This window comes from Adiantum capillus-veneris, chromosome 13, assembly GCF_014529385.1.
Source record: "Adiantum capillus-veneris isolate H3 chromosome 13, ASM1452938v2, whole genome shotgun sequence".
Taxonomy (NCBI): Eukaryota; Viridiplantae; Streptophyta; class Polypodiopsida; order Polypodiales; family Pteridaceae; genus Adiantum; species Adiantum capillus-veneris.
The window spans coordinates 122,864,283-122,936,371 of NC_140943.1; the positions used below are offsets into that span (position 1 = coordinate 122,864,283).

Genomic DNA, 72,089 nt, shown 5'->3' on the forward strand with positions numbered 1-72,089 from the left:
CCTTCACACTTTTTCTCTACCATCACACCTCTTTTGAGTACCTTTGTACTTCAATCTCAAAAAATCGGCGTGCTTCACAAAGATAGAAGTCAATTCTTTTTCCATTTCATCATCGGAACCCTTCCACCACTCATTGGTAGGAGTGGGTGGTTGCATATCAACTTGCACCCCTCCCAAACAAGAGCCTATGGTTTTGAAATACACCTCATCCACCAATCCACAAGCATATGTATCATATCGAAGAGCATTGGCATCACAAATAGTATTATTTGGAGATTTGTGAACCTCATTGAAGCAAGAACCAACTTCCAAATCTCAATACTATATGTCATCCTGGGTCATACCATTTTGCATGTTTACATCTCCTTGGCTACATCCATGCTCTACCACATGCTTTACAACATCTTTATCATCCTTTTCTTCACAACAGGATAATTTTTTGCAGAACCAATTCATCAAAAGCACTATAAGTGTCACAAATATGAATCCATTCCAATGAATCCCCAATAGAAATTGAGCTCACATAAGCATATTTTGCAGATTGAGTGCCATCCATAGTATCTTCAACCATAGGTCTATGTGCAAACTCCATAGCATCACACAAGGAAGCACAATGCTCATGTGCCAAAAGTATATCCTCATCTTTTGCATGTAGCAATGTTTCGTCCTGTAGAAGGCACTCATCTATTATAGCTTCCAGTTTTTCATGAATTTGATTGCAATCAATTGTATAGCATGGTACTTGTATCAAGTTGTTACTTTCAACATCATGCACAACATCTACTTTTGTAGAAGCAATGCACTCCATTTCCCATTCCATAAAGCCCAAGGTTTCTTGTGTAAAAGCATTTGAAAAAGCATCCCAGTTGTCTCCACATTCCTTTGCAATCTCTTGTACTTGCTGATAGAAATCTGAAGCCACTAATTGTTGAAAGGACATAATCATCATTCTTTCAGGAACCCCTTGCACTCAAGAAATCCTCTTGGGTCATAAAACTCGAGACATTACATTTCTCATACATTGAACCCAATGCAATCCCCACTGCTTCTTCCATCTGTATCACTTTGGTTAGCTAAATTTTGTTTGACTCTGTATTTTCTATTCCTTTCTAGAATCACTTCATGTACATTCAATTTTATCTCATCTCACAAATCCTCACCCCAGCTGTTTCGTGTCGGGCTCACCAAAAATGTCGAAATGTGTGCGGTCTAGCTGGGAAGGTGCACAACCTCTGGCTTTGAGAGTTCGTGATGAGAGTCACAAACACTTTATGAAAAATCATTTATGGAGAATCACCAACCCTCTTTCTAAAGATGGTTTAAATTCTAAGAGCGTTTGTGACAAGACAGTCACAAACCCTCTCCCCTATCCTGCTTGGAAATTGCTTGCTTTCGTAGACAATTTCGTGATGAAAGATTCACCAATTCACATCCACTTTCACTTAAAAAGACCATTTAAAAACAGTAAAGTTTCAGCCATGAAACCTCAATGCTCATACAAGCACAAATATCAATCAAAATCCAAATCTCTTTCATGGTTTCATGTAGTCTCGCCCCCAATTACATAGTCGTAACATCAAACAATTGAAATGAATGCTCGAGATTCCACCCTCATGGAGATCCCACACACCATTTTGATAAGGGAAAACCCTAATTCACTCCCTCACAAGATCAGATACAAGATTGCGAAGAGGCGGGACTGCAACACGCATAGATTGGACAGAAACGAAGCCAAAAAATTCCCTAAATTTGTGGGATCACTTGCATAAGCATAAAGATCATAGATAAGCATCATTTTTCATCAATATATCATTTTGGGTTTACTTTCCATGCAATCCTGCAACGGCACCTGTTAGCTGCTATTTTTGACATATTTTGCCCGCATTAGTCTTTATAGGCTAGATGATTGTGCCACCATGAAACACGCGGAATGCGTACATTGTCAAACCAAATTAATCCTCTTATCAAGTGAGAAAGCACGCAAAGGAGTCACATCCAGGGCCACAATTCCCCGGATAGGTATGTACATGATAGCAACCGCAGTAGCCGCTTTAGCATATATCACAATATGTACATGATTGCTTTACTTTCCATGCATCGAGAAGTGTCAAAAGTGAGGTGAATTTTTTTTATTTCACACTATGTACATGCCACGGCACGGCAATGTTTGCACCCATGAGACTCCCAAGATAAGTGCTTCATTAAGATCAATGTGTTGTTATGTGGAATTGATGTGGACAGTGATTGCCGTCAATGTTGATTGATATGTTAGCTTGTCCTAAGCTGACCATTGTCCCTTTGTTGACTGCTCTCAGCTTCATCGTCATTGGCATCAATATTGCATCTGACAGCTTGAGGTATATAGAGTACTTCATGGCATTGACTCACGCACCCGTATCTACAAGTGCTCTTTCTATTGATCCATCTGTTAGTTGGATATTAATTTGTACATCCATACCACCAAGCTAATTTGGCTCTATATGAATTGCCTCGATAGGAGGAGATGGGGTTTCTAGCTGTGGAGATTGTGGTTATGTTGTGTTGTACTTTAAGCTTTAAAATCTGTCATCTTTGATTCCTCTTGGGCATGCAGTTGGATGGTTGAGCAATCTGCTTCCATTCCTTTGCTTGATGAATCTTTTCTAGCATGTTAGCAGTGAGCGGTAAATGATATCTCTTTAATTTTCAACCATTGATCTAGTTATGCATTTTTTCTTCCTCTAATGTCGTAAGTTTTATGGCTTTATTAGGTGATATGTCGATGATCACAAATGGGCCATTGCCTTGTTTTTTCAATTTCTTCAAAATGATGCTTCAAGGTATAGACTTATACATAGTCACCCTTTTGAAACTCCTTGTTTGTTATGTGCTAGTCATGAAACTCTTTCATTTGTCGTTTTTGTGTGTAGATGCTTGTAGCATCCCTGAGTTGCAATTCATCTAATCTCATTAATTGGACATCCATGTTTGATAGTTCATGTCCGATCCATCCTAGTTCTCCAGCTACTCATAATGTGGGAACTAAGAATTCTATGGGCAATATGGCATTAATCCCAAACACCAAATTGAAGGGTGTTGTCCCAAGTTTTGTTTTGTATGACCAAAGAGCTGAATGTAGCCTATGGTCCCAATCTGCTCTGGATTCATCTACAATTTTGGTGAGCAGCACTGCACACATAAAACTTTATTTGTGCTCTCCACTTGTCCATTTGGTAGGATTGAATGAAGCACCATGAACTCTCTCAATAGGAAATAAATCATTTTGTTTATGAAGTGACTCCCTTGATCGCTCAATATCTCAATCAGTAGCCCATATCACGTGAAGATGTTCTTGTACAAAAATTGCAATGTTCTTTGGTGCCTCATTTTGTTGTGTTGCTTTGGCTTCTACCCACTTGGTTAGATAATATGTGGCCACTATGGTATCTTGAGCCTACGTCCTATAGGTAGGTGGTGAGATAGGTTGAACAAAGTCTATCCCCCACTTGGAAAAATCCCTTACTCCCATGGTAGGTCGTAATGACATTTGGTCGCATTTCATAGGTACTTTGGTACGCTAGCGATCATCACATTGTTTCACATATTTCTCTACATCCATGAATCAGGTAGGCCACCAAATTCCTGCAAGGAGTATGGCTTTCACTGTTTTGTTTGCAAAAAAATGCTTGTCTACCTATCTAGCATGTTCTTGCTCAAGAATTGGTATGTACTCACTTTCAATGGCACAAAGTTACAAATTGTTATCAATTTATATCTTGTAAAGGTGTTTTTCAATCATCACATAGTTTTCGAATTCCATCTAGATCGATTTCTATCTGGATCTACTCATCTTCTCTCGCAAGACTCCCTTTTTCAAGTATTCCACAATGTAATTACTCCACTTGGGTGTGGCTGCTAATATAAATAGTATTTTCTATTCTACGGATGCCTGTATTGCACAACAGTTGCATGAACTAACATAGTCATGAACACTACGCTACATATTAGGCCAATACACTCCAAATCTCATCAATCTTTGAAATGTTTGTATCTTTACATTATGAATTCCCATCATTTGTACATAAGCTTTGTCAAGTACATTTTTTTCTCCATTGGCTCTCTACATAGCCTAAGTATTCCATCATTCCCATGCTTAGTATATACCCTTCCCCTATTAGCAAATGTGATCATGTTTTCTCAATGGCTGATGGTTGTCTTTTGATTTGCAAAGAACCAATGGTAAGCAAAGGTACTACATGTTCACTCCACCTCGGTACCATCTCAATATTGAATAGATATGAGTCATACAAACCATCATCAACTCTTTGAGGTGCTTCTCCATGAATCAATCTAGACAAATGGTCCACCATCCGATGCGTAGTTCTCTTTTTGACTACTATGATCAAATCAAACTTGAGAAATATTATAAACCTTCATATAATTCGCCCCTATATTGCATGGTTTTTTCACCAAGTACAATAGTGCTTGATAATCTACAAAGAATACAAATTTGTTAGTAACAAAAAGAAGGTAGTGTCTAAACTTTTTGACTGTATAGACCATTCCCAATCCTTTTCTTTCCAATCTCTGGGAAAATCCATATTTTTCTCTCCAGGCTGGGCTAGAATGCATCCGGTTGTGTATGTTGATGCATCAACATGGACATGAAATATTTAAATCCAATCAAGAGCTTTCAAAATTGGAGCAAAAATCAATCTCTGCTTCAATTGTTGAAACGTATTTTTGCACTCTTCAATCCACTCGAACTTGGTGATGAGAGCTTAGAGAGGTTTTTCAATGATTGTGTACATGTGGATAGACCTTTTTTAGTTACCACAATGTGCCTTAAAGGCTTGTACCTCTCTAACTTTTGTGGATCTTGGAAGAGAAACAATGACTTGTATCTCCTCAAGGTCTGTAAAAATGCCACTTTGGACACGAGGTGCCCCACGAAGACATGTTTTTTTGGATTCAAGCAATTATGATAAGTCCTACACTTCTCAAATATCTTTTTCAAATGCTCTACATGTTTGTTTCTCAGGAGAGAATGCACACATAACTCATCCATGTAAATTTCTAAAAACTATCTTACATATTTCTTGAACGTGTGACTCATTAGCCTTTGGAATGTGACAGGTGCATTTGTCAAGACAAATGGAATCACTAGGCTATAAGAAAATATATCCCATTTTGTTGCAAAAGCTATTTTGTAATGATTGTCTGGCTCTATTGTAAGCTGGTGATAGCTTGAAAATCCATCCAGGAAGCTAAAAGCTTCCTTGCCTGCCACTCTCTCGATCACATGATCTCTGATAGGTAAGGGATAGTTATCTTTTATGGTGGCAACATTTACCTGTTTGAGATATACAAAAACTTGCAACTTGCCATTCTTTTTGGGTACTACCACAATCGATAACACTCAATCTATGTATTTGTGACGAGTTAGAGGCACTTATCTTGGGAGTCTCGTGGATGCAAATGTACAAGGCTATTCCAAATTGGCAAAATGACACCCTTAATGGCACCTTGTATGTCACTTCCTTGGCACCAACAGATCATATTTGGAATGAGTATCCAGTACAACCAGAATCACAGTTCACATTGCGGCCTATACAACCTTCACAAATCCAGGAAAAATCAATCAGGCAAGTCTGGATAAAGAAATCAATAAATCATAACAATTTGACATGAGTTATCAATGATACCTAAATATTAAAATTATAACTCTTTGATTTTAACAATCAAAAGAGAAAATAAATTATCAAAATATAACTATTTGATAAACCATCACAATCATAACCATTGACATTCATAGAGAAAAATAATAATATGAATTGTCAAAGCATAAGTGTAAATATCGACTAAAAATTATAAATAAATCATCAAAATCATAAGTATTTGAGATATAATTACATAAATCATTGAAACATAATACTTTAATATCCACATGAAAATGATAAAAATAATTATTCAAATATAATTCTTTAACATGAATCTTCGAATACAACACAAATTCTCAAAATTGTAGTTCTTCATAATATACAATCGTAACTCTTTACAAATCATCAAAACCATAATCCTTCAATATCTACGATAGACACAACTCACCTTTTTTTCAAGTAAAACGTCATATATGTAATCTTTGTGTAAAATACGATATGATGGATATAATTCTCTCTATAATAGCATCATGCAACTCTCAATAATTTCAAAAATAAATTGATTTGATCTTTATCATAAATCATACGCAATCGAAATAAAAAGCAAAATAAAAAAAATTTAAGTGATATGACTTTAATGTAACTTGATGTACAGGCATCGAAATATATGTGATACACATAAAGAGTAAATTTATCTACTTCTTTCAATATATAAATCGGATTGAAGACCATGTAAATTCAATATGCTAACTTCTTTCAATATATACTTCTTTCTATATATAAATCAAATTGAAGATGATATAAATTCAATATGTTTAACTTTCAATCTAATTTCTTTCACATAAATCAAATTGCATATGCTCCATAAAAAGCAAATCCAAGAATCATGCAATCAATTTTTCTATGTCTTTCAATATATAAATCAAATTCAAGTCAATTTATCTACTTCTTTCAATATATAAATCGAATCAAAGACGATGTAAATTCAATATGCTTAACTTCTAAAATAATTTTTTTTACACAAATCAAATTGTATATAATCCATAAAAAGCAAATCTAAGAATCATACAACAAGAAACTAAACACGTATCAATATATTAATCTAATTGAAAACACTATAAACAATTCTTGATCTAAGTTCTTTTATGCAAATCGAATTGCATATGATACATGAAATTAAATCAAAGATTCATAACAAGAAGTTTACAACAAATGGATTTGAAAATAAAAAAAGCTCTTACCAATTGATGATTTCAATTGAAATAGTTACCAATTTGTTGTAATTACTTTTGGTGCAGAATTTGACAAATCTGTCATGACCAACAACTCTGAAACGCCTGCAACCTTAAGAAAAACTCTTCAAACATTGAAATCTGATTTTTGTAGATGACGTGGACAGTAGTACGAAATCCCATGGATTGCGTTGGCATGCTGATGTGGCATGTTGTACGGATTTTTGCAATTTGTGCTAGCTACTTTTGGAGACAATTTTTGGACCAAATGCTTTTGGGATTGACTTCTTTTGAACTAATTTCTTTTGGGGCTCTGCTTTTGGGGCATCCCTTGTAAGATTAAAAGAACCCTTGGAGCATCACTCTGTAGAGCATCTGGACGTAGAGTCTGAGAGCAAAGTTTCCACAAGAGTTGTAACTTTGCTCAAGATTTAATATATATAAAAATATCAAGAGGGTGCCAGATTTTGGGGCCAATACCTCTGGGCATGAAACTATGTTGGGCCGTGTCGACTCAATTGAACTATGATTAAAGTTGTAAGTATTTTTAAGTGATTCTCTATTGTGTCGTGCCAGATTCTCAACTTGGGGTGTCCAAGTCTGTAACAGTGGTAACAGATGTACGCCCTGGTTCTGTGGATACAGGCGATGTTGAGGATGTTGCAGGTTTTAGTGGCAAGGTTGCTACTGCCATAGCTATTTTGCCTAAATCTGAGCAATCTCCTTGGCATGTTAGAGATGGGCAAGCTCATGCATTGATTGCATTATCTATGAAGTGCACTATTACTCCTCAAATTTGTTCATCTAAATCTACAAAATAGGCTTGGGATATTTTGGTTGGTCTTTATGCAAGTCACAATGAAGCTAAAATTGCATTGTTGTGTAAAGAGCTGGAGTCAAATATTATGTATGAGGAAGATGTAATGGACAATTTCCATGCTAGTATCAAGGATATTAATGAGCAATTTATTTTTACAAGCAAAGTCATTTCTGACAGTTCCCATGTGCAAATTGTTCTTGATGCTTTGCAAGATTCTTACCAGACTTTTGCTAGTACTTGGAGACTTATGACACAAGGAAATCCTGATCTTGTCAAGTTTGATGCATTATGCATATTGCTGTTGCAAGAGTTGCTTTCAAGAAAGAACGTGGCTAAACAACATGCAGGTTAACAGGCTTTTATTGCTACTCAAAAAAATATATGGTAATAGCAATGTAGCCACCTCTCATGGTTCTTCAACGAGTGGCAAATCACATGTTCCTAATGCTTCTGTTGGTAGCACCTCGTCTGGGAATTCTTGTGAAAAGGGAAAAAAAGAATATGTATTGTCATTATTGTAAAGCTAATGGTCACTTGATTAAGCAGTGTCCTAAATTGAAGGCAAAGGAGGCCAAGAAAAAAGAGGCTGGTTCCACTAAAAGTGCAACTATTGTAGAATCTTTTGTGAAAGGAGATTGTGATGTTGATGTTGATGTAGGTGTAGATCCAGAGTGGACATTTAGTGCCGAATGCACTTATGATCCTTATGTCCATTATGCATGTATGTCAGCTGCTGCAGATTCACATGTGTGGTACTTGATAGTGGTGCTACAAAGCACATTACCTCTCATCATGACTTATTTAGCTATCTCAAGAATGTCCCGCATGGGAATACAGTCACTTGTGCCAACAATGTCTTATTCGGTCAAGGGAGTTAGAAAGATTGTGCTAACTTCTACGAATGGCGGTTCTTTCATACTTGTTGATACACTTTATGTACCTGGGATCAAGAAGAATCTTTTGTCTGTATTTGTACTTACTAGACTTGGTCTCGTTGTCAAATTTGTGGATGACAGATGTACAGTTCATGACCTTGATTTTGGTGATGAATTGTTACATCTGGTATTTTCTGTTGTGGGCTATATAAGCTCACTATGTATGATAAGTGTGGGCAAAATTTTTCAAATGTATTTGTGGATTCAAAGGCTGTTCAAATGAAAAACTTTGGCATATGCACGTTTTGGGCATCTAAATTTTGCCAGTTTGGTGTATTTGTAGAAATCTGATATGGCTGCTTCTTTGCCGCCTCTTGAAGCACCTGTGAAGCATGTTTGTGAAGGTTGTATTTTGGGTAAGATGCAGCATTTGAAAATTCCAAAGGATGGTTCAGTAAGGGCTACATGCAGGTTGCAGGTTGTGCATAGTGATGTTTGTGGACCTACGCAAACTCCATCCTTAGGCAATTATCAGTACTTTGTGACTTTCATTGATGATTACTCCAGGCATGCATGGTGTATCCACTTAAAGCTAATTTGTGGGTGGTGGGAATAATCCTTAAAAGGTGACTGGCTAATGACTGGGTTGGAAGCTTCCAGAGATAGAAGTTATGGACAGTTACCATAGTAATTGAGACAGTGCGGAGTCAGTCAAAGCCGAGTCGAAGGCCTATAAATAGGGGCCATTACTTTATTTTAGGGGTCTTTTTAATTTTATGCGGTCTTATGTTAGTTTACCTTGTACTATTCCTGGAGCCCAAATCTTTGTAACTCGGAGTTGTTATACTCATGTAATCTGACTCATACTGAGCACTGATCATCGTCCTTATATATTGTTCTGAATAAACAATTCCAGTTCCAATTTTCATTTCCAATCTCTGGCTTTCAGTTCAAGTACTCAATGTCATTTCAAGTTTCAGTCTTGTTTTCCAGTTTATACCTGGTCAAATCTGAAGTCTCTTATCTAGATTGAACTAACTCTAACTACCAACCTCAAATAGATGTCTAAAAGTGTCCATCTCATTCCATTTTGGCAATCAAGGTGGTTTAAGCTAATTTGATCTTGACAGTCAAACTATCTCCCATTTGGTGTTAGAGCCATCACAATTAGGCTAGTCCCCCCTTGGGTAAGGAGTGCATAGATTTGTGATTCCCACCAACAACTATTTCTCCTAGCTCTCAAAATGGTGAAGAGAAAATGCAGCTAACCCTCCAGTGTGCTTCATGTATGACTAAAAAAAACGCTATGATGCTTTCTTGTTGCCTTAAACAAATATATGAGTATTGTTGCCTTAAACATATATGAGTAAAAATATTTTACAGATCTCATTAAAACAACAATTTTTCTTGCTGCCTTAAACACATGTTTTGAGCTAATGCTTTACAAATCTATTGAGGCCTCTTTCTAATGAAACAAGCTTCTTTTCTTTGATTGCACCATGCTTCTTGTCTCAATGGATTGAAGGAATAGAATTATACACTTTTTTCGTTTAGTTGATTGACCACTTCCATAGTGTGTTGTAACCTGAAAACACTTTTCAGTTTTGTAACCAAAATAACGCACAAGATTCGCATTTCATTTAGAAAGCACTACTACATTAGATTGGGAGAGGGAGGTCTCTATAAAGGCATAGAGGACCCATATCCCAACTATTTGACAAAATTATGCAAAGTAAAAGCCCGTACGTGGAATTAATCATAGGGAAAGTGCTTTTGGGCTCATAACATGCTCAAAAACGATAAGCTTTTGCTAGCATGTTTCCCTTTCCACACAACCCTATCAATGAAGGATGATTTTCTTTAGAACCAGAGAACAAATAAGCCAGAAGAAAGCGAAACCGCATATACTACATTTGAAGGTAATTATGATACTTCCAATGGAGACAAAATCCAAAAAACAATGCAGGTGTCCAAGTTCTTCATAAAGTGGAGCATTAAAGAAACCACCAAGTAGATATCAAAATTGCTGGAACAAATTGATTATAAGGTAAGGAGGAAAACAAAGATATGAAGGGAAAAATAAGCTAGGCATAAAATCAAGCAAAAAATCTCAATATCTACGTCTTCCAAATGGCCTCCACATATATTTATTTGATTTTTGTCTTTGGGAAGCAGAGCAAATCTAAGGAGCGGATTGAGGCGATTATCACCGCCATAGTTAGCTAAGTTCTCCCCTGGGGTACTTCATAGCCACTCGGGGTGGCTAAGGTTGTAATTTATAGTTTTTGTCAATATATTTTACCCATTGTTGTAAATTTTGCCACATGTATATATATATATATATATATATATAAAAGAATAGAATATAGGAAACTCACATTATAAACCACACTAGATAACCACTAGAAAGTCTTTTTGACTTTCCATTCCAAGGTGAGAAATGACAAGAATGTAAGGAACTCCCATTATGTAGATAGCCTCTTTGCATAAGAGTGAAAAGTCTTTGGGCTTAGTGAACAGTGCCCCTCCCCCCCCCCCCCCCCCCCCCCCCCAAAAAATAATAATAATAATAATAATAGTAATAGGTCTTTGGACTTTCCACTTTAACAAGGCTATCACCCTTCACTTTTCTATCTTCGATGTTTCGAGAAGCTTTTCCTTTTTTTCTTTTTAATCGTAGCTTATGTCCCATCCTACTTCTCTTGTCTTATATATATTATTATGTATTCCTAATGTATTTCTATAAAAAATTAAAAGGTGCTCTCAATTCAAAGATTCCACTCAAAATCAAGAAAAACGATGCATTAATCTATAGCACGTAACGACACGCAATAACAAAGTACATAGATTTACAACAATATTACCTAAGAAAGATGAATACAACATTACAAGATAGAGAGAGAGAGAGAGAGAGAGAGAGAGAGAGAGGAAAACGTTAAACAGAACTTAGAAGAAAACGCTAAAGGAAAAATGAAAGAGGAAAAAAACACCTATTAAGGTCTTGACTTTCCACCTTCATTTGTCTTTTGACATTCCATCTTCATTTGTCTTTTGACATTCCACATGCATTTTGACTTTCCACCTTCATCTTTCTTTTCATTTGCCAAACTCACCCTACACTTTTGCAATTAATATGTATTGAAAGAATTTTTAAGAATTTTTATTTTTTTGAAATTGGGGAGACCTAATGGCTTCAAAATAAAAATATTCACTACCTTCATTAAGCATGGACACTTGAAAGAGAAGCAAACTCCAAGGGGAATATAAAGGAGAGTAATGCACCAGCTTTTTACATGTAAACATGGTCTTAACTTTCCACCTTCATAGATCTTTCCATTTCCTAAACTCACCTTACGCACTTATGATGTTTAAAAAGGTTTTTTATTTTTCCGAGATTAGGGAGACCTAATTCTCTCGCCTCTTTATGTTTCTTCATTACTCGTGCAGATTCAAAGAAATTTCTCTTCCTATCTACCAACTTGAGGGTATTGTCTAGCACTAATTATGAAAAGCATCAATACAATTTTAAACCTCACGAATTGACAACCTTCACCATACCCTGTGATGTATTGAACTTCACTCGCAATACTTCATAAAAAACATTTCGTCATCTGCATTGCACCACCCCTCATTGCCCCTTGTGACAGCCATACGCAACACTTGGCCTTCTCCTTCTAGTCTCCCCTATGAAGGGAGGCTGCGCTCGCATCGTCTTGCTTTGTGACATTTGTCCCAACATCCCTCCTTTGTGTCCAAGCAATTGCTACCATCTTCCCAAGGCTACAAGTTCAGAAGCTCCAATGCGCAAAAACAAAATTGTGCGAACTACTTTCACGACAATAAAGGAGAGTGATGCTTTATTATACCTTCACTTGTACGATTAGATAAAATTTGGGAATACTACTATGCACCTCTTCGCCGCCGTGGGGCTTGGAAGTGAGTCACATGCTCATTCAGCTTTATTGCTAGCCTTCCATTTCTTCTGACTTCAATGTGTTGTGCATTAATAGGCATGATGCCCTTGTAAACAAATGTGTATATTTGCTTGTTCTGTCTTGCTCTTTCGTGTGCCTCTCTCTCTCTCTCTCTCTCTCTCTCTCTCTCCTTCCTTACTACAATGAGTGAAATTGGTGTTCAGAGAATATAACCATTAGTGATAAGGCCTACTATCATTAGTGATAGGAGGTCCTTGGAGATCATAACTATAGGAGGCATATAATATTTAGGAATATGTGCACATTAAAATGATAACTATAAGAGAGCAAAAGAAATTAGCCATTAAAGGCACGAAACACGTAACACATTAATAGCCTTGCCGTATAGAATCCTCACAGTATGACCATAGATAGGACCGGTTTACACTGGCCAGACTGCTCAGGATTCCTAGGGACATGACAAGCCTCCTACATGTCAATTACAGAAGCTTATGCTGTTCTACATAAACTCAACAATCGTTGACAGCACTTGAATAGCAGACCCGCTAAACAGTTCAAATTACTAGCAATTCCAAAAAGAACATAAGTTTGAAAGTGAACCGGTTATCTCGTTCAAACAGAATGATTTCAACCAGGAAACTTGAAACCCAGTGGATTGTTAGTCCAATCACATATATTCACCCCAGCTAGCTAACTCATTTCCACAATCAATGGATATCTTCAGATCAGTACGGGGATTTTGATCGATAAGGGGCGACCTTGCACAGGGAAAAAGAAGAGCCAAACTGAAAAGCTAGACATTCACACCCAACCAAGTAGCAGCAGAACTGAAGGCCTCATCCAGAGAAAATACCTTACAGAACACAGTCCTAACCAACCCATAAAGATTAGACCTACAAGAAAAACCTTGGAGCTCAAAGATTAGAGTTTAGATAATTAAAAAGGTAGATTGGAAGGCAAGATACTTACCAACATAGCAATTGAAGAAATTTTGAGACTATCATATGCTGAGACCCTTGAAATGGAATTAGTAAATTAGTACAACCGACAAACAAACTTGGGGACGCAGCATAAGGAGCTTCAAGACCTGAGGGCCAGAAGCTAAACATGCAATACATACTTGAGCATTACTATCTGCACAATTAACAAGGCCCAATACACAACTCACATACAATGATCAATTGGGTCTTTATTTTCCAACCAGCATGTCTGCTAGCCTCATTTATATATAACACGGGTTACAACTGGAGGGATTGACGACGGGGGTTCATTTTCGGCAGGGCAGGCATTTTAGACCGCTAGAATTATATAGTGCCTGGCACGCATTACTTTCAATCAAACGCGCTAGCCGAGCTGGATAGAGGGCACAAGTGTGTAGGGGCAGGTCCAGGTTCAAGTCTGGACGGGAGCCCACTTTTTTTATCCACCGTAGATCCTGTAATTGGTGGATGAAACCGTGACCGTAGATCCCTCGAGTTGGGGCATGTCGCTTATAAACAAGGGTCTGCTAGGACAATCTGCATATGCAGTTTCACACGAAGCAATGATTCCTTACACATAATCAATACTTATCCAGACACTTTCTCCATTTGCATATACCGCATTGACCACGAAAAACTCAAAACATCTTTTGAAACTGTACAGAATCTTTTGACTCCAGCAAATAAGCATTATCTAGGTAATTGTATAAATTGCACTCAAGTAGGAGTCATGGCACTACCTTGCCTAAAGAACTCTCCCATACTGAGAACTTTTCTATATTGAGCATACAGGGCCAGCAAAACCATTTGAAGTGAGTAAACATCCCAGTGACGAGAAATGAAGTGTTGCCCATGACAGCTTTCAGATCTTCAGAAAATACAAACAATTTTTTCCAGTGAAAGAACCAAGGCAAATTCTTGTCAAGGTTTAATAACTTTTGACTTCGAAGCTTCGTCGAGGCCACAGATGCAGTATTAAGATTACCAAGCAAAAACCAGTCATGAAGCATCCACCTCTACTTGAGCACCATGAATTATCTGATATAATGTCCTTCAGGAGTCAGCGGAATCTTAATGTCTTTCAACTATTAAAGAACAGACAAATCCAAATACACAAAAGCCTACAAAATCAATGACCTGAACATACAATGAGAAATGAACAAATAACTGACTGGCAAAGACAATAAAGCCATTCCTTGGAAGCCGAAAACTACTACACTGCAAAACTGACCGTACAAAACAAGGTCTTCACCTTGATAGGCTCAGCTCAAAGCAAAGATAATGGTCCAAAACTCAGGTCAGGTTCAATAATAATTTAACTAATCATCATCCTCAACCTCATTGATAGCATTGAGACGAGCAATCAAGTTAGCCTTCCTCTCCTCGTAAGTAAGCTTCTTCATTTTATAGCTGCAAGAAGAGCTGGTAACAATAAGAAATCTGGGAAAAAATAGTGTAAAACAAAAGCCAAAAGACTTAAACTTACCTCTTCCTCTCTGCTGGCACATGCTTCTCAGTGTGCTTAATTGAAGGGTCAGCCCTAATCGCAGCATGTACACTCTTGTACACTTCCTCCAAACTTTCAGGCTCCACCCCATTCTTTATAAAAGAGCTGAACTGAAGCTGGTACTTCTCGGGCTCATCCTCACGCAGCATCTGCTTTTCCAAAATAACCTCACTAAACACACCCAAACAGCTATAAAGAGCAAATATATAAATCATGACTAGACTTACCTTCATGTAATCAGCCACATGACCTCCAAAAATATATCTCCTATGAGCATCTGCATTCAATGACTTCTCTTCTTTACTATACCCTGCAAACCTCTTGTCACTATGTGGAACATCCAGACCCCCATCTAAAGCACCCTGAACACAGCCACTATAAATCTTGAGAAAAATGAAAAACTTAATCATGCTGGAATCATGTCATCAAACGTCCTAACAAACCTTCAAGGCTCCAAAAACCCGGTTCCCCGTGGTGGTTCTCACAAGGCCAACATCAAGGAGGGCCCTGAAAGGTCGGCGTTCACCAGCCTCCTCAACGTTATAGTCCTCCCCTGTAGCCTGCAAGAAGAGTTTGCATACTCAATTAAAAGTGACAAAAACCAACAAATAACTTTACCAATGTAAAAGTCATGGCAGTTACCTCCTCATTGCCAACATATTCCTGGTCTAGATCAAACTGCTTCAAAACTCTCCGAGCAAGTAGCAATCCAGTGCAGTATGCTGCATCACCCAAAAAAACCTTTAGCGAATCCAAAAAAATCATTACTACCAGCATGCACAGGCATAAACTCTAGCTGGACTAGACAAAGCATGCTGATTGATGCTTGACAGAAGCCTAATCACCTGCCGCATAATTTGTCAGCCCTGTTTTAAGCCCATATTGAGGTAGCTCATGAGAGTAGGCCGCTGCAAGAACAACATCACCAGCTAGAGTGGCATACGTTATCTGGGCAGTGATGTCCTTGTTGGTCTGTCATAATAGCTAAGGAAATCATCCAGGAAAAACAGAACAATTTACACCTAGCAGAGCTTGGAAAAATGGGTGAATACATTAGGGATACAAATCGCACAACAAGGCGATACTTTGGGGTGTTGTACTTATTTTTGTCCTGGTTGGTAAGCCTGACCCTTGCTCGGTAATCAGTCTTGCCAGCTGCGAGAAGAAATACCACATAAAAATGCTAAACCTTACAATATGCAAATGAAATAATCTGGTCTCCAACAAAATCCATGAAAACAAAGCCACAATTTCTGAAGCCCCGACACACCCAAGAAAACAAGTCTGCCATTTGCTTATAATTACTTTTTCTGAAATGGAAATCCATGCCCACATAACCGAAACACAAAAACCTCAAACTTTTGTTTTGTCACAGGACAAAGTTAATTCAGAGGCAAGCTCTTTCCAAGGAGATTCAAAATAGCAAGGCAGGCTAATAGAAAGTGGCATGCATTTGAAGAAGCATTGTACCAACAAGTACCAATTGGGCAGATTCAGGATGGGGCTTCAGACAGCTGCATACACATAACCACCATCAGGAAACCTGCTAGATACTATTCATGGGCCATTTCACCTGGGAATCAGATAGGCCTCAGGCAAGAAAACTAGCATAGGGTGTTCTCAGTGGCAGGTCAGGAAAGATTATGAAAATTAACCAAAATATATTGCAGAACTGATCTTCCATCAGGAAACCTGCTAGACACTATTCATGGGCCATTTCACTCGGGAATCAGATAGACCTCAGGCAAGAAAACTAGCATAGGGTGTGCTCAGTGGCAGGTCAGAGAAGATAATGAAAATTAACCGAGATATGTTGCAGAACTGATCTTCTCCGCTCATGCCTATTGGGCATATTCTCTCTTTTTATGGCATCAGCTTTCTACAACCAGCAACGTTATTGGCCCAAACCTAGTCTACACCTCCTGCTTCACAAAGATCCTCATAACAGCAGAGCAGCAGACGAAGAAGACAGCTGAGAGTGCTCGCAATGTTTGTGAAGGCTTCCTTTCTTCAGCCAACAATGAGATCAACTTGTCAAAACCATCCGAAGGGGGGGTGTCTCAAAATGTCCCAAATGGATAAACCGGACGATAATGGCATCACTACGAGGCTATGTCCCAAACATTGCGGAGCTACTGGTGGATCAACAAAAAAATTTGAAACTCTTCATCCATCGGCTTCAAACAGACAAGACAATGTCGTAGTTATAAATCACAACAACCAGAATGAAGATCGTCGGTAGAGGCAAAAGAGTAGCACAATTACCCCGTCTTCTCTTGTACTTCACTTGATAGCGCTTGAAATAGGCCTTTGTCTTCTTCGCCTTTGCAAATGCCTGCACATAAGAAAGAACAACTTACATAAAAAGCGCAGCGACATTCACAGAAATGGAGGAGGGCCCTGGCTCCTCCGGAGACATCGAAGCCAGTCAACCCGATCGAACAAGTTGACAGTATCGTCGAGAAGACCATTTCTTCTCTAGCCGATCTACACCCCCCTCCTAGCACAGAATAAGATCTCAAAGACAAACCTAATCATGCAGGAAACGAGGAAAGCGTACCATAACGACGATGGGAGCTCGGCCCCGACGCAGACTTCAGAGACAACAAGCTTCGAAAGGAAGGGGTTTATGACTAGGCAGTGAGTATTTGCTAACTCGCAATCCATCCTGGCCGTTCGATCTAGGGCAACAAAAATGATATGGGGAGAGAGAGAGAGAGAGAGAGAGAGAGAGAGAGAGAGAGTTGAATACTTTCACACATCAAGGTAAGGGGGCAATAGTCCCCACTTTACAGCCAATTGCAGTAACACTCTTCTTGCACTATCGTTAACGACAACTCAACATACCGGTTGACGTGCTTGCCTGGGAAGTAAAAGGAGTAAGGTTCATAATTGTACTCTATACACTCCTCAGCCTTCCGATTTGCTTTTACCCCAAATTTCCCTTCGAGCGAAGAAAAGACCCACTGGATTTTTGCTATGAGGAAATCCAATCTTGTAAGGAAGAAGACCAAGTCGAAAGCGAAATAACACCTTATGGAAGAGTCCTACCAAAGACCGAGCACGTTTCGAGCGCATATATATGTGAAACAGGTCTCTCATATATAGATCCTAAAGTAATTCTTTTAGATCCTACTTTGGAGTGCATTTTGTTTGGGAGCATTGCTAGTGCTCAATTGTCAAGTACTCTCATATATAGATCCTAAACTGATTCTTTTAGATCCTACTTTGGAGTGCATTTTGTTTGGGAGTATTGCTAGTGCTCATTTGTCAAGTACTCTCGTTCTTGAACATATTTAATGCTATAACATCTAATGCACATCATGTTTAGTACCTACTATATCAAAGATATCGCCAAGGATAAGATGTGTCCCCCCTTCCCCTTTCACGAGCTTCATGATGGGAACTCTTATAGTTAAAATAGGAAGAATCGTTAAAACTAAGCTTGAGCCATAGAAAGTTAGGATGGTTAAATTGATTTAAGGAGATTATTACACACTTCTTTCATACAAGACTCGTGAGCAAGCAATGCTTACAAAAACAAGAAGCCAACTATCCTATTTGTCTTTTAAAAAAATTATCGACAAAAGGTCTTGTTCTAATAAGTAAACCAAACTTCAACTTGTTGTCTATATAAATTAATCAAAAAGTCTTCAAACAAGTTGCCAACACATTATCCCACAATGATTGCAAACCCGTGATCACATTGAGGTATCTCACTATCAAACTGTGTGGTGTAGTTTGGACTAGCATGAATACTTGTATCCATTAGCAATTGCCAAAAAGACAGCTAGACACTACTTGTAGCAACAAATTATTACCATCTAGAAGGAGTTTACTGCGTGCAAGAAGCATAGATATTTCTACAAACTAATCATGATATAAATTTACTATAAAAAGGTATTTATGGTTTAATTACACCAGTTGATTCTCTATAGTGCGCAATAAAGAGGTCGTTTTTTGTTCTTTTGAAATAAGTAAGCCAAAAACTTCAATTTGTTGTCTATATAAATTGATCAAAAAGGCTTAAACAAGTTGTCAACCTGCCAACTATGGATTCTCACCTTTATCCCTATCACAAACCCATCATTACCTTGAGGTATCTTGCCAAGAAACTATGTGGTGTAGTTTGTGCTACCACAAATGCTTGCAACCACATTAGCAACTTGTCAAAAAGACGATTGGAAACTCCTTATTATTGCTATAGAGGGATTTTACGACATGCAACAAGCATAGTTTCTATTACAAGCTAATTATGATCTAAATCTACTATAAAGAAGCAATCATAGTTTGATTACACCAAGTCTGATTCATGTAGTCAACATGAATGGCTTCAGAGAGGTGTCATCTTGGGCATTGGGGATAAAAATAGGAGAGAGCTCATTATCACGGGTAGGTGCTTTGCTCTCTCTCTCTCACTCTCTCCAATAGTCTGCATAGGAATGGACATTAGCTAAAGAGAGATTCATGTATGCCCTTTTGTCTTGTTATTTCCATCCTCTCTTGCACAAGGCAAAAGAAGTGATGATGTAGACGGTGGGAACAGGCCTTAGGTGTTGACAGTATAGTTACTAGGATGTGGCAGTTACCCGATAGAGTTACCACCATTGTATAGTGTGCAGTCAGACAGAGCTTAGTACAGGTACCTATAAATAGGACCCATTACTTCATTTTGTGGGCTAGTCATTCCGTGGTCTAGAGTTACCCTTTTGTAATAGTCGTTGAGCATTTGCTTTGAGCATCATTTAACTCTTGTGTAGTTTTATCTGGTGCAAGTTGTACAATTCTTAGTATCTACATACACATCAATTATTGTCTCTTATCTTTATATTCCATTTCAGTCTTTGTTTAGTTTGTGTGTTATCTGACGATTGAACCTGAAGTTTGAATTAACTCCAAGTCTTTAACCTAGAATAGCGGTCAGAAGTGACTAGCTCATTCCATTTTGGCAATCAGTGGTGAGCTAAAGCTCTTCGCATGGAAACTATTTCCTCATTGGGGTTTGGAGTTAGTTGATGTCAAGCATGCCATCCAGAAGATCGAGTAGAGGAAGAAGATTGACCATGGTTTTCATGGAGGGGTAAGATCACATCAACATTGTGGTTGAAGAACCTAGTGGCCTCAACAACTCATTGGTCAACCATTATTATCCTAAACGGTGTCAATTTCATTTTTTGAATCCCAAGTTTTTGATGACATGTTCCCCTAGTATATTCACCCATGCCCCGCCATCCAATATTACACCTAATAAAGTATCCCATTGCTTCCAGATATTATAATCTAACTAGATGACTGGCACTTCATCATCTTCAATGGCAGACAGGTCCATGGCCATTGCTTCATTCTAATAAATTTCACAACCTTTGGTAGGGTCCGCCTAATATCGTCCAACTCCACATTTAGCTTTTCAATGTGCTCATAAACCTTGACATAAATCTCATCTTGCTCATTACCAAACATGCTGTCTGAATTGGAAGACCTTTCTTCCAACTATTTGTCCTTGCAATTCCACTCAGCTGACCTACTACATTTGGTGGTTGATTGATGCTTGGGCAAGGATCTGGATTATCCTTGAATAATTTTTATCCTTAGGTCTATGTTCTCAACCCCAACCAAGTTTGTTTAGACTTGCCGTATTTCCTCCTCTAGGCACTCCATCGAGGCCATCACTAACTCATCCACTCCCTCACCAGCTTCTTTCTTACTAGACATGGCTTTTATGGGCTTACATTCTTGAGCTATTGAAAATTGTGGCGTCATCCTCTGAATGGTCCTAGCTTCAGAGCACTCAGATTTCTCTAGCATCTTCTTAGGCAAATCCTTTTTGATCTTCGCTGCCAGAGTTCTATGCTCTTGCCACTCATCAACCACCTTAGCCTTGCCCTTAGCTTTCCATGTGGATCATTCCTTTTCCCATCTTTGAGCCTCTTCAATCTAATTTGTTTCCTGTTTAGGCTCGTTTGGTAGATCCTCGATCACCACTCCAACACTTCTGATAATAACTCTCACTGGAATTGGTTTAGCTAGCTTCGGACTATTTGGACACTGGGCCTCGAAGTGTCCATACTTTTCGCAAGTGAAGCAATTGAAATTCCTCTGTTCGAAGTCAGCTATACCTCGCCCTCGTCCATTGGTACTATGATATCGCCCTCTTCCAAGCCTAGTACTAGTACTAGCCTCATTTTCTCTTGTACCATATGTTCCATCTATTGTTGGCACCTCTAGGTTGGTTAATGCAACCATGGACAAATCTTTTCCCTTCTTATAATGATGTATCTTGATTTTTTTGTTATTCAGGACATGGCCAAATGCCTTACAATATGTATATTGGGAGCACTCATCAGACTTGTGATCTTTGGATCTACATTTCGAACACTAGGTTTCTACCTTACTGACTAAAAGGTCTGATCTTGGACATCTCCACAATTTGTTTAGACATAGCTTCAATCCTCTTTGTCCAAGATCCTTTCTTCTTCTCTATAACCTAATCATCTGACTCACTGTCAGAGGAAATGGAGCTAGAGTTGGACTTTACTCCTCAATTGACGTCTCACTGTCATTGGAGGTTCTTCATCCCTTGTGGCCCCTTTCTTTCTTTGCCTATTGCTCTAGATTCAATGCTCTTTATACTAGGTCAGTGAGCTTCATTGTCGGTGTTGGAACCTCATGTTCCCTGAGCTTTTTTCTTTTAAAGCCACCGAGCAACCAAGCACGCATTCTTTTCTTTGAGGGAGGCTCATTCAGTTGCTTTGTCGGTTCTTTGATTTTCTCAACATAGCTTCTGACTGAGAGCTTTCTCCACTTAATCTTATCCAGCTCACAGAAGATATCTTCATCACCTCTATTGTCTGTATAGTCTAGACAAAATGCTTTGATCAGCTCGATGTACGCTCTGAGCTTGCAGGATAGGTAGTGGTAATACCACTTCCGTGTCGCATCCTTCAAGGTCTGTGGAAAATATTCTCTGAGTATCTTCATCGATGTCCTTCACTTCAATGTATTATTTGAATGCCTGAATGTGAACATCAAGATCATTCTTCTTTCCACCCTTGAATATTGGAAGAGCAATCTTCATATTAGTGGAGCACTTAGTGTGTCTGGTTTGATGATGGTGTGAGTCATGGTCCACGTGTATGTATTTTTCCTTCAAATTCGATTTTCGCTCTTTGGTGCAATGATTGCTGTAACAGTTAGTATCCGCATCCCACTTGTCATTGTTCTAATCATCGATTTTTGTGATTGTGTTCGTCTCATGCTTCCTTTTAGATTTCTTATGTGTTGCCTTTTGTGAATCCATCTGTTGTCGTCACTCCCATCACTATGATCTTTGCCTTGCCCTTATCTGTCCTCTAAGACCCATGTGATCGAGAGCATCTCTTGGCTCTCTCTGAATTTTGTCTCCTTGACTGAGCTGAATACTGGGAATCCCCAAGTCCTTAACCTCCCTCTAGTTGAGGTGAGCATCTATGTCATTTTCGAGGTCAGGGGGTTCATTGCCAGGCATATAGTATGTTATTTGGTAGACCATGGCTCAGAAGTGCGGCAACAGACTATGTGGGTTGGATGTTGACGATTCAAGGACCCAATCAATGTATCTAGGTAAAGACCAATAATAGTAGGAGCTAGAAGAAATCCATGAGACAATAGGAGCTTTGCAGGAAGTATGGGACAAAGAAGATCAAGAATCTGCTCGCATCTATGAACATATTTCCCATAGCAGAGATTGATTTGAATGTAGTGGCTATGGATAGGGATCAAATTGAAAGGCAAAGACGACAATATATAGAAAACTTTATTGAGTCCAACCCAGGCAAGAGGACAATAACTCTGGATGGTAGAACACTAGCTCAATTAGCTCAGGATTCCAGATTAGAGGTGGGTCAAGGGCAGACCAATGCAAGAATCTTGATCGAAGTACTGAACAGATAGAGATGGAAGCATGGTTAGTTGAGTTAGAGAATCCATTCAATGAATATGTAGCAAGAATTCAAACTGATAAAGGAGGTTGAGTTTTTTGCAAAAAGGAATGGAGATGGACCAAACTAGTTATTGCTAGATGACCAAGAAATAGAAAGATGGAAACACGGTTCAAAGGACAATCCCATAATGTTCAAAATCAATAAGCATTTGACAAGGAAAAAGCTAAGCAATTGTTTTAGAAGTACAAGGATGTATTTGCTTGGGAACACACATACCTAAAAGGAGTAGATCTAGAGGTCAATCGGCACAAGATACCACTTAAACCAGATACAAGACCATTAAGGCTCCAATGATATAGAATGAATCCTAACTATGCTAAGAAGGTCAAAGAGGAGATCGACAACCTACTAAAAGTAGGATTCATTACAATGATAGCAAGCAGTGACTAGTTATTTCCAATAGTGGTTGTGCTAAAGAAGAATGGGACAGCTACCTTTCAATGTGTGAGTTCTTACACAGATTTTTGGCTATCTTTGTGGAATTTTTCATAATCTTCTCAACAAAGGATATGCATCTCTTATTTTTGAAAATGGTGTTTGAGAGATGCAAGGAAAAGTGGATTTGTATGAACCTCTTTTAAGTCAATCTTAATGGCATGGAAGGGTCAACTTCTAGGTCATATTGTCTAGAAATGACATTGAAATGGCAAACCAATGCACGTGTGCTGTGTCAAATAGGGTGGGCAAAACCCCCGGGGCGGTCACTTTTTAGAATGTGTATGCTATCACGTGAGTTAACCGGAGAGGATTATTAAAAGATCAAAATGTATCAAAATGTATACATTCAGAGGGAGGTGGGGGTTTTTTAAATAGGCATGTAGTGTAAATATAGTATGTATATTGAGGTATTATTAATAACCTCTTGAACGCACGTGATATAGGAAGCTTTTGATACGTGACCGCCCCGGGGCAAAACCTCGAGGCGCCAGACAAATGGTGCATTCATGCTGGCTAGGATTAGGATAACTATGAGGCGTGTTTGCGATCTTGCTCTCATTCCTCCACATCTCGTGCACCTTGCACCTTGTCTTGAAGAGCTCGTTACTGCACCACCTCCTTCACTACATCCACATCTATTGCTATGCATACATCACCTTCCCCAACACTTGCTACACACACCTTGACCTACTCCTGGTTCGCGTCATTGCCATCATGCAGTGAGTTCTCCTTCTCAACACAGAGTTTGTCGCAAAGCTCAGACATGGTGAATAAGGGGCAGATAATGTCACAAGTTATGTAGTCTGCCATGGATGACAAAGCAATAGAGATCAAAGAATTCTTTCAACCCGTGGAGCAGAAATGTTCAATACCCATTCAAAACATTAGAAAGTATGTTTTTCACATCAATGAAAGGTCACTACTAAAAAATTGAGACATGGAAGTGGTTGTGGAATCCACGAGGATTGCCTTTGATGCTGGCATCATTCAATAGGTACTTTGTCAGGACAACGGCAAAGCCGGACTAGACAAGGGCAAGGCCGGGCTAGGCAGTGTGGAAAGGGAGTCCAACTAAAGCAAAGGGCTAGGAGCCATGCTATATAGTGGGTGGTTGGGAGGTGGACTCCTAGGCTCTAGTTCCCCTTGTTTAACATTGGTATCAAGAGCAAGGTTCCTTTTTTGGGAAAGGCACAGTCGTGGAGGAGGGGAGCCACACAATTCTGCATGCTTTTTTGCATGTCGGGGTCAAGGGGGCGTGGAGCTCACCCCCTGTGAGGAGGACGACAAGTCCGAAGGCGTGGGCAACAGCCCTTGCAAGGAGAAGCCGCTTGTCGACGACTTGCACCAAATTACGTCCTTGCGGGCTCTACGGCATCGCGTCGGCATGGGGACCTTTTCCCGTGCCTGTAGCAGGCGGAGATGAACATCCTACGAGGCGGGGGAAGCTTTGCTCAACCCCTCGTGCTGTCTGCAGTCGGCCATAGCCGGTGAGCAACTCCAAGTACGCACCCGACGGACGCCCAACCCCTTGGGGGTTAGTAGACAAAGTTTTTTTTCAACAAACTAGGGATGGTACCCACAGTGGGGTACCCCCCCCCCCCCCCCCCCCCCCTTCTTGTGAAGCTTTGACGAGGCTTGGCATTTCGACATGGCTGGCAAGTACATCAACACACACATTCTCTGCGTATTATCGGCAGAAAATCAGAAATTTAATAAAAGCATCTCAAGGGGAGTTCAAAGTGATGTTATTTTTCAAAATCAATTATGGTCGAACGCATAATCGATTCTGCTACAAGGGATTAAGGAATTCCCTACACGACGGACATTTCAGATTGATTTCCACTTGGATAATATCGACTTCGACGGGATTAGCAAGGCTAATTAAACTTTGCAAGCGCTCTTAATCTCATGTATTTTTCTGACTATTCCTTGCACCGCACTGTGTCACCATGGATTCAGATATCAAAATGACTTTTGATTTTGAGCAAAGTACGCATGATCCTGCCCATGATGGCCCGCGGCCGGATGCTCTCAAGGAGAGTACCCGCGACGCTACAGCAGGTAATGACACTTATGAATTGCTCGACATTCAAGAATTTCGTGCACTTCCGACACGCATATCAGTTATGGAAGGAAATTTTTAAATCTTTAAATGAAAATTTCACTAAATTATCCACATTAGTGATTCAATCAATGCAACAGCAGTCCAAGGGTCCTGCTGACATGCACATGCATGAGCACGTTGCTACACAGGGGCAAGGCCCTTCTAATCAAGGGCAAGGTCCAGCTGCTGATACTTTGCACACTCTCACTGCAAAAGAGGTGGATGAGTTGTTGAAAAACACCAAACCACTGGCTTTTAAGGGAGAAGACCGAGACTGCAATAAGGATGTAGTGAATATCTTTCTCAGCAAGTGGGATGGAATTCACGCCTTACGGCGTACTCCGGACGCAGTCAGAGCACTGCAAACGAGCCCAACTCTGGAAGGCAAGGCCTACAAATGGTGGATGTCTCTCAAGGAGAAGAATATCATACCACAAAGTTGGGCAGCTTTTGAAGCTATGTTTCGCATATAATTTTTGCCTACAAATGAGGCAGATCGAAATTGGACGGCTTGGGACACGTGTCAATACCCATCATTACTTGAATATATATCTCACTATCGGGATGTTATCCTCAAGTTGGAAGGCTTAGATAACTTTCAGCAAGTACGGGGATTTACGAGGTTTAACACCAGAGCTTAAGAAGCACGTCAAGACCCAAGACCCTAAAACACTTGAGGAAGCCATAGTGAAAGCACATATTTACGATGATCTAGATGAAAAGAAAGCACATAACACTCACGTGTCTGCTAATACACATGGTAATACACGCACACAATTTGGGCACAATAAAAGGAATTTTAAAGTAGCCAATTTAGAAACATCTTAAAAACCCAAGGGGTCCAAAGGTCCTCTCTCTCCTGAGGACTTTGATAAAGCTAAGAAAGAGAAATTATATTTTCAATGTCTAGGAAGCGGTCATGGCAAAAAGGATTGTCCCAAGGGGAAATCTGTTGCACATGGCAAGGAAAAAGCAATGCACACGGTGCAATTGCTGCCTCTTGAGTCTTCCTCACGATTCTCTATAGTGGAAGTAACACACACCGAGGTGGTGCATGAATGATGTCTCACAGCTTCCATGTGGCAACAGACCTTCGGACCACATGAATTAGTACGTATGCACGGATCTCTGCAAGGGCACAAGGTGCGCATCTTGGTAGATGATGGTGCTACTCGCAATTTCATCAATTATGGATTGGTGAAAAGAACTCAACTTGCCTCAAACTCGAGTACCCACCACTACAAGGTAGCAATGATGAATGGACATGATACCAAAATCTGGGATACTCAAGTTCGAGCTGTTCCGTTGGAAGTACAAGGTTACTCCACATCCTTGAATTTTAAGGTTATGAACATGGAGAGGGCAAACGTGGTCCTTGGTAGGGAGTGGTTGCATAGCTTAGGACCATCACTAAAGCGTAGCTATGAGCACAACAATTTGATGTTCGAATCCCATGGCGCACATGTGTCGTTGTTGGGAGAGAAGGATGTACCTTCTTCGCCATTTGATATGTACAGCTAAGTTTATGCAGCTCGTTTCTGATAATGAAATAGATCAAGTTTTTTTGTGTTACTCATTGTCTCATTTTCTCTCTAACATTGAATCTGTTGAACATTCTTCAACGCCGCATGCTTCTCTCTCATCTCTTCCACCAATGGCTACTTCCAAACAAGCAAACATTGCTAGTGAGTTACAAAAATTATTAAAGGAATTTCAAGATGTTTTTCCTAATGATTTGCCACCAGGATTACCGCCGACACGATCGATGCAACATAGCATCGATGTGGTTGCAGACTATAAACCTGTCAGTAAACCGCCCTATCGTATGAGTTACTCTGAAGCTGTTGAGGTGGAGCATCAGCTTGCTGACTACCTTACCAGAGGGTTTATACAACCCAATTCTTCACCATGGGCTTCTCCTATCCTATTAGTAAAGAAAAAAGACGACAGTATGCGCATATGCGTAGACTACCGTGGCTTAAATGCGGTTGCGGTTAAGAAAAAGTACCCATTGCCACGAGTGGATGAGTTGTTCGACAAACTCACTCATGCTCGCATTTTTACGAAAATAGACTTACGGTCAGGTTATCACCAAGTCCGTATTCGACTTGCTGATATACCCAAAACTGCATTCCGAACAAGGTTTGGACAGTACGAGTTCTTGGTGATGCCCTTTGGGTTAACCAATGCACCCACAACATTCATGACACTTATGGGTAGTGTCTTGAAGCCGTACTTGGGCAAATTTGTCATCGTTTTCCTCGATGACATTCTAGTCTACATTGCTTCTGAAGAAGAATACTTACAACATCTCAGGCAGGTGTTCGAGTTGTTACGAACAAATAAATTATATGCCAAGGAATCTAAGTGTGATTTTCTGAAAGAAGAAATTCACTATCTGGGACATGTTATTTCAACTAATGGGCTATATATGGATCAATCTAAAGTGGATACAACCCGGCAATGGCCTTCTCCTAAAAATCTGGAAGAGTTACAGATTTTTAAAGGATTTGCGGGTTTTTACCACAGGCTCGTTAAAAACTATGCTAATATTGGTGTTCCCATGATGGATCAACTGAAAGGCAAAGGCAAAGCTTTTCAGTGGGGACCCGCACAACAGCACAATTTCAATACGCTCAAGGATGCATTAGCTACAACTCCCATACTAGCTATTGTAGATCATTTGAAACCATTCGTTTTGGAAACGGATGCCAGTAATCGTGCTATTGGAGCAGTCCTGTTACAAGACGAACGGCCAATTGCATTGAAAGCAAGAAGCTTGATGCAGCTCAGCATAACTACTTTGCTTATGAGCGCGAACTCTATGCAATAGTGTCTGCCTTAAAAACATGGCGGCATTATCTGTATGGTGCTCAGTTTGAGATTGTGTTTGACCGTGAAAGCATCACATGGTTTACTCAACAAACGGATTTGAAGGGTCGGAAAGCCAGGTGGACCGAGATTCTTCGGGAATATGGCGCCAAGCTCCGGTATCGTAAAGGTTGATACAATGTGGTGGCTGACGCTCTAAGTCGTATGCCGGAGATCAATTCTCTCTTGTTCACGGAACTTTGTAGTGAATTTTTGGATTCTCTCAAAGGAAAATATGAGCATGATGAAGCATATTCCAAAGTGTGGAGCCATGTACAAATGAGGGATCCTTCTCACTCCAATGATGGTAGTGTAACATTAACCTCCACACCTAGTTCTCCTCTATCGAGTGATGAACTACAGCGATGGAAGCATTTCACCATCGACAATGGGTACCTACTCCATAAGGGGAGAGTTTGTGTACCGACAGACACAGACATTCGGCGGCAAATTCTTTATGAATGTCATGATAGTCCAAGTGTAGGGCACTCGGGTATTAGAAAACTTATGCTCTCGTCCAATGACAGTTTTACTGGCCAGGTATACATGGCTTTGTTCAAGCTTATGTCTTGCATTGCCAAAAATGTCAAGTTAACAAAGCAGAGCGCCTGAAAGTAGGAGGACTCTTACATCCTTTGGAGATTCCCAATGGAAAATGGAAAAGTATCTCTATAGACTTTATTGTGGGTTTACCAACCACTGTACAAGGTCATGACTCGGTATGGGTGGTAGTAGACCGGTTGACTGAACTATGTAAGTTCATTCCAACCAAATCAACGGTTAAGACACCAGAACTAGCCAAGTTATTTGTGGACAATCTATATAAGTTGTATGGTTTGCCAAGTAACATTGTCAGTGATCGTGATCCCAAGTTTAACATTCACTTTTGGAGGGTTGTGTTTAAACGATTGGGTACACAACTAAACCTCAGTACAACCGATCATCCAGAAACAGATGGTCAGACTGAACGAGTTAACCAAGTGCTAGAGGATATGCTAAGAGCATACGTCAGCAAAAAACAGTCAGACTGGGAAGAATACATACCTATTCTTGAGTTTGCCTACAACAGTGCTAAGCATGTCACAACTAGATTTAGTCCTTTCATGCTCATGTATGAGTTTAAACCTAGGTCACCTATTACGGTGGGGTTGGCAACCGAAAAGCTCCAACAGGTTAAGGATTTTCTCCAAGACCACATGCAGGTGCTGAAACTCGCTCGTCAGAATGTCTGACAAGCGCAAGATCGGTATAAGAAGTACGCTGATAAGAAATGACGGCAAGTTACCTTCGAGGAAGGGGAGGAAGTATTTTTACGTGTGCTAGAACATTCAGAGAGTCTGAAAACTGAGCCAACACCTAAATTATCTCCCTGATATTGTGGACCTTTCAAAATCCTCAAGCGAGTAGGTGATCGTGTCTACAAATTACTGCTACCTACACATTCTCGTATTCATCATGTGTTTCATGTAAGTCGTCTATGTAAGCGGTTACATGGGGACGACAATGTCATTGACCAATAGATTTTGGTTGATTTTCTTGAACCTCCTACCTTACCACATGAACTTGACCATGTTCTCGATTATCATGAGTTACGTACACGTCATCATGTACGTCGACAAGCCTCAATCAAGTGGAAAGATCGACCTGAGGAAGGTGCCACTTGGGAAAACATTCGTGTTCTGAAGAAGAAGTTTCCCACTTTTGTTTTCGAGGACAAAAACTCTTCTTTAAGGGGGGAGCAATGTCAGGACAAGGGCAAGGCCGGGCTAGGCAGTATGGAAAGGGAGTCCAACTAGGGCAAAGGGCTAGGAGCCATGCTATATAGTGGGTGGTTGGGAGGTGGACTCCTAGGTTCTAGTTCCCCTTGTCTAACATATTTTGACACTTTTATTTCTAATACTGGTGTAGACATAATCAATGGTACATCATTTTAGATGGTAGCAGTAGCTTCGTCCCATGTGTTGCAATTACCAATTTCTTTGAAGCGTCAACAATGTTTAGCCGACGAGGTCAGTGATTTTTTGAAAGAAAATCCTCAAGCTAAGAAGAAAAGAAAGGATGGAAGACAAGGTATCCCAATTTTTGCAATGGGATACAAACCGACATGGAGCAAAACAAAAGAATACAAATTGCGCCTCAAAGACACGGTGTTCAAGCTAGAAATTGAGTAGGAAAAGGATGACAAAAGAAGTTAGAGAAGGTGAAGGGACATAACTCAACTTTGGAGGAAGTGCTAATAACACTCAAAGAGTTTTGATCAATCAAAAGACAACGGCCTTGGGTAGTCTGAAAGGAGGACACAACACTCTAAAATAATCTGTATTAGATATATACATTTATCAATCTTTGGTGGACATCTCAAATCAGGACGGAATTGACACTAAACATTGAAGACCTCCAAAATCTGGTAGGTTCTATAAGTCCAATATGGAAGAGAAAATAGAAGAGTTTACAACTACCTTGGTAGATCAAGCACTCATGGAACACCTCACACACAAAAAGGATGATGAAGAAGATGAGGATTAGGAACCTCTAGAGAGAGAGGATGGAGACGAGACAACTGATAGGAGAGATGATGATGATGATGGCCAAACTCCTCCACCCCCAAACAAAAGTGGACCATACCCAATCTGGTCATGATGATGATGGCCAAACTCCTCCACCTCCTCCAGCACCTAGATCAGCTATGGGTGGAGAGTAGACAAGCAGTAGACAAGGGCTAAGTGAATAGGTAGCCACTCTGCAGACTAGACCCAACAAAAGTGGACCATACCCAATCTTGTCATACGCAACAACAAACGCAGCAAGGGTCAAATGGGCAACAACAATCTTGGTACGAGACTGGGCACCCTCCTGTTGTAGTGGTTAGCTACAATTGGGATAGCTGGACGTAATGGTTAATTATGTGCTGTCTATTTATTTTACTAATTGAGTTGATGATGATTTTGTAGAGTGGAATGCGAGGAGTTGATGAAGAGGCGACGGCAATTGCTCTTGGCCATTTTATATTTGCATAGTATCTTAGAACATCATTGCAATAAGCCACTGTGGCTCTGTAAATAGTTACAGTGGGAACTCCCCTTATGGGTCATGCAAGAACTAATGAGCTTCACTCATTTGCAAAAGTAAAGTGGTTGTAAAAAGAGGGGCCTCAATTTTTGGCACCTTAAACTCAAAATAATATATTAAATACCAACTCCACAAGAGAGGTGCCGTGGAGTTTGGGGCTAGATTTAGGCCTTTCTCTTGCAGATTCTCTTCTCTACTCTCTTAAGCTATGGTTATTTGTTGTGTACTCTCTAATTTAGTCTCCATCTCTTACACATCTCTTACAAGCTTGTCTATGTCAATTCTATGTTTACTGTGTGTGTGTGTGTGTGTGTGTCATAGTCTAGGTGAGTGTGTGTGCTTGGAAATTGGAAGAAGAGGTGGACAGGTTGATGGTGATTGCTTGGAAGCTTGTGTTGAATATTTTAAGCAGTCGATCTCCCCCTCTTCACCCAACAGTGGTATCAGAGCAACTGGTTTGAGGATAAATCGGCACCAGATTTCAATTTTAAGAAGGAGTTCCTCTAATCGACAAAATCCCAATTGAAATTCATCGACCTTGCAACTCAAGGATTCAAGGACTAGTGGAAATTCGAAGTATAATTGATCGAATTTGCAGAAGAAAACTCGATTGTTAATTGGTGGCTATCCGGGAATTGATTTCCAATTCGGCTTCATGCCGATCAAAATACAGTATGTCGAGTCTCAAATTCCAAGTTAATACCTAATAATTGCGGATTGTGAAGTCGAGAAAGAGAAAGCAAGAGACGAAGAAAGCAATGAAATTTGAATCGCGTTAGTGGCATCGGGCGACATAAACAAGAGAGAATCTCGGTCTCGGTTTAGCAAGAATAAGGAGGAAGGAACATTTAGGAAGCAGCTTGGGCTACAAGATTTCCAAAAAAAATAAAAAATCTCAAGCTGCATCAGCTTGGATCGACGGTACCCCTTTTCCAATATACTCAAACAATTCCTCCTTGGAGATGACAAGCTGCAGTGGGAACCGTCCCTAGCTTAGCCAACATCGCCTCTGTCAACCTTCATCAAAGTTCACCTAGTTAACCCCAATAGGGGCGCCTTGGTTTGCTGGGTATTTTTGCCTTCTTCCTCGCAGCCTCAAAAGGCTCCTGCGCGACACCCAATCGCCATCAACCTCAGCGCGTTGTCGTCCTCGCTGCCTGCAACACTATTTCAAGCTTTTCACACTTTATGCTCTAAAGTAAAGTCATGCATGCAAAGTGATTGCCCACTGTATGTCCAGGGCCGCCCATAATAGTTACCAAAACTTTTTTTTAATCACAAACCTTCAAAAGCATTTCCTTTGCTACTCGGCCGCAAAACCCTCCAAGCCCTTTAAATTCAACCACTCTTGATACTTCAAGAGGGCACCCACACATTATCATTAATCGGCCATTGAACAGTCAAAGCTGTTGATTTGAACAAGGCGAAATCGAATAAAACGCATCCAAAGATCAAAACAGGAGGTGATCAAAGGCCGGGTATAATTAACGACTATCCGCCACGACACAGGGCACAAATCAGGCAGTGACCATATCGTAAAATTGTCAGTGTATTATTATTTTGGGGGTAAGGGAGACCGGACACTACAAAATTCAACTGGCTCGGTAACGCACCGTCGGACCGTCTACTTCTCTGGCAATTTCCTAGCGCATCGCCATTCCGGACTGGACACCACCGCTATTTCTTAGCTAAGTACATTACATTTTTGTTATTTATTTTATTTTATTCTTCATATTGCATATGTGAATATCACCAAATAGCCTTTTTAAGCATTACCATTTGAGTATTTATTTAAATTTAAATTAAAAAAAGCACGCAATCATGGCACACCTTCCTCAGGCACCCACGATTGCAGAACAACTTCAAAATTTGCAGCAGTCACTCACATATGAACGCATGGGAAGGCAAGAACTTGAAGATAAATTATTACATTCTGCACGCACCGAATTTGCGCTGGCACCCAAGAAAAACAAAATTAGCAGAAAAGCCTTCACTTTTAAAGATTTTGATGGCACTAAAGATGCTAGCACGGTTCTAGCATGGGTTAGTCATGACTATTTTCATGATGAAGACTTTCTCGAGCATGAAATGGTAAAGTGTGCATCGAATCGTCTCACTAGCAGCGCTGCATTGTTGTGGAACGCCACCAAACAACATGGCAGAAGACCACACACCTGGAATGGATTTAAAAAAGTGTTTTTGCCTCAATTTTTGCCCTCACAGTACAAAGCTAAAGCACGACGTCAATGGGATTTAATTCGACAGGGTAGAAATGAAGATGTACAGGGTTACACTGACCGTTTTTGTAATTGTCTAATTCAATTGCAAGCTATTGAACATGTTAGTCGCTGGAAATTGAAGCGAAAGTACATATCAGGCTTGGCACTATAAATTAGTGTTGAGGTAGATATGTTCGAACCAAATTCTCTGTCAAAGGCCATTAATTTGGCTCTCAACGCAGAAAAGAAGAAAGGTGGACATTCCTCTCACACTGATCAACCTGCTAACACTAACCGCAACAAGAGACCTCCTTTCTCTCCTAACTTTGACAGAAGCAAACACCAAAGCCGTACTTTTTTCAAAAGACGTAGATTTGATAATCCTCCTACAACTGCTCAACCTCATACGAGCAACAACAACAACAACACTCAGCAACGAGGCAACCAACATCCTTTCAACCAGCGTTCTCCTCCAAATTCTAATGGTAACAAAAAGGTGAAGTGTTTTAAATGCTTTCAGTATGGTCACTATGCAGATAAGTGCCCAAATGGTCATGCTAAGGGCAATGTTCAATCCAATGGCCATTCAAATGGAGTCAACGGGAATTCAAGTCAAAAACCCTTCAACAACAACCGCCCCAACGGAGCTACTCTTAACCTCATCGAAGATGCTACACCCGACGACAATGAAGTGGAAGTTAACTATGGTGAGGGATATGATCTTGATTATGATAACGATGACAACCTATCCTCAGGTACTCCTATATCTCCTCACACTTTGTTTAAAGTGCAAGGCACTGTTAAGGGTGAAAATGTCACCATTCTATTAGATGATGGTAGTAGCCATGATTTCCTTTCCACACGATTGGCACAACAACTATCACTCTCTGAAATCTCATCACCTCACAAGGTCAAAACTGTTTTTAATAATCAACGTTTTAATTGTAAAACTCAGGTCACTGTTGAAGTTTGCATTGGTGAATTCACACAAGCACGTACATTTTTGGTAGCACCATTGCATGGTCTTGACATGATTTTGGGAATGCCATTTCGTCATGAATTTGACCCGTTGATTAATTATAAAACACGTACAATGTCTCTCACTCATAATAATAAAAATTTCTCCATCCAAGCAACACTGGCACATAAAAAATTTCCACTCCTTTCTCACTCTCAAGCCAAACGAGAATTTCGAAAACAGGGGAAAACATATCTAGTCTTGGTAAATCAAATTTCTGCTGAAAGGGAAACTTCACATAACTCCACCCATGATGAATTTCTCTCACAATTTAAAGATTGTTTCATGCATGATCTGCCACCTGGAATTCCACCATCACGCCCAGAAGACCACAAAATTGACATCATACTGGGTAGTGAACCTCCTTGTAGAGCACCTTATCGTGTAAATCCTATCGCACACAGGGAAATACAAACTCAAATCACTGATTTACTTGACCGATGCCTAATCCGACCCAGTAGTTCACCATACGGAGCTACAATACTTCTTGTCAATAAGAAAAATGGAACCTTTCGTATGTGTATCGACTACAGAGCTTTAAACAAAATCACCATTAAGAATAGGTTTCCTATTCCTAGAGTGGATGATCTACTAGACAAACTGAAAGGGGCAAACATCTTTAGCAAAATTGACCTTAAATCAAGGTATCACCAAGTCAAAATGTTTGAACATGATGTCTACAAAACTGCTTTCAGAACACAAACTGGACACTATGAATTTCTTGTCATGCCATTTGGTTTGACAAATGCACCAGCTACATTCACACGCATGATGAATCGAATTTTCATTGACCATCAAGATTTTGTGATTGTATTTTTTGATGACATTTTGGTATTCAGTAAATCTGAAGAAGAGCATAAACAACATTTAACATGTGTATTCGATCTGCTTTCACAAAATCACTTGTATTTGAATCCTGAAAAGAGTTCATTTTTCCAATCTGAAATTGAATATTTGGGACACATTGTATCGGGTAAGGGAATACATGTCGATCCAAAGAAAATTGAAGCCATTCAATCATGGCCTAGACCCAAAAACTTGCATGAGCTACGATCTTTTATTGGTCTTTGTAGCTATTACAGAAAATTTGTTCGTAATTTTGCTTACAAAGCACATTATTTGACTCTCTTGTTGAAGAAAAACACGCCTTATGAATGGACTGATTTGCAAGAAAGCTCATTTAATGCACTTAAACATGCTTTGACTAATGCACCTGTATTGCAATTGCCTGATTTTCAAAGACCATTCTTTGTGGTAGTCACTGATGCTAGTGGAAAAGGTATTTGTGCAGTTCTCATGCAAGATAACCATCCAATTGCTTTCGAAAGTCATAAATTCAAACCGTCTGAAACAAAGTTCAGTACTTATGATAAAGTGTTGACTACTGTGGTACATGCATTGAAAATTTGGAAACACTATGTAATGGGTACTGACTTGATCATTAAAACTGATCAACAAAGTATCAAATATTTACTCTCTCAGCCCTTAATAGATGATAGACATATTAAGTGGGCCGCTTTTATTCAAAGTTTTCAGCCCAACATTCAATACCAACCTGGTAAAGAAAACGTTGTAGCTGATGCTTTGAGTAGAAGACCTTCACTTAATCATCTATCAACCATTACAGGAACTTCATTTGACACTATGCCTGACACTTATGCACATGATGATGATTTCAAAACGACATGGTTGCACATGCTTGATGATTCAGTACACACATTTCTCGAATACACTATTCAAGAAAACTTCCTTTATTTCAAACAAAAACTGTGTGTGACTAAACCTTTCCGTACACTAATTATTGAAGAATTGCACAAACCCCCTTATGTTGGACATAGAGGATTTGTTGCAACTTTTCAAAATTTATGTCGTGATTTCTATTGGCCTACTATGAGAATGGATGTTAAACAATATGTTTTAACTTTTTTGATTTGTCAAAAAATCAAAGTAGCTACAGGTAAGAAATTGGGACTTTTACACCCTCTCCCCATTCCTGAAAGACCTTGGGAACATATTTCAATGGATTTTGTTACTGGTTTCCCACTCACAACGCACAAACATGACATGATATGGACTATTATTGATCGTTTCTCTAAACAAGCGTACTTTGTTCCGTGTAAGAAAACACTCACAGCACATCAAGCTGCACTTTTGTTTTTCAAGATTGTTTTCCCACATCATGGTTTGCCTAAAGTGATTATTTCTGATCGAGACTCAAAATTTTGTAGTGCTTTTTGGACTACTGTGTTTGACAATCTTGGCACTACACTTGACTTCACTTCTGCATTTCATCCTGAATCTAATGGTCAAACAGAAGTCACCAACCGCACTATTATTGACTTGTTAAAGGCTTATGTTTCTTCTCAACCTAAGAAATGGGATGATTACCTACATATTTTGCATTTTGCATACAACAACACCACTCACACTGCCACGGGTAAGTCTCCATTTGAAATTGTATATGGTCACTCTCTTCCTACTCCTGCTTCACGTCTTTCTAATGTTGTGCCTGCCACTGATGATTTCACTACTGATTTTCATGATATTTATGCAAGTGTGCATTCTGCCATTAAACACTCACAAGAACTTTACACCAAGCATGCTAACAAGCACCGCAAGGCACACCAATTCAAAGAAGGTGATCATGTTTTACTTCGCATCGAAAAACGAAGGATCAAAAGTGTTGATACTAATGTCTTCGTTAAGCTTGCTCCTCGTTTTTATGGACCTTTCAAAATTTCAGCTGTCATTCTTGATGTTTCTTTTCGTTTAGAACTACCTGCACATTGGCACATTCACAATGCCTTTCACATTAGTCTTTTACGCCCATTCCGAGGACCCCTACCTACACATCACATTTATGAAGACCCACCTTCACTTGTCGACCAAGAAGAGCAACTCATCCCTGATAAAATAGTTGACCATGAGACCACCACTACACGCACTGGAATGGTTTATAACCGTTACCTTTTGACTTTCAAGGGCCACCCTAGAGAGGATGCCAAATGGATGCCTGAAAAGTTTTTTCGCAACTTTCCCAACCTTCTCCACACTTTCCATCACTCACGGTCCAGTTGATTTCTCTATTGAGCAACTGAGGACAGTTGCTATCCCTGGTGGAAGGGATGTTACGAGACTGGGCACCCTCCTGTTGTAGTGGTTAGCTACAATTGGGATAGCTGGACGTAATGGTTAATTATGTGCTGTCTATTTATTTTACTAATTGAGTTGATGATGATTTTGTAGAGTGGAATGCGAGGAGTTGATGAAGAGGCGACGGCAATTGCTCTTGGCCATTTTATATTTGCACAGTATCTTAGAACATCATTGCAATAAGCCACTATGGCTCTGTAAATAGTTATAGTGGGAACTCCCCTTATGGGTCATGCAAGAACTAATGAGCTTCACTCATTTGCAAAAGTAAAGTGGTTGTAAAAAGAGGGGCCTCAATTTTTGGCACCTTAAACTCAAAATAATATATTAAATACCAACTCCACAAGAGAGGTGCCGTGGAGTTTGGGGCTAGATTTAGGCCTTTCTCTTGCAGATTCTCTTCTCTACTCTCTTAAGCTATGGTTATTTGTTGTGTACTCTCTAATCTAGTCTCCATCTCTTACACATCTCTTACAAGCTTGTCTATGTCAATTCTATGTTTACTGTGTGTGTGTGTGTGTGTGTGTGTGTGTGTGTGTGTGTGTGTGCTTGGAAATTGGAAGAAGAGGTGGACTGGTTGATGGTGATTGCTTGGAAGCTTGTATTGAATACTTTAAGCTGTCGATCTCCCCCTCTTCCCCCAACAAATCTCAGGTTGTTAACATGCTAAATAAGGGCAGGACAGTATTACTGGATTTAGATTCAGGTATAGATCTTGATTATTGAATGTTTAAGTCTAAATTAGAGATTGCAAAAGACGAAGGGGAGGAGAAGGCACTCCAAATTTAGGAGTATCTGAATGATGATGATGCATACTTAGATTTGGAAATATTTTAGATGTTGTATGTGGGGGCCAGATGAATGATTGATCAATGGAAGATGGTCAGCTATCATGAGCAGGCCACTTGTAATTTCCCTCCTCATCCCAACATAATTCAACTACTAGAATGAGTGCCTAAATACATCTTTACTCCTAATAATGTGATGGTAAACTCTCAAGTTGAATAGCTAGCCACTACAAATGTTTAGAGCTTAGGGCTATAGCTGAAATGTTGCTAGGGAATTGACTTTTGTATTGGTGTTTGAAGGATATCCTATTAGAGATGCAAGCCTTACTCATATAAATGTAGATTGCTCGGAGGATCTTGGATCAAAAGGTAAAGATCTTGGTTGAGAACAATGCATCCAGCAGGAGGGGACCAAAGACCAGGATGAGTTTGAGGGATCGACAACCTTAAAGAGTTTCTTTTATTTGGTTAGAATTTTTTAAACAATGATGATGCAGGAGAATCAAGTTGTGTTGAACTTTATAGAGTTAGTTCCTGACTCTCTAATCATCATGTGTGCCTTACCGATGAAGGATGATAAGCTTTCAAGATTCTACCCTACATTGTATCAAAAGTATAATGAGCCAGTAGATCAACAAAGGTACCTTAGAATTGTGAATCAGCTAAAGGAATGCTACGAGCAAAGCAAAGCTGTTTGGGTTGCTTGGAAAAATGTCCTGAATGACACTAAATAGAAGACCACAATGTCAGAGTTGAAGGATGATCTACATAATTTTAGAGGAATGATGAACTAACGGAGGGACCAAATTTGCACACTAATTAGGTGCACCATTGAGCTTCTCCAATTATCAGTGGAAGCTTCCAAGATCCCAGAAAAGGATTTGGCCAACAAAAGAACATCAAAACCACAATTCACAGAAATGGTTGAAATTTTGTTGGAAGCTCAGATCAAGGCCAACTAGCCACTTCTACAGGGTTGGATCCATGTTGCATCAATCTATCATAAATTAGCCAAAGCCAGACACTTGGGGACACATGATGCTATTGAAAGCTTCATATGGGCTAATTTAAGTGCTTTACGAAGCTGCTTGTAGCGACACATGGTGCTATGGGAAGCTTCAAAGAGTATAAATTAAGAGCTTTGTGGAGCTGCCTATAACACCACGTGTTAACACGTGGTGCTAAAGGAAGTTTCAAAGAGGCTAATTTAAGCGCTTGTGGAGTTGCCTATAGCACCTTGTGTCAACACGTGGTGCTAAAAGAAATTTCAAAGAGGCTAATTTAATAGCTTTGTGGAGCTGCCTGTAACACCACATGCTAGTACATACCACTATAGGAAGCTTCATAAGGGCTAATTTAAGGCCTTTATGGAGCTGTGTGTAGCACCACATGTCGACACATGGTGCTATAGGAAGCTTCAGAGAGGCTAATTTAAGAGCTTTGTGGAGCTGCATGTAACACCATGTGTCGACACGTGAAGCTAAAGGAAGTTTCAAAAAGGCTAATGTAAGAGCTTTGTTGAGCTTCTTATAGCACCACGTGTTAACATGTGGTGCTAAAGGAAGTTCTGAAGGGGCTTTAATCCATTTGCGTAGTTACTTGTAGCCCCATGTGTTTGCATGTGGTGTTATTTGAAGCTTCATAAGGGCTAATTTAAGCCCTTTATGGAGTTGAATGTAGCACCACGTGTCGGCACATGATGCTATAGGAAGCTTTAAAGAGGCTAATTTAAGAGCTTTGTGCAGTTGCCTGTAGCACCACATGTTGACACGTGGTGCTAAAGGAAGTTTCAAAGAGCTAATTTAAGCGCTTTGTGGAGTTGCCTATAGCACCACGTGGTGCTAAAGAAAGTTTCAAAGAGGCTAATTTAATAGCTTTGTGGAGTTGTTTGTAGCCCCACGTGTCGGTACATAGTGCTATAGGAAGCTTCATAAGGGCTAATTTAAGACCTTTATGGAGTTGCATATAGCACCACGTTTGATACATGGTGCTATAGGAAGCTTCAAAAAGGCTAATTTAAGAGCTTTGTGGAGCTGCCCTGTAGCACCACGTGTCGACACTTGGTGCTAAAGGAAGTTTCAAAGAGGCTAATTTAAGCGTTTTGTGGAGCTTCTTGTAGCACCATGTGTCGATACGTGGTGCTAAAGAAAGATTTTAAGGGGCTTTAATCCATTTGCAGAGTTGCTTGTAGCACCACGTGTTGGCACATGGTGCTATTGGAAGCTTCATAAGGGCTAATTTAAGCCTTTTATGGAGCTCCTTGTAGCACCACGTGTCGGCACGTGGTGCTATAGGAAGCTTCAAAGAGGCTAATTTAAAAACTTTGTGGAGTTGCCTGTAGCACCACTGTGTGCTTTGCCGCACGTGTCGGAAGCTGGGAACTTGCCTGTGTATTGTGTATAAGCCTTGAAGGCTGCAATCACACAACTAGACAGTCCTAGCAAGCTCAAAGAAACAATGGTATGTCACTCACCGCTCAATGCTTCCGTTGTGAAGAATCCTGTGCTATGAAGAAGAAGGAGCCACCGTCGATGCCGTCGCAATGCTCGATCACTCTCTCTCTCTCTCTCTCTCTCTCTCTCTCTCTCTCTCAAGCACCCACGCGCGCACACACACACACACACACACACACATACACACACGAAGGAGAAGGAGATAGAGATGGAGCAAGGTCACTTCTTAGCTTACACCTCAGAGCATGAGGATTTTAGGTCAAATGGACCTTTTATAAGAGTTTGACCCATTCACACATGGGCATCCATAGTGGCCGGTCGTTACAAAACTACTGTAAAAATATGATAAGTGGTGCGCCTCTCATCGGCGATCACCTACACACCTATTGGACCGACAAGCCCGATCCATGACTCAATCATATAAATAATATGTGTTAGTCGAAGGTGAAAGGGTGTCCGTGAGGGTTAACATGTCCCCCTTCCTGATGTAGATTTTATCCTCGGAAGTTATTGAGATGAAGCCCATTCGTCGAGGTGGAAGAGCATCCAAGATTGAATGTCCTTAGCCTTCTTCATCACTGCAAAATCAACCAAAATTGGCACAATAATTGCATTCTCATATACAATTAAAAAGCATATGTACTTGTAGGCACACAAATTGATTGGTAACAGAATATTAAACAATTTGTTAACAGTAAAACATTAAACTGTAATATAATAAAATGCATAAGAAGTTGTAAAGGTAAAAAAATAAACAAGCCTGGGGTCGCTAGTTTAACGGTCAAAAGGCACTAGAGATTAACTATTAATACCATGGGCAAGCTTCTCAATTTTCTCTGGTCAATTAAGTTGTTTAATCGCGAGAGCAAAGTATTTCATGTTTGAGGGCTGACTAGAGGCTTTACCTAGAAGACCTTGTAGTTAAGCTACGATAAAAGGAATTGCTCACAAAATGATTGCCTGACTTATTTTCTTTTCTTTGACCCCCCAAAGTTTTTTCACATTGATTCAATTATGATGTGTGCGCTTATTTTGTATGCCTTGGGCTTTTTGCTTCTCAAGGAAAAGCGCCCACATTGAGAACCTCTGGGGATCTAGTACCATAGGCAATACATGTGAGTGAAGTGTCAAATCAAGCTGGGATTTCTCTTCCAGCTTAAGATTTTACATTGTGGCTCTTTTGATTTTATTTATTTATTTGTTTTCAACATTTCAATTTTGTAACTTTGGGGGGTCATATGACACTGTTACCCTCCCCAGGCTCATCACACTAGTAAACTCCCTTTATAATACTTAAACTAAAGGTCAATAGGGACTAAGCCCACTAGAAATCCCTAGTACATTGCACACAATGCTGCCTAAATCGGATTAAGAACCTAAAGTAACCATTGATTGTTAGGAAGGCATTCCGCATGGTATTAAGAGAAGATCTCTAACGCCTAACTTGGTCAAACTAGCTTAGTTAGACCGCTTGATTCTTAAACCTAGACAAGGGATTATGACAGAAAATTATATAGAATCTAATGTTTAATCTAAGCAAATGTGTTGAATATTGTGCTACCAATCCCATTTAAAGCAGACAAACATGGATGCAAAAACAAAGACAAGGGACAATGCTAATGGACAAGAAACACCTGTTCGTGTTGATGATCGCGCTCAACTCGAAGAGTGAACGAGAGAAAGATTCCATGAAGTTCAAAATCCTAATAACGGCAACACGTTCCTGTACACACTAAAAAACACAAGGAATACCTCTAGGAGGCACATCAGTGGAAAGAGGCACCAACCTTTATTGAACACAAACAAACAACATAAGGAACCCTAACCTAATTATTTGCACCCCCCTAGAGAGTCAAGGGAATAGGATATTGTAGAGATGGGGAGGTAACCGTAAGGCTAAACCCCTATTCTCATCATCATCGAGAAAAACAAAATCATCATCCGTGAGACCATACGTGCCATCCGTGTAATCATGTAACTCTTCCTCATCATTAGAGGCACAAATGCTTACTAAGAAGGTCACTAGATGTCTATAGTCATCTTGGTCAAAAGAGTAGGCTTGTGCAATCGGAGTGACGCTCTCTACTAAGTAGGATCAGTCGTTGGTCAAGAGTCATATCAACTATTCTAATTCCTCGAAATTCTTCTCACACGCTAGCATATCTACCAAATCCCATTCACAGGCAAGCACTGGGTAGGCTATGTGAAACATTTGTGAAAAGTAAAGAGGGTACCTCTCGCCCAAGGTAGAAGTGGATGACTCTAGCGTACTAGTGATATTTATACACACCTATAGATGATGGTTAGAGTGCAAATATTATAATGGTCATGTCAAAAGGTCTTGTCCTTGTGCGTAATGTGTTATTATGAATTTGTAGGTTTCCAGATTTTTGTTTGGTGGCTCTTGCTCTTTTACTTTTTTATTTTCGTTTTTGTGAATATAAGGCTATATATATACATTCCCTAAGATTAGGAGGTTGAGAGGTCAGGGAGGAAGGTTAAGAGGAAAGCAAGTGAATAATGGATGTTAGCAAATGCTGTCCCCTTCCTTGGGTAGATCATACCTTTTGGAATGATGTCGTCACCTTTTGAAACCAATTGTTCCAAGTTGTTATGAGTGAAGACTTTGACCGATAGTTTTCGACCGCCCTAGGCATTTCATATAGTTGCAAGGGTGGTAAGGTACTCTCCCATGATTTTATTTGCAACGTCGTTTTAGGTGGTGAACTTACACGGGAGATGCAAACTCTTTCTTGTTTGTATGGATGTGTACCATGGTAGGTGGAGGTTGTGTCGAAGCTTCTATTTCCGTATATGAACTACACGAAGAGCAAGAAGCTTCATTTTTTTTTCTATGGTTGAGCTGAGCAAAACGAGTCTTTCTCTCTTAGGTACCCAAACTAGCTCCAAAACAGGTGTAAAGTGTTCTTGACCTTTCCTTTCCCACGATCTTCAATCAGCTTTATCATCACAGGATTTGACTCGCATGGGTCAGGTGATAGGTAAGAACACATTTTACGTTTTGGCACCCAGATTTGATCATTTCTTTCATAATAGCCTTGGGCTTCCAATAGTCTTTAGGAATCCAATGCAACGTTTTCTTAAATTTTTGGGAGCGAGTGGGGCGTCTCTTACAAGGCTCTTGTTTTTTAGCATCAGCAATGGTCGCTAAAGAAGCTTTAGGGACCCACTTGCATGTTTTCTTTGTTATATTAGGATGGGTCTTGTGTGTCTTGAGATATGTTTCAACTACAGAAGTTGAAGCTCTAGAGAGTTGGGCTATAGGGACATATGGTTTAACCTCCTAAACATGCACTATTTTGAATTGTATTTTCTCGGGAGGGGATATCTCAAGGACTATCACTTGAGTGGCAGGGCTAAGGGTTGGTTTCTGTGTTGTGACATTCCCAGTCCCCCAATCAATAGTGCATTTGGTCTCTATCATCCACGTGCGTCCTAGGTTTATATTACCTTTCATAGTTCCAATAGGCATGACAAAAAATTCTTGAGCTACAACCTCGTTTTTTTCATGACACCCTTGACTTGGATAGCACTCTCAGATAGAGATGGCTTTCCTAATTGTCACCACACCCCATATGATAGCAGATTATATTTAGCACGTGTGTCCAATAAGGCGTTATATAACACTTTCCATATGTGCTATTTAGCTCAATAGGGTATCATAGAGGCGTGTCTAAGTCCAACCAATCATTCTCTATTTCAACGTGAAATGCATGTGTAACTCCAAGGTTGGCATCTCGTTGGCGTCTGATACGTTGTTGTCGCTCCTTAGCCTCAACTTGAGCCTGTACCTGTTTCAATTCTGCTTGTGCCTTGGCTGCCTTTTTTTGATGGATGGCACGTAGCTTCTCTTGGCTTAAAGGATCATAATATCTTTTAAATGTGCTCCCATTGAGGAATCCAATGGTTTCAACTCCATCAAGAGTTTCCGCACGAGTGGTACCTTGTGGGGTAATTTCACATACTCTATATGGTCCTTTTCTCGCATATTTCAACTTTTTCTTTTCGTTACGCACTCCATACATAAGGACTTTATCCCCAACCTTGATATCTTTGTCCTTTAGATGACGGTCAAACCATTTCTTTCTCCTATCTTTCTCCACAAGTGCATTTCGCACAACCAATTGCCTTTCTTCGTCTAACCTCTCAACTATATATAAACGCTCAACTAAAGGGTTACCATCCCAACCTTCTTGAGAAGCTAACCGCAGACTAGGAATTACAAATTCCCATGGCATAACTGCTTCTTGGCCATATACCATTTTGAACAATGCACAATTAATAGCCACTTTGTAGGAAGTACGATAAGCCCATAGAGCTGATTTTAGCTTCAAATCCCAATCTATGCGATGAGCTTCCACTGTTTTGGTCAAGATAGAAATCAAGGTCTTGTTAGTGCTCTCAGATTGGCCATTTGCTTGTGGATAATAAGGTGTAGACGTATGGTGGGCTATCATGAACTTTGTCGTGAGTTCCTTTATCACTCCATTTATGAAATGAGTACCATTGTCACTCACAAGTTCAAAGGGACAACCAAACTGTGTAATAAATTTCTCAAAGAGAAACTTAGCAGTTGACCTCGCATCAGCCTTGCGTGTTGCCTTGGCTTCTGCCCACTTTGTCACATAGTCAGTGGCAACAATAATATATCGAGATTGAGTGTTACGAGCTGCCGAACTAATTGGGCCTACAAAGTCTAAACCCCATTTTTCAAATGGTTGAGTCACCTTGATAGGATGTAAGGGCATCTTATCCTTTCATTGTGTGATCTTGTAATGTTGGCATTCATCACATCCTTTGGCAAAAAGTGACGCATCTTTGAATAAGGTAGCCCACCAATAGCCTGATTGCAACACCTTTCTAGCAGTTAGTTCCCCTAAGAAATGTCCTTCGTCTATACCTATGTGGGCTTCTTGCAATATGTATAGATACTCATCCTCATGGGTACAACATCTAAGAATATCATCCTTCCCTAGCTTGTAGAGAGATCCTGCAATTAGAGAATAAGGTTCATATTCTTTTGACAATTTTCGAGCTATATCCTTACGAAGCTCCTTAGGTGGAAAACCATTGACTAGAAAGTTCATAATCTTCTCACTCCATTCAGGCATGGTCTTGACTAGGAACAGAGAAGTATCAGGCAATTCATCATCAATTCCAGTAGGGGCTTCACCATTGGGTATGCAAGACAAATGATCCACCATGACATGTCTTTTATTGGGTCTCACCACAATGGTAAAATCAAACTCAAGAAGAATTAACAACCTTCATGTAATTCTTCCCGTGAAACAAAATTTATTTACTAGATACGACAATGCTTGATGATCAACATAGAAAACAAACTTGTTGGCAAGAAGGTAGTAGCAAAATTTCTTTACTGTGTAAATCATAGCTTAACCTTCCCGCTTTGTAGTGGTGTAGTTCCTCTCAGCATCATTTAAGTGATGACTGGCAAAGCTAATGGGCTAGTCCAATTTATGTTCTCCTGGTTGAGTTGGAACATACCCAATATCAAAGTTTGATGCATCAATATGCACATGGAAAATTACATTCCAATCGGGCACTCGTAGAATGGGAACACTAGTCAAGGTCTTTTTCAATGACTCATAAGCATGGTCACACTCCGCGGTCCAGTGGAACTCAGTAAGAAGCTTGTACAAAGGGCGAGCTATCTCGACAAAGTTTAAAATAAACTACCGGTAATAACCAACATGTCAAAGGTTCATGGTAATAACCATGAACCTCTTAACTCTTTTATAGTTTGTGAGTGGTGGCAAATTGGAAATGGCCTTAATTTTGCTCTCATATGCAAAAATCCCATCTTTGGACACTATATGCCCTAAAATGACTCCATGTTTAACCCAAAATTGGCATTTGAAAGGGTTTAAGGAGATGTAATACAATTTGCACTTCTCAAACACATTTTGTAAACATGATAGATGTTCTTTCCAAGATGAATAAACACAAAGGTCATCTAAGAAAGCTTCACATAGCAGTGTTTATTAATCTTTGGAAGGTAGCAGGGGCATTGGTTAAGCCAAAAGCCATAACACAAAATGCGAAAACTCCAAATTCAGTTATAAAAGCAGTTTTAGCTTGGTCCTCTAGTGCAATTGTGACTTGATTGTATCCAGAGTACCCATCTAAAAAGCTATGAGCTTTCTTTCCTACGACTCTTTCAAGCCCATGTTCTGAATACGGCAAGGGGTAATGGTCCCTCCTAGTGGCGGCATTGACCTTCTTGAGATCCACGAACACTCTGAGTTTCCCATTCTTTTTTGGCACAATAACTATTGGACACCCATTCTGAGTGCTCAATAGGGTATATGAATCCGCATTTGACAAGCTTTTCAATCTCATCTTGAACAATCTTTGCATACTTAGGATTCATTGGGTAGGGTCGTTGTTGGACTGGTTTCGCCATGCTATTCATGGGAATTGTGTGTTGCACCACGGAAGGTGGAACACCTTTCATATCATGATATGTCTAAGCAAACGTATCCTTGAATTCCTTGAGGAGTTATTTAAGTACATACTCTTCAGTCTCTATCAGATCTTGGGCAATGAAAACAGGTTTGGACTCTTCTCCTGGGTCTGCTAACTCTATTTCCTTAACTATCACTTGAGCGTCATAGACTCCATTACTTCCATCAATAGGTTTTCTATGGGCCTTTGTATACATAACCTTACGTTCCTCCGTGGTGTAGGATTTGAAATGATGAGGGGGCATGGTGTAAGTCTGTGGTGTCTTGTTATTCTGTGGACTTGTGAATTCTTATCCGCTTTCTTTTATTGTTGAGCTAGCTCTCGATTTTGTCGTCTCCTTATAGTACGGCTCAACTTTGGCTTCTCTATAGCCTCTAATTGTGTAATGTCAATGGGTTGCTTTGAAGGTATTCACCCCAGTTATTTACCAGCTTTTGATGAGCATCACGTGTCCCTATATAATTAAGCCATTTTGCGATAGATTTCTTTTCATTTAATCTAGCATACACATTTGCTCGATATTGTCGCTTCTTATATCTCTTACTCTTCTTATCTAATTTTCAATTACGGCCGATCTCTAGTGAAGAGTCACTAGATGAATCGCTACTCGTGTCTTCACCTCTCCTGGATAGATTGTCATCTAGGGTATCATAGACCCTTGAATGGTTTGTCCCCACATTTACACCAAGATTTAACTCTGATTCTTCGTCCTTAGAGTTAGTTTCAATTGATGATTTTGACTTCGAATTGTGTGGGCTATAGTCTTGTGAGATGCTACTGGTTCCAATCTCAGTCAAGCCTCCATCTTGTAGGTCGTCAAAAGCTATATGCATTGCTCCTGTCATATTTAAAGGTAAAAGTGGTGGCATTTCATCCCCTTCAGGTGTTACCCAGGTCGTCCCCCTATTTCCCCAAGTGTCTATGATTGTTGCTAGGTGGACCCAATCCACATTGTCAGACTCAATCATCCTAGGTATTACATCCATATAAGGAGAATTTTTCCCAACATTAGTGTCCATTTTACACGTGTAACAATACTGCAATGGGACCGAGTGAACTATGGTGTCAGATCTATGATCAATTATAAATCTGTTCCCTAGAGGATGTGCCCTACCAGTTACAAGATCGACTCAAATGACAGAATCTTGGAACTACAAGTAGGCATGGTTTTTAGACCAGTCATGCACCATTTTTGCTTCCCTCATGAAAGGACGTCCTAAGATCATCTCAGATGACATAGTGTGCTTAGAAAAATCCATGACAATGAAGGTATTCCTTACAATGACCTTGATCTTGAGATCTTCTAGCATTCTGATAAGTTTAACAATAGTCCCATTGGCCATCTTTACCACTATGTTTGTGGTCCCAAGGTGAGGTCTTCCCATAGTTTCCCAACAATTCTTAGTCACAATGCTAACCCCAGCGCCACCATCAAGGATTCCCTTCATAGTTAACCCCTTGGTAATGATTGGCACGGTCGCATTGGATTCATCGGCTTCAAAGTATTGTCCCAACTTGTCAACATGTATTTCAACAACAGAGTTCTCATCTAGCTTGGGTTGTGGATCTAAGTGTTCCTCCTCTATTGGCACTTCCTTCACTCCATCCATCTGTGCAAATTGTGATAGCCCGACTTTCAATTCTCCATTGAGGAAAGCTCGAAGAGGTAAGAATAGCTCGGGGTCTCCATATAGTTTGGACATGATGGTGGTTCTAACTTTTGAAGCCATGAAATCCATCAATTTGGCAATATTTAATGGAACTTTTTGGGCTTCAGTCCCTTGACGTGGAGAAGATGGAATCTCCATTTCTTTGATAGGGTCAAGTAATACCTTTGTAACCATTCTCTCCAACAAGAAGGGAGTACGCCCACTTTCCCATGACTTGAAGTCACTTTCTTCTTCGATGACACTAGGTATGGCTAGTGGTCTATGGTCTTTGTGAGGTTGATTTCTCGTAGGGGACACTATGTTGGTAATCTGGATCTGCCTAGGTGCTGGCTCTAGATCCTTTTGGGTATCTTCTACCAAACTCCTTAATTGTTGGACTTGCTCAATCTCCTCTGTGGGTTTGGGTAAGTTCCAATCTTCTTCTTGGGTCCTGGCCATTGTGGCACATGACAATCTTTTTTTTTCTTCTAATGGTCGTTTTGGTCTCCATGGTTTCACTTGAATCAAAATCCTCTTCAGCGTCGTTCATATATATGGGATTGTCACCAGTCCCTTTGTTGGTCTTTGAACTGGGGTGTGACTTCGCTGCTTTTTGTGATCTTTTCCTTCATGTTTTCTTCTTCTTCTGAGATTGGGCAATTGATGCCGTGTCTCTCTCTTCAAGAATATAATTTTGTTTTGAAGCATCGATTGTGTGAGTACATTTACTGGTACCACATGTGTACTTTGTGTTGGTTCCTCAATAACCTCAATTAAATTCAATGGAGTTATCTTTGGCGCATTTGGATTATTAGGACATTGGGCAATCAAATGATCTATGCCACATCCATTACACATGAGTATCGGCATTGTAGACGTGCTCGCTTGATTGATTTGCATTAGTGTGGCATTCTTTTGTGGCCTAATCGGACACTCGGCTACACAATGTGGACCTCCACACTCATAGCATTGAAGAGGTGGTCTCTTGGCAGTGTAATTAATATTTTGGCCTCTTGCAGCAAGAGCAGCTGCTTGATAGATAGGTTTGACTTGTCCCCAATAGTCCTGCATGTAGTATCGTGGACTTTCTTCAATGGCATCAATCCCATAGGCAATATTAGGGTCTATATCTTCCTCACAGCCTTCCAAACAAGCAATAGATGACTCACAACCCACTTGATTCACAGAAGTGATTCTCAGATGTGGTGGTTGTTGTGCTAGCACTGGAGGTGGTAAGGGTGTTGTTTGAACAACATTCTGGGCCCTAGGGACCATGTATTGTGATGTTTGTACAAGAGGTAGGGCCGGCATCAATGTAGGCATTCAGGTGTGTCCGTCCATGCTAAGGTTGGTCTATTGGCCATTGCGCATTTAAATACTATGCAATCCTTGGCTTGATGACCATATCTTCCACATGCATTGCATTTCCATTAAATTTTACTCTAAAAGTAGGGAATTCATTGGTACTATGCAGACTATAGCAAACTGAGCACCATTGTTGCTCCCCTCTTGGAGACATATGATTGTTTTGTGGAGCACGATTGTCTCTAAGACTTTCTTGAATGGCCTTGATGAGATTTGCTAAAGTCATCTCAAATATCTTTGGCTCTTTAGCAATAGGCTTTATGGTCATTGGCTCATGCCCCGATGCTTGCGAGCTAGTAGATTTAGGCTCAACAGACACTCTTGCTCCTTGAATCATTAAGTTGTCCTCCAATTGGATCGCATTGGTGGTGACTGCTTCTCAAGTGGTGATACCTCTAATGACTAGGCCATTTAAGATATTCTCATGTCGTAGTCCCCTAATGAATCTATCAAGCAATTGATTATTGTTGAAGCGCTTATTTGGATTACAACGAGAATTCAAATACGTTAAGCCGACTAATAAAGTCTCTCACCGACTCTCCTTCCTCTCATTGGGCTTTTCGGAGCTGAGATACTACCCCCCAAAGTACTCCCTCTCGGAAGCCCTTGGGCTCCAAGTTTGGTACGGTGTTGTGCCATGTGGTGGCCCAAAGTTCATGTGTGGCCCTAGGCATAGTAGACATCGGATATGACATGCTAACGCTAGCTGGTATGGTCCCATTGAAATAAGAGCTTGGATGTTGTGGTTGTGGAGCATAGGTTGTTGAAACAATGGGAGGGGTAGGAGCTAGATGAGTACGAGGACCTATAGGTGCATATGATTGATACACACTTGTAGGTACTGTTGTAGGCATTGGGCTACCATGTAGTGATGCTTTACTAACAATTGAGATCCATGGCATGTTTTTTGGCATGGCCATCGCTGGGGTAGGCATGGTAGCCATGGTGTCATCAAGAGAAAGATGAACTAAAATTGGAAAGGTAAAGCTATCACTTGTGGGATTGGATTGTATTGAGACCCCTGGGCGAAACAACATATGGAGGATCCATCGGACTTATTGACAAAGTCTCCATTTGCGATAAGGTTGGTTGCTTAGTCTTCCCCGTATCCAAGGATTTCATGAAACCCGTTAGAGGCATGTGGATCCCTTTGTTCTACCTCTCCAGCTCAATAACCCTATGGATGACATCACAAACTCTTTGTTGTTGATCTTCTACGCTAATAGCACCCATTGTGGATTGTAGGACATCTAACCAACCTACGTGATAGGTGTAACCTATGTATAGGTCAGTTAGAGTCTTCGTTTGTAATTCATACTCCCAGTTCTCATTTAGAAATGCTCCATCTAGGATTGAGATGCTAGGGGTGTCCTTTGAACTAGATGCAATGTGGCTCTCTATGGGTTGACCCTTAGTGGTCGCTAATTCAGGAGCACTAGATTGCTCAATCAACATGGATGTTGAGATAGGGGCCTTTGTTTTTAGCTCTCTCCGTTGCTCTACCTTGCATAGGCTCTTGATTTCCTTTTTCCTCGCTGCAAGGATATATCGCTCAACCTCTTGCACTTCGGCAAGGCTTCTACCATCAGGTAGTATAACCTCGGAGGGGAATAGCCCTGAAGAGTCAAGTGGTGCAGTGAATAAAGTATTCACATGCACACTCTCCGGGAGCATGGTGTCTACATTGGTCATGAATGGCGAATTTACATCCCCACCCCCTTCATTCACATCGCTAGCTCCATGTTCAGAGCGAGTGGCTCTACTAAAAGTCTCCTTCAAGCGGCTAAGCACGTTCGACCCAGACCGTGGGCCCATGGCAGGCATGTCTTGGCTTGAACTGTTGGGATTAGGCATCGGGTAACCTTCCATGACGTCGTAGTCAGAGGAAGAGTCACTAGACGCAATATGTGGGTCCTGAGTGGTACTACCTTGGGTTTTCGTTGAGGGCCTAGAGCCTAAGGTGGAGGAATAATGAGTGCCCGTGTAAATGGAGACACTCTCTATGTGATCGTCCTCTAGCACACGACTATATCGTAGGTGCATGTGACCTCAACACTCGTGTGGGTGAGTGCCCGTGAAGGCCGCTCACCTAGTTTTTAGGTGTTTACAACCCAATTTTTTAATTAATTTTTTGGTCCTTTTTTCTAACCAAGCCATGAAATATGGCGTGTGAAAGCTCAAAACGAGCGTCTTGGCTAGGGGGACGTGCTGTGCTTTATGGCCTCCAATTCGATTACATAAAGCCCTCGGTAGTTTTTCGTAGATGGGAAGAGGGCTAAGTCCAAAGGGTGAGTGTGAGGGGACATGAGGAACTTGTCCCACATGCCCTCCCTTCACTCAAGGTCCTAGTCTTTATATATAAAGTAGTGTGTATAATATATCATTAGACTTAGGACTGAGGCTTGGGCTTGGGCTTGGGCTCGGTTTTGGGTTTTGGGTTTTGGGGACGATCCCTAAGATAAGGTTTTTTTTATTTTCTTTTTTCTTTTTTGAGTGTTTTTTTAAATTTATAACTAAGAAAAGTTTTTCAAGAAAAACTTTTTTTCAGTGGATAATGCTGCGCATGGACGTCGAGCTCACATGCAGAGATAACAGCTCTGTGTAGCTTTGTCGAACCTCTTTACAACTAACACATAGCTAACATAGTTAATTAACACTAATTACCTCTGCTTACACACTGTTTAACACAGAACTGCATACTCACAGACAATCAACCTTCTCACTGTCTACTCTACTGCTCACTGTCTACACTAACTAACACAACAAAACTGCTCACTCACAGAGCACATTACAGATTTACACCAGCTAACATATCTACTAATATCTACACATTACATATCTTAGCAAATCTAAAAGAAAACCTGCAATTTTCAACACTCACAGATTCTAACAAACCTGCCAAACCTTTGCATTGCAGTCACTTAGCAGATCTACACAAACTCAACAAAAAACACAAAAATGGCAGAAGTGAAGGATTCCTGAGGTAGCATCAAGTGCTCCTCAAGCTTTGTGCAAGGCATTCCCCGGCAACGGTGCCAAAAATGTGCGCTTTGCCGTACGTGGTGTCGGAGACTAGGAACTTGCCTGTGCACTGTGTGCAAGCCTCAAAGGCTGCACACACACAACTAGATAGTCCTAACAAGCTCAAAGAAACAATGGTGTGTCACTCACCACTTGATGCTTCCATCGTCGCCGCCGATGCCGCGCTCAACCGCCTCGCCATCGTCGATGCCGCCACAATGCTCGATCACTCTCTCTCTCTCTCCCCCCCCCCCCCCCCCCCCCTTCTCTCTCTCTCTATTAAGCGCGCACACACACACACACACACACACACACACACACACACACGTGAGCACACGAAGGAGAAGGAGACAGAGATAAAGCAAGAGCACTTCTTAGCTTACACCTCAGAGAATGAGTATTTTTAGGTCAAATGGACCTTTTATAAGAGTTTGACCAATTCACACATGGGCGCCTACAGTGGCTAGTTGTTGCAAAACTACTGTAAAAATAAGGTAAGTGGTGCGCCTCTCATCGGCGATCACCTACACACCTATTGGACCGACAAGCCCGATTCATGACTCAATCAAATAAATAATATACGTCTGTCGAAGGTGATAGGGTGTCCATGAGGGTTAACAACCAAATGTCGACGTGTGGTGCTAAAAGAAGTTTCAAATAGGCTAATTTAAGCGCTTTGTGGAGTTACCTGTAGCACTATGTGTCAACATGTGGTGCTAATGAGAGTTTCAAAGAGGCTAATTTAATAGCTTTGTGGAGCTGCTTGTAGCACCACCTGTCGGTACGTAGTGCTATAGGAAGCTTCATAAGGGCTAATTTTAGCCCTTTATGGAGCTGTATGTAGCACCACGTGTTGACACGTGGTGCTATAGGAAGCTTTAAAGAGGCTAATTTAAGAGCTCTGTGGAGCTGTCTGTAGCACCACGTGTCGACACATGGTGCTAAAGGAAGTTTCGTAGAGGCTAATTTAAGTGCTTTGTGGAGCTGTCTATAACACCACGTATTGACACGTGGTGTGAATATTCAAAGGGTCTTTAAGTCCTTTGTAAAGTTTCTTGTAGCACCACATGTCAGCATATGGTGCTATAAGAAGATTTATAAGGTCTAATTTAAGCACTTTATGGAGCTACATGTAGCACCACACGTCGTGGTGCTATAACAAGCTTCATAAGATCTAATTTAAGCTCTTAAAGGAGCTACATGTAGCACCATGTGTCGTCATGTGGTGCTACAAGCAACTTTGCAAAGGACTTAAAGCCCCTTTGAATATTCACACCACGTGTCAATACGTGGTGTTATAGGCAGCTCCACAAAGCACTTAAATTAGCCTCTACGAAACTTCCTTTAGCACCATGTGTTGACACGTGGTGCTACAGGCAGCTCCACAAAGCTCTTAAATTAGCCTCTTTAAAGATTCCTATAGCACCACGTGTCAACACGTGGTGCTACATACAGCTCCATAAAGGGCTAAAATTAGCCCTTATGAAGCTTCCTATAGCACTACGTGCCGACAGGTGGTGCTACAAGAATCTCCACAAAGCTATTAAATTAGCCCCTTTGAAGCTTCATAAGATCTAATTTAAGCTCTTTATGGAGCTACATGTAGCACCACTTGTCGGCACATAGTACTATATGAAGCTTCAAAGGGGCTAATTTAAGCAATTTGTGGAGCTTCATATAGCACCACGTGTCAGCACATGGTGCTATATCATAATTAACCCCCTACAAAGCTTCATATAGCACCATGTGCCAACACATGGTACTACAAGCATCTCTACAATTGTGTATTTTTTCTTTCAAGATATTTGGCCATTTTGGATTAGAGAAGAATTGGCAAAACAAACTCCTATGTAGTTCTATGTATCACCACATGACAACAGGTGGTGGCAAGGGCTTAATTCTCCCTTTACAAGGGATTGATATTGGTTCTTAGACACTTGATCCATTGTGGACAAGACAAGAATTAGGGAAAAAAGCTCACACCACATGTTGACACGGGGTTCTCCATGCAGCTTTGAATGATAATTTGTTTTCCCAGTTCTCTAAAGGATCCCTCCCCCCTTGACAATGCTATGTCATTGTGAATACTCTTACTTCCTAAGCTCTTCCCCTTAAGCCATTGCATAGTTGCTTCTTGTAGCACTATGTGATGGCACATGCTAGTACACGTAGCTTTGGGGGGGGGTTTTTTCTCCCCTATAGTGTTGTTTCTTGGAGCACCACGTACAGAGTTTTCGCTTATAGATTAAAAGTTTCCCTATGGAGTTGCTTCTTGTAGCACCTCGTACCAACACATGGTGCTACTAGTAGCTTGAAAGGAGCTTATTTTTTCCACTTCTCTAGAGGATCCCTCACCACTTGACAATGTTATGTCATTTTTTGTACTCTTACTTCCTAAGCTCTCCTTATGGAATATATAGTCACTGGTACTGATTTTGAAAACTTTCCAAGGCCTTAAAATACTCTTCTTTGAAGCATCTTAACCATGGTAGCTGACTCACATGACACGGTTTTGGCATTTGAAATGAAGACAAGTGTGACTCACCTTTTCTTGGCATCCAAATGTTTACTTTTTCTTGATACTCCATGTAATAAAAATTGTAGAAATCTCTCATTTAGATAAAAATGTAATATTTTTTTTTTCTTTTGTTTAACTTTCTAAGTGCATGAGCATTGTTGATTTGCACTTTGGTGTCTTCAAACATTGAGGCATCAGTTTGTAGCTCATTGATCATTGCATGGCCTACTAACAAGAATGCAAAAAACATGTCACCCATCACAACATAGAGTGCAACACAACACAAATTGGGTCCTAACCATTTAGAAATTTGCTCGGGTTTTAGGTCGCTTGAAAAATCTCGCTCGGACTACGGTAAGACTCCCTATCCTCTATGTCACTCAAATATTTGAGATTCATTTTGACAACATCCCAATGCTTCTTTCCAGGATTGGACGTATACCTATTGACAACTCCCATTGCATATGCAATGCTAGGTCTCATAGTCCACATGGCATGCATGAGATTGCCAAAAGTTGCCGCATAAGGAACCCTAGCCATCACAAATTTTTCCTCATCATATTTGGGACAATCATTCTTGCAGAGTTTCAAATAGGCAAAAAATGGAGTACTCAATGACTTCCCCTTCTACATATCAAAACACTCATGCACTTTCTGCACATACTCTTTCTCAGACACGTATAACAATCTATTCTTACGATCTTCAGTACTACGTATACCCAAAATATGACTAGCATCACCCAAATTTTTCATGTCACTGCAAACTGACTATGTAGCTTCTACTTTAGGTCAACAATGTCCTTTTTAGAATGACCAACAATGAGCATGTCATCCACGTAAATAATAAGCACAATAAGTTTTTCATTCTACAATCTTTTCACATAAAGACATGGATCCTCAATACTACATGTAAATCCTTGGGATCATATAGAAGTATCAAACTTATGATACCGCTATCTGGATGCTTGCTTTAGACCATAAAGACTCTTATTTATTGTGCACACCAAATGCTCTTTTTAATGCAAGACAATTCTGTTTTTATTGCAAGTTCCCATTGAGTCTTATCCTTGGTTAGCAAGGCCTCTTTGTAACAAGAAGGCTCACCACTATCTATCAACAATGCAAAATCCATGCTAAGAATAAATCTGTATGGCAAATGAGAGACTCTTTGAGATCTCCTTGGCTGACTAGTACTAGACTACTCAGTAGCTCCATCTTTTGGAGCATTCACTTGTGGAATAATAGGATCTTGATCTATTTGCATAGGAGGTGATACATTGGAGAATGTGACCTTCCAGAATTCAACCTCTTTTACTGGGTTTTATGCATCTGTCTCATTGAAGACAACATCACTACTAGGGATAACAAATCGACTCTCTGGATCCACAAACAATAGCCAAACTGACCGTCCAATCCATAGCCAATAAAAATTCATTTTCAAGATTTTGGATCTAGCTTAATATGAAGCTCCTTAAGTACGCATGCGTAAACTTCACAACCAGATGTTATGAGTTTGTCATATGACAACTTATGTCCATACCATAACTCCTCATGCACACAATATTGCAATGATGCATGTGGTGATCTATAGATCGAATAAACCATTGTGTAAAGCATTTTTATCCAAAAACCTTGTGCTAGGCTTGCTTGTGATAGCATAGACATGATTTGCTTTTGAATTGTCACGTTCATTCTCTCAGCAACACCATTATGAGCAAGGTTAAAAGGAGAAGTGAACTCACCCTTAATCCCCTTGCCTGCACAAAAGCCAAAAAACTCTTTGGAGATGCATTCTCCATCATTTTCCGAACGTAAAGCCTTGAACTTCTTACCAAAATGAGTTTCAACACTTGAGAATAATATCTTAAAGCAAGAGAATGTCTCATCCTTTGACTTTAATGCATAAGCCCAAACTTTTTGTGTTGCATCATCTATGAATGTCATAAAATAAGATGCACCACCAAGAGACAGAGTCGGCATGGGCCGCATACATCACTATGTATAAGCTCTAAGGGCCATCTCTCTTTCTCAAATGAAACATTACAAGAAGACGTATTTGCTTCCCATACTGGCAGTGCTCACAGAAAGGAAATTAAAAAAAAGATAAAGCTAGAAAATAACTTAAACAAAAAAGAGTTTCCATTCCTTTCTTGGATATATGTCCCAACCAGCTATGCCATAAAGCAACATTTGGTAGCTCAGTTGCCGAAAGAACACTGTTTTTGTTAGACACATTAAGAGGATACTAAGAACCAACTTTAGAACCACTAGCAAACAACAAGTTTCCTTTAGATATATACCAAGATTGATGATGGAAAGTGACTTCATAACACAAGCCATCAAGTCTACCAACTGAAATAAAATTGTGAGTCAAACATGGCACACGATGAACATTATGAATGGCAAATTTGACCGCATTCAACAAGACCGTAGTAATGTCACCATTGCCAGCTATGCCACAAGCATAATTGTCACCCAATGTGATGGAACCAATAGTCTCTTCAAAACAAGTAAACCACTCCATGTGTGGGGTCACATGAAGAGGTGCTCCTGAATCTAGGATCCATGTATGTTACACTTCACTACTCTGGCTAGAAATTTGGTTGGCAATGAACTCTATAAAAATAGAGTCTCTTGTGCATCATACAACACATTTGTAGAGTCTAACTCTGTCACCACATTAATGTCATGCACGTCATCATAATCTGTGACCATATTGATCTCTTGGATCTTTACTGAAATTTTTCTCTTGGGCCTCTTTCACATCATTGTCAATGATTTTGCTTTTGCTTTTCTTATGTTTTCATGCATAATAGTCTTTCTTCATATGACCGTACTTGTCACAAAAATATCATTAAATGTGTTCTATTGCGAGACGTTGATCTATCACGAGATGTGTCTCTCTTGCCATCTTTGCCAGATTCATGTTGCTAAGAATGACCTTTCCTTTGTTTGCTTTCTTTTTGCACATAGTGAGCTTTGCCATGATGCAAGCTACCCATAGTCTTGTGATGCACTTCTTTTGAAAGAAGAAAACTAGTGATATCATTATACACTAGCGTACCATTTGGTGTAGAATCACTAACAACAATACAAAATGTATCCCACAACGGTGGCAATGAGGAAAGCAAGTGACTAGATTTCATCTCATCATCTATCTTCATTTTCTCAACACGAATCTGAGCAAACAAAGAGTCAAACTCATTGATATGGCTAGCAACACTAACTGACTCTTTCATACAAAAATTATACAACTTTTGCATCAAGAACACCTTGTTGCAATTCAATGCTCCAAAGCACATTCCAAAATTGAAATAAATTTACTTGGCAAGATGCAATCTAATTGTAGTTCTACAAAGTGTATCTAAGAAATTGAGTCATGTTCATCTCCTCAATCCTCGTAGCATATGAAATGGGAAATTTCTGCTTCTTTTTCACTAAGATGTAATGAATTTGCTCTTTCCAAAGCACAAAGTTTGTCCCCTCAAACTTCTTGATGTTATAAACATCCTTGTCTTGAGAATTGGCCATAAGAGCAAGATTTCTAGCACAAAATTTTGACAAAGTCTTGTTCGAAAGAAAGTATCAACCAAAATGACTATCAAAGTGCAATATGCAGAGACCAAAAATCAATAGAAATGCTCTCTAAGTAATAGGCATAAACTAGAGCATAGCAAACTGTCTGTACACACTATCAAACTAACAAATGACTGCCAACATGGAGTCAAAGCACCTAGCACTCTCTATACATAACCTATGACAAGGATTGTCATAAAAACTAATATCTACTACTCCCAAATGATTTTCTCATGTTAAACTGATCATTTAATATGGGGAAGTACCATGGGAGTAAAAGCTAGAATATTGGTAAGGCTACCAGACCAGTCTCTGTTAGGGATCCAAAGGAGGGAAAATAGGGATCCAAAGGGGGACAATCTGTAAAAGAGCAATGCTTCAATGGGGCTTAAAAGACCTAAGGTTCAGCTCCATTAAGACTTCTATAGGCTAAGGTTCCAAAAATTAACTCATTTATCCAATGGCAAAGCAAGGCAAAAATTGGATGGTCATGGGAAGACTAAAAGGTCTTCCCACATCCCTAGGAAGGAGGGGGCGAGCCCTTATTGTAGGGGATGAGAGAGAAACACCCCCCCCCCCCCCCCCCCAAGGTTCCCCCTTTACACAAAGGGAATACTAGACACATGTTAGGCTCTTAGGCCAGTTGCCCCCAATCTCCCCTCAATTCCTATTGGATGGCCATAAAGGTGGACCAATGAGAATTAGGCTAGAGTAAATTTAGTCTAATCAATTTAAAAATGCTTGATAACCAATAGAATTTAAGGTCCCTAGAAGACTATTGGACAATCTACCAAGGGGTCCAATGAGCATTCAACAACCCAATGGCTTGCCTGAGCAGAAGACTAAGAGGTCCAATGAGAGTTTCGTTGAATTATTTAATTACCTAAAGCTCTCACAAAAAAGGGAAGGGGGACACTTGTCAAAAGGCTATCAACTATGCTTCTAATTTGTGATTGGCTAAGCTGTACAGGAGCCAATGGAAGGCCAGCATGAGCAAGTAGCAAGAGGGGTCGACCAAGATGAGAGAGGGGGCTGCATTTTTCTCTAACACATTGCCACACACACACACACACACACACACAACTCATGTGTGCAATAAGAACTCCATCTCGTTCTCCAAGCATTGAGAAGTAGAGATCTATACCAATAACACTTGGCTATAAAGTGCAAATCCAACCAAGAGCCAAGCTTCAATGGCATGTTCATCTTCTCCACCATGCTAATTACTAAGCTAAGCTATGCTATTAGAGTGATTATGTGAGGAGAATACTTCTTTCTCGTAAGATACATCTTCTTCCTCTCAATCTATCCTCATTCCCTGCTAGCTCTCACCATTTTTGAAGGTGTGTGAGGTCTTGGGATTGAGGCTAGGGACACTAGGTGTGTTTTTTAAGCATAATTTGGTGTATGAAGCTTCCATCTTCATTACACCAACTAGTTTTATCAAGGAACACAAAGATTGTATTGTACAAAGTCTCCTTTGATAGGAGAAGCTATAATACAAAGCCTTTCTGGAGGGGGGACTGGCTCCATGTAAATCCGGTCCTCAACTGTTGTCAATTGTTCTATTTCTCTCTCTTTTCAAGTATTGTCAATACCAAATTAGCTAGGTGTAAATTTCTATGTTGCTTTCTCAAATTAAGTACTCTCTCTATGTTATCAATTCTTTGCTACACACAAGTTACTAGTGCATTAAATGTTACATCGGTATCATACCTATTGGTTTCTCTTTTATTGCTCAAGAAGAGAGGTCCTCAAGCTTGCTACAAATGGTTGGTGCTATTAATTGCAAAAGAGTAAGCAGAATAGGGATTTTTCATCCTTGAAGCACGCCTACTTTATGCAGTTAACGGGGACACCGTCAAGAGCTATGGTCTTAATAATGGAGTCCTATGGGGCTTGCTTATGGCTTAACCATTATTGAGCTATTAGAAGCTTGACAGGAACCGGTGCTATCTTGGCTCTGTTGAACCCTCTCTTCTTTTGCTTGGAATTAATAATATTCGAGCCACGGGTATAGATGCTTGAGTGCTTATCTTTGAAGGTAAAGAGGAGTAGCAACTAGGGCTTGAAGTGCCAAAGTACAAGTAAAAATTTATACATAAATTTGCTAGTATGGCTGACAAGGGAAAAGAGATTGAAATGAATGTTGATAGCTTTGATTTTGCTAATGAAAGAGCAACTAATGATGCCCCTATGCTTGTAAACTATCTTGTTTTTAGGCTTCAATAAGCACTGGGCAATCCATCCCTCCAAAGTGAAGTGCTACAGCAATTGCGCACCCATGGTATTCTCCAAACTCCCCACCAAGAAGAGAGAGTACCTAGGAAGACTCTCTCCGATAAGAGAAGAAGAGGAGGATCCGTATGAAGGGCTCAAAAATTTACTACTTGATGACGCATCTCCCTCTCAAAGGAAAACCCAAATTTCAACGGTAAAGTCCCCACCAAAATAATGAGAAAGAAGTGAGTCTCCTGCCACCTCGGTGGAGATGGCTCCATGAAGACGGCGGGCAAAATGCTTTCCAACACCCCCTAAACGGAGAAGGCCATCGCATACTTCTCTACACCATAATTCAAAGAGGGAAGAAAGAAAACAAGAGAAGAAAAAGGCGAGAAAGAGGTCACCCTCTTCTCCATATTCTTCATCCTTTTCCTCTTATGAAGAAAGTGATGGTGCAGACAAGGAGGAACAAGGGAAGAAAAAGACGAGAAAGAGGTCACCCTCTTCTCCATCTTCTCCATCTTCTTCATCCTCTTCCTCTTCTGAAGACAGTGATGGTGCAGACAAGGAGGAACAAGGGAAGAAAAAAGTGAGAAAGAGGTCACCCTCTTCTCCATCCTCCTCATACTCTTCCTCTTCTGAAGAAAGTGATGGTGCAACTCTCGAACCACCTAAAAGAAGAGGCCATAGAAAATCATATGCCGCCTAGAAGAGGTCGTCCAAGCTCAAAAAGTTCAAAGAGGGAGGAAAGAACATCTTTTTCCTTACCTACGATGGCACCTCTGGTGCTACGGACAAAGTCTTGGCCTTTATCCAGCAATTCGATGCGGCGTTTGGAGATGAGGGCTTCACGGAGTCCTCTAAGCTATGTCATGTAGCTATGCATTTTCAAAAGTCTACCAGGCAATGGTGGTCTAGCCTACAAGCAAACGATGAAGCTCCATGAACATGGAAAGCTTTAAGAGCTTCCATCATGAAGCAGTTTTTGGCTACCAATGCGTACTCACCGAATGGCAAAGCTTGAAGCTCTCTCCCTACGAATCTATTCACAAATATATAGACAAGTTTTGGGATTTACACCTCAAATCCATAGTCTTTAAAAAGATGGATTTTGAAGAGAAAAAGCAACAATTTTGTGCGGGTTTAACTTAGGATATGGCGGAGTATGTTAACTCCCAAAGGCCACGCACCATATCTGTGGTCATACACCATACCATGGTGGCTTCAAGAATCAACTTCCAACAAAGGGCTAAGAGAAATCTTAAGCCCAAAAAACAAGGATCATAATAACGAGCCTAAGGGGAAGGACAATGTCCAAAAGTCCCCCAAAGGCAATGCCAACAACAACAAAGCTAAGGAGAAGGGAGTTTATAAAGGCAAAAATAAACTCTCTCCTGAAGAGCTAGAGCGTTATTGGAAAGATAACCGTTGTTTCAAATGCAGCGAGCAAGGGCATGATTATTGTGCTTGCACGTAATGAGTCTTACAAGATGGCGAGCGAGTTTTTTCGAGCGACAAAAGAAACGAGCGAGTCCTTCAATAAAATTAGTTGTGAATTGGAGAGATTTTCAAAAGTATAAGGGAAAAGAGACGGTAGTAGAGTATGACAAAGAAGTAGAGATGGTCTCTACGTAGAGATAGTCATAGACATCGTAGGAAATTATCCCAAGAGACCTTAAACATCTATCTAGCAAGGGGATTTCCATCGATGACTTTCCATTTTGTAGACGACGTCGACCATATACCTCCCTGAAAAGTCCTTGTTCTTTGTTTTGCTCCAGAGGATGGGGCTTTTTGACAAGCATATCTGCATAAGCTTCAGTCCAATCAAAAGATCTTCGCTCACATCTATCCTTGGCAACATCCACCAACAAGGTGTTCAATTGACCTTCGACATTGCCAATGACAGAGTGGGCTTCACTATGGTAGGTTTATAAATGAGATGGCAGCAACTATGAGACATGATTGTTGATCTGCCACGACCAACACTTGGAACTTGGGTAGTGGCAGAGGGCACTGACCTACACTCATCCGAAGTTGAGATGTTGTGGCACAATCGGTTTGTTCTTAAAGACACTGATGTAAGCATAGAGTGCAACCACAATGTTAGAGCTGGTGGATCTGTACTTAGTGCCAAGTACAAGGATGGTCAGGAGGTTAGATGGAGATAAAAAATAGCAAGGGATTTTCAAAACAAAATTGCACAAGGAAGGAGCGTGCAGGCCACATTGGTGCAGGAGGTAATCGTGGTCCTCATGCATGGTCCCCCATGCATCACATGTGTTCCATGTCTGTATAATTGGGTCATTGAAGAAAGGGGTAGGTTTTGAAGATTGAGATTTTGAAGCCTCTCCTGCTTTGTGGTGATTTTATAGATGTACAACCCTTTAGGGTTGAGGTGTTGGTCAAATCTAGCATGACATGATTATTTTCTTCAATATACAATGCGCTCAATCACCCATATTTGCTCGGAAATTGATTTGCTCGGTTTTCTTTGCTCGTTGATTGGAAACCCCCCACGTAATGAGCCTCCTAGAGCTAGCTTGGTCGAAATTCAAGAAGAGGATGCTCATCACAAAGGATCTCCTCTATGCCATGCTCGGGGAAAGGTAGGAAAACATGATGCTTTTATTCTCTTTGACCATGGTTCTACTCACAATTCATATCCACAGAGTTGCCCACCAAGCTAGGCATCCAAGCCTATGAGATGGGAGATGTCCTACCTGTCGATGGTGCTTTCAAGGGGGGAGAAGCCTCAGTCACTCCCTTAATTGGGAAATTGAGGCTCCATGTCTAAAGCTATGTGGACAAGGAGGATTTCTTCATCTCTCCTCTCAATCATGAGGATGTAATCCTAGGGGCACATGGTTTGATCGCATGGCTGCCAATGTTAAATTCCTTGAAAGGCAAATCTACTTTAGGTTCAAGAAAAAAGATATGTACATAGATGCTAAGGAGTTGGGTAGTACCGTACCCCTTGTACATAAGAAAGCTTTCAATAAGTGAATAATAAGTCAATAAAGAGCTCTATTTCCGTGTACATAATTTTTTGTTAAAGATTCTCAAAATGAACCTAATGCTTTAGCAAAAGAAAATATAAACAATCAAAAGGAATTAGTGTTATCCAATTTTCTCAAGGGATTCCAAGTGTTTTTATTGACGACATCCCTTGTGAACTACCTCCCAAACGAGGGAATGACGACCATGCAATTGAACTCCTTCCAAGAAGCTCTCCGCCTAATAAAACTCCTTATCGAGTTTCTCAAGATCAACAAGAGGTGATTATGCGGCAAGTGCATGAGTTGGTTGAGAAAGGCATGGTTAGGCCTAGCTCATCTCCATTTTGTTCACCAGTGTTATTAGTGCAAAAGAAAGATGACACATATCGTATGTGTGTCAACTATAGAGCACTAAATAGGATCACTATCAAGAATAGGTCTCCCGTTCCACGGGTAGAAGACCTATTTGATAAGCTATAGAGGTCAACCTACTTCAATAGGATTGACTTAAAAAGTGGCTACCATCAAATACGGATAGTTGATCAAGACATTGTAAAGACTGCATTGCGCACTGTGTTTGGCTTTACGAGTACATTGTCATGCCTTTTGGATTGACCAATGCACCAGCAACATTTAACCGCTTGATGGAGAAGCTATTCAGGCCTCACCAAACCTTTATTGGAGTGTTCTTTGATGATATAATCATCTACTCCAATTCATTAGATGAACACAAACAACACCTCCAAGTAATATTTCAAGTTTTATAAGAGAATAAACTTTATGTCAATCAAAAGAAAATTGAATTTTTCTTACAAGAGATTCAGTATTTAGGTCACATTATCTCTCAAGATGGCATCCAAATGGATCCATCAAAGCTAGAGGTAATAAAAGGATGGCCTAATCCAAGGAATCTGCATGAACTAAGAAGCTTTATAGGTATGTTTGCATACTATAGATGCTTCATATAAAAGTTCTCACAAATTGCGGGACCATTACATGACCTAACAAAGAAAAACGTTAGGTATATATGGTCCACCAAGGAGAACAATGCTTTTGAAAAGCTTAAAGAGAACCTTATCCCTCCACTTGTACTTTCACTGCCTGATCTCTCAAAGCCATTTGAGGTCCAATGTGACGCTTGTGGTGATCGCCTTGGAGTTGTTTTTCTTCAAGAAGGGCACGCCATAGCCTATGAAAGTCAAAGGCTCGACCCTGTTGAGCAAGCTCTAGGCATATATGAGAAGGAACTCTTAACATTTCTACATGCTCTAGACTCGTGGAAGCACTATTTATTGGGGACTCATTTCATACTGTGAACGGATCACCAAAGCCTTAAGTACTTCAAGACATAGACCAAGCTCTTCGACAAACAAATGAGGTGGGAAAATTTCTTTCGTGATTTCATTTTCATATTGCTCACATTGCTAGCAAGCATAATCAAGTGGCTGTTGCACTCTCAAGAGGACCGAGAGTGAATGCAGTATCCATAGCAACTCACAATGATCTATCTTCTATGATAGATGAGTACGCTATCGATTCCGATTTTAGAGATGAGATTTCAGCCCTTGCACTAGGGAAGAAGGAAGAATCATTTAACCTACAAGATGGTTATCTTCTCTATGGTAATAGACTATGTGCTACTAACTCACTACGTGAGAAAGCAATGTATAAATCTCATGATCCTCCTTATGTGGGGTATAGAGGGATTTAGTCTACCCTAAAAAAGGGATAGAAACGTATTTTTATTGGCCTGGCATGAAAGCAAACATACAAGAGTATGTTTCAAAATGTGTAGATTGCCACAAGACAAATTTTGATAGAGGGAAGCAATCTGGATTGCTTCAACCTTTTCCAATCCCTAATTCACCATGGGAGAGCATATCCATGGATTTTATCTTTGGATTGCCCAAGTCTATCCATGGGAATACAGGAATATGGACGATAGTAGACAGGTTTAGCAAACAAGCACATTTCATACCTGTCAAAAAAACTATCAAGGCCCATCAAATGGCAACCCTCTTTATATCACAAATCTTCAAATACCATGGCTTGCCAATGTCTATAGTGTCAGATAGAGATCCTAGAATGACCATTAATTTTTGGAAGGGTCTCTTCGAGAATTTAGGTACAAGGCTAAACTTCTCTTCGGCCTATCATCTCCAAACGGATGGCCAAAGTGAAATAGCTAACCTACCCATTCTTGATCTATTAAAATCTTATATTATAGAAGTAGATCAAAAGTCTCGATGGGAGAAGTAGTTACCCTTAGTGGAGTATGCTTACAATAACATTGTACATACTTCCACGAGAAAAGCACCTTTTGAGGTGATTGAGGGAAGATAAAAAAGTCCCCTGCTACTCAAGGTACATGGAAAGATCTTCACTGCAGATGAATATAGCCCAGACCTACAAGAATCTTTCCAAAAGATTAAGGATGCTATATCCATCTCTCAGCAAAGGCAAAAGGCTGCTGCTGATAGGCACAGAAGAGGCCTATCCTTTAAACAAAATAATTGGGTCTTGCTTAAATTTCCCAAGGCTCGATTAAGGCACACAATGGGTAAGAATCCTATGGGACACCAAAAGTACTATGCTAAATTAGCAAAAAGGTACTATGGCCCCTTTCAGATTCTTAGGCCAATCAATGAGATGGCCTACCAAATCAAGTTGCCCAGCCATAAGCTCATACACAATGCTTTCCACATGAGCCTACTAAAGCCTTACAAAGGAGAGCCACCTCAAGAAGCAATCATTGAAGACCCATCGGAGATCGAGGACCAAGAAGAGGTGCTGTAGCCCGAGTCCATTCTCCGACACGAAGACAAGGTATTATGAGGCGGTAAGACTATCCGATGATATCTTATCAAGTTTAAAAATTATTCTTTTGAAGATGCTAGATGGATGCAAGGCATACAATTAAAGGATAAGTTAAACCTTGTCAATGCTTACAATGATTCCCTAGAGTAAGCAAATGTAAATATGTATAAATGAACAAAGTTTTTGTCTTATAAGACTCTCTTTTTCTTTATTGTGCACAAATGTTAATGAGTATGCATGCTTAGGATCATGTTTGTGGAGACGACATCTCTCGAACACCAAGTAGAGCTTTTCACTCTATTATGGAAGATTGATACTGTAATGGGAATGGCCTATGAACTTTGAGAGTAGCAGAATCAGGAAATTAGATGAAGCACTTTTGTGAGATTACTTTGTGAGCATAGCGGTTGAACTTAATTGATGGTAGCAACATAAACATGGTAATTAGTTAACTTGGCATGAACAATACTTTTGCAAGAGAGAGAGTTTAGAGAACTTGACTACAGTTGAGGACCGGATTCATACGGAGCCAACCCCCCCTCCAATAGGCATTTGTATTATAGTTTCTCCCATCAAGAGAGACTTGGTACAATACAATCTTTGTGTTGCTTGTGACCTAAGTGATGCAATGAAAATGAAAAGCTTCATGCATCACAAGCATAACATAAACTTTATAGAAAGAATTAACTATCTCAAGCCTCAGTCCCAAGGCCTCAAACACCTTCGAAGGTGGAGAGAGCTAGCAGGGAATGAGGATAGGAAAGAGGAAGAAGAAACATTCCATAGGAGAAAGAAATAGCTCCTCACTTATTATCACTCTTCTTGCTAGCATACATAATAGCATAGTAAAGAAGATGGAGAAGATGGCAAGCTTAAGCATTGAAGCATGGCTCTTGGTTGGATTTGCATTCCATAGCCAAGAGTGTTGGTGTAGGCTCTCACTTCTCACAAGCTTGGAGAAGGAGGTGGAGTTCCTCAACTTTCACCAAGTGAGAATGAATCCACAAAATGAGTGTGTGAGTGTGGTGTATATTCCCCTAGCACACCCCTTGCTTGCTAGGGGTGAGTTCTACCCATTTTTCATGTCTCAAGCTCATTGGACCCCTCTCCCCCTAGCCAATTACATACAACATGCATTTCAAGTACATGGGTAGTCTTTGAACAAGTGTCCTCCTTACCCCTTAGAGAGAGAGAGCTTGAAAATATCTACATATTTGTTGAATGGAACTAGAAGCTCATTGGATCCCTCTTTAGCCCAGCCAATAGCATTCAAGCACACCATGTGGCTAAGCATAGGGAGAGTCTGACATGTGTCCCATGTGCCCCTTGAGAAAAGGGTGCCCTTTGGGTGAGTGGGAGGTTAAGTCAAAGATTCCCCTAACTTTTGGGGCTTTCCCCCTCCTTTATAGGGTCTCTTTTTGACTCAAGCACCTTATCCCCCATACATAGGAAGCTTCTCAAGCACCTTCCTCATCAAGCATGATAAGCACCTTAGTCATCAAGCACGACAAGGACCTCAAGTACCTTAGTCATCAAGCACGACAAGCACCTCAAGAACCTTAGTTAGCAAGCACAACAAGCACCTCAAGCTTAGGCCGGGTTTCCACTTCAAGCTCAGCCCTAGCTTGCCTAAGGTCAAAGGACTTTTAACACACACTGACTATTGGAGGTCTTTAATGAAGCTAACCCTAAGGTCTTTTAAGCTCCATTAGATGCACGTTGCTCTTTGATAGACTACCTCCTTTTGGACCCGTATTGAGATGTGACCATCTCTCCTCTTGGTCCCCTGCTGAGATAAGTTTAGAAGCATTTATTGCACATTGCTCTTTGGTAGACCATCTCCTTTTGGACCCGTATTGAGATGCAACCATCTCTCCTTTTGGTCCCCTATTGAGATAGGTATAGAAGCATATGTCTTAATTCTAACTCTTGTTCCCGTTTATTCTCCCACTAAATGATCAGTTTAATATGAGAAAATCATTTGGGTAAGCTAGAGATTAGATTTTATGACATTATCTCTCTTGAAATCATAGTCGTCCTCGACTATGAGGTAGAGAAGATAAAGCCTAGTCATTAGTCCATGTTACTTAGCGGGTAGAGGTTCCCTTTTTACCCTTCGACATAATTCCAAGGTGGATGACTAATCCATTTGGTGCTTGGGAGACGTAGCTGCCGCAAGCATGTCTGCTCTTTAGTCCATATCATTCTTCCAAAGTAGAGTGAAAAGTTCTACTTGGTGTTTGGGAGACATCGTCACCACAAACACGATTCTAAGCATGCATACTATTTAAATTTGTGCACAATAAAAAGAGATCTAGTCTTATAAGACAAAAACATTGTTCATTTAAGATGCATTTTCATATGCTTACTCTAGTGCAACATTGTAAGCATTGACGAGGTTCATATTATCCTTAAGCTAGGTTCCTTGCATCCATTTAGCATCTTTAAAAGGATAATTCTTCAACTCAATAAGATATCGTCAGATAATCTTACCGTTTCTTAATACCTTGTCTTCATGTCATAGGATGGACTCAGATTGAAGTACTTCTTCTTGATCTTAGACTTTTGGAGGGTCTGCAACTATTGCTTCTTTTGACGGCGCTCCTTTGTAAGGCTTACGTAGGCTCTCATGGAAAGCATTGTGTATGAGCCAATGGTTGGGCAACTTTAATTGATAAGCCATCTCATTGGAAGCTTCATGCATCACAAGCATAACATAAACTTTGTAGAAAGCATTAACTATCCCAAGCCTCAGTCCCAAGGCCTCAAACACCTTCGAAGGTGGAGAGAGCTAGCAGGGAATGAGGATAGGAAAGAGGAAGAAGAAACATTCCATAGGAGAAAAAAATAGTTCTTCACTTATCACCACTCTTCTTGCTAGCATACATAATAGCATAGTATGAAGATGGAGAATATGGCAAGCTTAAGCATTGAAGCATGGCTCTTGGTTGGATTTGCCTTCCATAGCCAAGAGTGTTGGTGTAGGCTCTCACTTCTCACAAGCTTGGAGAAGGAGGTGGAATTCCTCAACTTTCACCAACTTTCACCCCCCTAGCACACCCTTGCTTGCTTGGGGTGAGTTCTACCCTTTTTTCATGTCTCAAGCTCATTGGACCCCTCTCCTCCTAGCCAATCACATGCAGCATGCATTTCAAGTACATGGGTAGCCTTTGGACAAGTGTCCTCGTTATCCCTTAGAGAGAGAGAGAGAGCTTGAAAATATCTAGATATTTGTTGACTGGAACTAGAAGCTCATTGGACCCCTCTTTAGCCCAACCAATAGCATTCAAGCACACCATGTGGCTAAGCATAGGGAGAGTCTGACATGTGTCCCATGTGCCCCTTGAGAAAAGGGTGCCCTTTGGGTAAGTGGGAGGTAAAGCCAAAGATTCCCCTAACTTTTGGGTTTTCCCCCTCCTTTGTAGGGTCTCTTTTTGACTCAAGCACCCTACCTCCCATGCATAGAAAGCTTCTCAAGCACCTTCCTCATCAAGCATGACAAGCACCTCAAGCACCTTAGTCATCAAGCACGACAAGGACCTCAAGCACCTTAGTCATCAAGCACGACAAGGACCTCAAGCACCTTAGTCATCAAGCAGGACAAGCACCTCAAGCACAACAAGCGCCGCAAGATTAGGTCTTGTTCCCATCTCAAGCTCCGCCCTAGCTTACCTAAGGTCAAAGGACTTTTAACACACACTAACTATTGGAGGTCTTTAATGAATCTAACCCTAAGGTCTTTTAAGCTCCATTAGATGCACGTTGCTCTTTGATAGACTACCTCCTTTTTGACCCGTATTGAGATGTGACCATCTCTCCTCTTGGTCCCCTGCTGAGATAAGTCTAGAAGCACTTATTGCAAATTGCTCTTTGGTAGACCATCTCCTTTTGGACCCGTATTGAGATGCAACCATCTCTCCTTTTGGTCCCTTGCTGAGATAGGTATAGAAGGACATGTCTTAATTCTAATTCTTGTTCCCGTTTATTCTCCCACATTAAATGATCATTTTAATATGAGAAAATCATTTGGGTAAGCTAGATATTAGATTTTATGACAGATATGGACTAATGTGCAAACATGCTTGCGGCAGCTAATGCTCTCGAGCACCAAATGGACTAGTCATTCATTTTGGAACGGTAATGTAGGGTAAAATAGGGATCCTCTAATCGCTAGCAAACGGACTAATGACTAGGCTTTATCTTCTCTACCTCATACTTGAGGACAACTATGATTTCAAGAGTGAGGTAATGTCATAAAAACTAATATCTAATGATCCCAAATCATTTTCTCATGTTAAACTAATCATTTAATATGGGGAAGTACCAGGGGAGTA

The 72,089-nt window shown here is 40.3% G+C and overlaps 1 protein-coding gene across 1 annotated transcript; it reads right to left on the minus strand.

Annotated features, from left to right (window-relative positions):
• Positions 1-14,649: 14,649 nt before the first annotated feature.
• LOC147444796 (large ribosomal subunit protein uL18-like) lies at positions 14,650-17,635 on the minus strand. The gene is made up of 9 exons (XM_086527330.1): positions 17,549-17,635; positions 17,254-17,323; positions 16,052-16,143; positions 15,834-15,960; positions 15,631-15,710; positions 15,432-15,548; positions 15,216-15,350; positions 14,968-15,137; positions 14,650-14,891 (listed from the first exon to the last, which is right to left on the minus strand). Exons 1-9 carry the CDS (start codon positions 17,549-17,551, stop codon positions 14,801-14,803), a joined length of 885 nt encoding a protein of 294 aa, XP_086383456.1. The 5' UTR covers positions 17,552-17,635; the 3' UTR covers positions 14,650-14,800.
• Positions 17,636-72,089: the final 54,454 nt, after the last annotated feature.

Excerpts from the sequence above, each read along its gene's own strand:
- LOC147444796 (XM_086527330.1), bottom strand. Across the intron at positions 15,711-15,833 it reads GCTGACAAATTATGCGGCAG|CATACTGCACTGGATTGCTA; the intron begins GTGATTAGGCTT and ends TGGGTGATGCAG. Across the intron at positions 15,351-15,431 it reads GGGTTTTTGGAGCCTTGAAG|GGTGCTTTAGATGGGGGTCT; the intron begins GTTTGTTAGGAC and ends GGCTGTGTTCAG.